The sequence below is a fragment of the Melanostigma gelatinosum genome (genome assembly GCF_949748355.1).
Source record: "Melanostigma gelatinosum genome assembly, chromosome: 11".
Classification (NCBI taxonomy): domain Eukaryota; kingdom Metazoa; phylum Chordata; class Actinopteri; order Perciformes; family Zoarcidae; genus Melanostigma; species Melanostigma gelatinosum.
This window is the reverse complement of record NC_136644.1, coordinates 8,554,605-8,615,249: the sequence shown is the minus strand read 5'-3', so window position 1 is coordinate 8,615,249 and position 60,645 is coordinate 8,554,605. Positions and strand designations below refer to the sequence as shown.

The 60,645-nt window shown below is 44.9% G+C and overlaps 1 protein-coding gene across 1 annotated transcript; it reads right to left on the bottom strand.

Annotated features, from left to right (window-relative positions):
* Window positions 1–7,747: 7,747 nt before the first annotated feature.
* pcdh7a (protocadherin 7a) lies at window positions 7,748–53,134 on the bottom strand. The gene is made up of 5 exons (XM_079278974.1): window positions 51,705–53,134; window positions 48,779–49,955; window positions 43,261–44,043; window positions 13,984–14,185; window positions 7,748–11,724 (listed from the first exon to the last, which is right to left on the bottom strand). The coding sequence occupies exons 1-5, from the start codon at window positions 53,126–53,128 to the stop codon at window positions 11,159–11,161; spliced, it is 4,152 nt and encodes a 1,383-aa protein (XP_079135100.1). The 5' UTR covers window positions 53,129–53,134; the 3' UTR covers window positions 7,748–11,158.
* Window positions 53,135–60,645: the final 7,511 nt, after the last annotated feature.

Below are 60,645 nucleotides of genomic sequence, written 5' to 3'. Positions count from 1 at the left end.
GATAAAATATTGAGCTTGTGAGACTGAAATTATGCACGATTTTATGTTGTTGTTTTTTTTTCCTGTTGCGAGTCATAAAATCACACATAAATGGAAAACAAGAGCATGTTTGTGTTCACAATGCACAGAAGTCTGAACAGGTGCCCGTGCCTCGAAAGGAACGGGCTGATGTTTGGGAAATAACAGAGAATTACTGAGTCAGCTGTGCTGTTCTTCTACCACTGAAGGTCCCTCGGGGTCACTGCTGCGAATATCTGACTCGCATCCAGCTACTTTACAACAAACAGAAAATGTGTTGGATTTCTCTTCTGAATGCAGCCACATTGTGAGTAAGATCCAAGCAAACAGTAAGAATAAGGGTGTCAGGAAATATAACTTTCAGCGTCAACAGGACACTTCTGGTTAATTTGAGTGATGAAATGCAGTGTTTAATGGATAATAATTCTAAAGGCAAGATTGAAGTTGGTTACAATTAGCTCTTATATCATAGTGCTGTTCGTACTAATATTATGTTATCTTCTAAGTGTTGCACTGCAGATTGATGCCCTGTTGTTTAGGTTTTCTTTGTCAAAACGTCATTCATTCTATAAGATTAAGTGTTTTAATTCGTGAATAATTATACTTCATCAACTCTCTTTCCCTGGCACACTTTACAGTAATTGTTTTAGCTGAGGATAACAAATACTTTTCAGCTGGGGGACCTCACACGCTGCATGATATAGGCTGTAACACTCCTTTTAGTCCAGTTGGTGTCCACGTTGAGCTTTGTTGAAAGGTCAAGCCTGTTCATGACGCAGGCTTTTTAGTAGATGCATGACACGTTTATAAAATAGACAGGCGTCTTTCCCAGACCTCGGTGAACCTGACCAAATCCTCTCAAGGATGACGAATTGTTATCCAGGTTTCAAGGAGCAGTTTATCTTCAGAGTTGAATTTTGCCAAAAGCAAACAATCGCACTTAGTGACAAAATCCCCCAAATACCCCGCCCCTTCCAAAACAAAACGAATTGAAAAAATGGTTACAAGTTACCGGTACACAATTATAGCCTTGAGCTGGTTAATACCAACCCACGAATCCCTACTGTCACAACTGCAACATGAAGCAATCACTTATCTACACACAAGCCACAAACCGTCCTCAATTAGTACCCACACAACAGCTGAGTATCTGTGCACTCATTAAGAGAAACAAGAAGAGAGTGGAGCCACAGAAGGATATTGGTCTCTGGGCTTTCAGAAGCCAGAGGCTTTCAATTATCTGCCAATCAGCAGATGAGACTCACCTCTGCAATCACTTGAAACAGCAAATCACACATCAGCGCCTGCAGGTCAGCTACCCCCCCCCCCCCCCCACACACACACACACACACACACTATACACATCTTTAGTACTTTCAGAGGACCACGTTCTCAGGGTCATCTATGAGGACAGAGAAGACAGAGACGCCACAACTTTGAAGCTACTGGAAAAAAATAAACAAATACATGACACAGAGCTGGAGCGCAAGGGGGGAAACAGACAAATGGACAAACTCCTAATTGGAATTCTAGTTTCTCTTTTTTTACGAAGTATAAATTCCAAATTCACATTGAACAATGGCACCTTTACACTAAACTGGTCTGACACCCTCATCATGGTAAGAATTTGTGAGTCTGGAAATCTAATATTTGGATAAAGTGACTTCTAATGAGCATCAAGGTTTTGATGTCCCAAAACCCCAGGACCATTACATCGACATTTAGCTGGACTGGTTCCATTAGCTCCTGTCAGTTTACAGTGAGGAAATCCAAATTTCACATTGTCTCTCATCCCATGCTTTCATTTTCCATCATGCTGTATACAAGTTATCTCCTGCTATTTCGCCCGCTGATGGCCCAGCTTTGATGAGTTGGAGCTGATGGGACCATGAAAAGATGAAGAGACATAAACGACAGCCTACGGAGGAACACAGGAAGGATCAAATCAGCCTCTCCCTGCGTATCATGGAGAGAGAATGTTTCCAGCGAGGCTGCGAGGCTTTCCTCAACAGAGGAACATCACCGACACAATTTATCACATCTGCAAGGCTTTATGCTCAGCTGGATGTTTCTTTGGTGTTGGGAGGCTTGCAGCGCACTGCTATAGATGTTAACTGACTGGACATCAGAAAACATTTCAACTTATTATACGATTATATCTTTTCACTTTGAAGCCATGAGTCCTCTTTCCCTCTCTCTCTCTCTCTTTCTCTCTCTCTCTCTCTCTCTCTCTGTCTGCATGTGAAGGCAATTCACTTCAGCTCACTTTCACTCAGAAAAAGGAGTTTGCTTAAGCCCCTGAAAGCATCTGACAACTCCAAAGACCATTTGATATACTGGACAGTGTGTGAAGAGGTTGACATTCTGCGGTTTACCTCCCCAAGGCGCCTGCCTCGCAGCATTTTCCTCTACATCTTTATGAAATCCATTTTCCTCTACATCTTTATGAAATCCATAAAATGGATCCACTGGGTCTTTCCCCGGCATTTAATTAAGAGTTCAAAGTTACCGACATCCCTGTTTTTTTTGCAGTGCAGACAACTCCTTGTCCATTTATCCGGGGAAACGGCGTGATTTATTTACAAAGCCTTTTACGGTCAGCACTTACAAGAGATGACTTACGATGAGGTTGATTGATACGATACCTGATGCGTTTGATGCCACAAAAAGGTTGCTAATACCTTTTATTGTGTGGTTTAATGATTTGTCTTTTATGTGTGTTTTTATGACTTTATTGCAGGCTGCAGAACAGTCGGCCCTTTGGGGACGGTCTGGCCTGTTATCTCCCGAAGACCTAAAACTGTGGTCAGTAATTCATCTTTCTTTTAGTTGAAAGCACTTTTATTGGACGTGACACATGCTGGCATGTCTATTGAAGTGGTTATACTAATTGCAGATAATGAGGAGACAAAATGATATGACCCTGGAAGCTGATTTGGCATTTAAACTAAACCCCATTAGCCTGCAAAAAAAACCCCACAATTCAACAAGTTTTCCTGAAACAATATAATTCATTCAACCTGCGATGTGAATATTAAGTTGGAATTGTTAGAAAGATGTAATTAGTGGGCGGCCGTGGATCTGCATTCGGTGCTGGGCATGTGGACTAGAACAAAGTGCAGACCAACTGCCTGTTAAGACGGAAAACATTTGGTTGAAGATTATTGAGCATTAAAATATGTTTGGTTTTGATGTACACAGTGAATGATTACCGTGCTTATTAGCCTTTCAAATCATCATATTTTCCCTGTATGGTTGATGCCAGTGTTGTAGTCAAGAGACCAAGACCTTCAAAAAGTGGTCTCCAGACTCTCAGAGAAAGATGAATGGATTTTCTCCCCAGACCGGTCCTGACTGGTCAACTGCAGGGATGTCATTAAATTGCCTTGGCATTGTGTGATTCATTTGTTAACATAATTTATGTGACTGCTTATAGGAAAAAAAGGAAAATTCCCAGAAATAAGATTCCCTTTTGCCAAGTCTTTTGATTATTTTATCAAAAAAATGATCATGGTACACTTTACATACATACACACATTCTGTATATGTGTGTATATATATGGCAATAAAAGAAGTGAAGACAGAGGAATCCTCATTTGTTTTCGGTGAGTGCTTTCAGATCAATTTGAGGGGTGACTATGGTTTGCATGTTCAATATTTGATCGGATGTGTGTCATGCAGTGCAGGACTCGCACTGGTCTGGTCTTGGTCTTGTCTAGGTCTTGACATTTTCTGGTCTTGGGTCACGACTTGGTCTCAACCCTTCAAAGTATTGGTTTTGTGTCGGTCTCGAGACACTCTGGTCTTGGTCTTGACTTGGTCTCAGTTCAGTCTTCAACACTGGTTGATGCATAATGTTATAACATCCAACCCTGGCTCAAGGGAAGCAACATGAAGCAGGAAGATGAACTGAATCAACCAAACTTTTAATGAAATAAACAACCAAAAGAAAACAAAGAGCAAACAAAGCGGTGCAAATAAAGAGTGCTTTTAAACTCAGGTGCTCAGAGCAGGTGTCACACATCAACAATTAGGGCTAGTGGGCAAGACTCCGCCCCTGGTTCACCGGCAAACTGACTGAACAGACAGACGGAAGAAACAATGTCCTGTCACTTCACTTTCTCTCAGATTTACACTCCTAAATGACACCTAAAGTGAATGTATCATCCATCTGACATGACATTAATTGTAAAATATAAAGAGCCTTCTACTCAGAAATGATTATTTTCCAGATTGCTATAAAGTAAAGTGGCAGCTGTCTTCTCAGAAGACATGGCGTTGGACTGAACATGCAAAGAAACATATTTATAGCTCTTCAGTACTGGATGAGTATATTTAGAAACTGATTTCTTGCTCTTCTCTAGTTCTATTCTTCACTTCGACCAAAATGAATTGGAAACAAAGGACATCAGCTCATGCATAACATGTTACAGAAGGATCAGAAAACTATAGTACTGATCCATGACCACATGGTGTCAGCGTTGCACACTGGACAAGAGGTGTTTTCCCATGACATTTTGAGTCCTTCACACTAATCTTTGCAGCAGTTAACACCTCTGAAGCGTTTTCTGATAAGTTTAAGTCCAAATTGCCCTCTACATTTGATAAAGTTTTCCTGCAGCGGGATTCAGTTCAGAAAATTCACCTTTCAAAGATAAGGTTGATGGATTGTGCCACATTTTAGTGATATCTTAAAAAATATATTGTAGTCAGCACACGTGTCAGCCAGGTGCAAATTGACATTACACATTAAAATAATATTTGTATCGAGGTATCATTCTGCTCAATGTGTGGATTGTGGTGGTGTTGGTTGGACATGAAAAGTGTTTAAACATTGAACTTCGCAGTTCATTCTTGACCTTGGAAACTGAAGATGTTATTACAATCTCAACTCAATGTCCACTAAGTCGCTTGTTCTGGAGCTTTCCACTGTGTCGCATGGTCATCATCAGCAGATGGAGTTTGCACAGTTGTCATGGAAGTGCGAGTTTGAACATCTGCAATCCTTGAGTTGATATTGTTTGCCTTATTTTCCAATAAGGCATTTAGGTTGTAAATATTAACAAGGCGTGAATAAAAGGTCACAGGGGGGGGGGAGATAGCAGGTCAACAGTACATGCCACATAGAAGTGTTATACATCAGCTGAAAGCTGGGAACCTGAAGATTAATTTGAGTTACGGCTGAGCAGTGTGCGTCAAGTTATTCTAGTCATAAATCAGAAATGAATTAAAATGAATTGTGAAAGTGTAAAAGGAACATTACAATGAAAGCATATGATGGCTATTCCCATGCCAACGTATGTCTGATACGAGGTTGCAGGGATTTTTGGGTTGATACCATTTGTTACACAGATTTGGTGTTTTTACTTCAACTCAACTCGAGTTGATCAAAATGATCAAAAATCCATCCAAAATACCACTTAGGACACCAAGACCTTGAGGAACACCATAGAAAAATCCATGCTGTGATTCGCTATTGAAAACGCCGACGTCTAAAGATTTCTGCAAGAAATTATATTTTCGGCGATTGGATTGCGAGTTTTGATCACGGCTCAGAAACCCACTTATTGTCAATATTGTAAAGTTTAATCATTTTTGCTTGTTTTTTGCCCCAACATTATCATAATGTCTGTTAAGGGCTTATAACTGTTCTATATCATCTTAGTTTGTTTGTATGCTTAATAACCATCCATTACAGCTTATACACCCTTTGTAAAAGTCATCTTAACCAAAACTATTTTTTTCACAGTTTTTGTCTTGGAGTCGCTACCAATAGCTGGTTGTCTCAAAGTGATATTCTTGAGGCAAATATTTAGTTTGGAACTGTTATCTACATACTGTTTATCTCATTGTTACTATTATTTATCTCTTAGTTACTGTTGTTTATCTCTTAGTTACCATTGTTTATCACTTAGTTACTATTGTTTATCTCATTGTTACTGTTGTTCATCTCTCAGATACTATTGTTCATCTCTTAGTTACTATTGTTTATCTCTTAGTTACTATTATTTATCTCTTAGTTACTATTGTTTATCTCTTAGTTACTATTATTTATCTCATTGTTACTGTTATTTATGTCATTGTTACAATTGTTTATCTCATTGTTACTATTGTTTATCTCATTGTTACTATTGTTCATCTCTTAGTTACTGGTGATTATCTCTTAGTTACTATTATTTATCTCATTGTTACTGTTATTTATCTCATTGTTACTATATTGTTTATCTCATTGTTACTATTGTTTATCTCATTGTTACTATTGTTCATCTCTTAGTTACTGTTGATTATCTCTTAGTTACTATTATTTATCTCATTGTTACTGTTATTTATCTCATTGTTACTATATTGTTTATCTCATTGTTACTATTGTTTATCTTAGTTACTGTTGTTTATCTCATTGTTACTGTTGTTTATCTCATTGTTACTATTGTTCATCTCTTAGTTACTGTTGATTATCTCTTAGTTACTATTATTTATCTCATTGTTACTGTTATTTATCTCATTGTTACTATATTATTTATCTCATTGTTACTATTGTTTATCTCATTGTTACTATTGTTCATCTCTTAGTTACTGTTGATTATCTCTCAGTTACTATTATTGATCTCTTAGTTACTACCGTTTATCTCATTGTTACTATTGTTCATCTTTTAGTTACTATTGTTTATCTCATTGTTACTGTTGTTCATCTTAGTTACTGTTGTTTATCTCATTGTTACTGTTGTTTATCTCATTGTTACTGTTGTTTATCTCATTGTTACTATTGTTTATCTCATTGTTACTATTGTTCATCTCTTAGTTACTGTTGATTATCTCTCAGTTACTATTATTGATCTCTTAGTTACTACCATTTATCTCATTGTTACTATTGTTCATCTTTTAGTTACTATTGTTTATCTCATTGTTACTGTTGTTCATCTTAGTTACTGTTGTTTATCTCATTGTTACTGTTGTTTATCTCATTGTTACTGTTGTTTATCTCATTGTTACTATTGTTTATCTCATTGTTACTATATTGTTGATCTCATTGTTACTATTGTTTATCTCATTGTTACTATTGTTCATCTCTTAGTTACTGTTGATTATCTCTTAGTTACTATTATTGATCGCTTAGTTACTACCGTTTATCTCATTGTTACTATTGTTCATCTTTTAGTTACTATTGTTTATCTCATTGTTACTGTTGTTCATCTTAGTTACTGTTGTTTATCTCATTGTTACTGTTGTTTATCTCATTGTTACTGTTGTTTATCTCATTGTTACTATTGTTTATCTCATTGTTACTATTGTTTATCTCATTGTTACAATTGTTCATCTCTTAGTTGGTATTGTTTATCTCATTGTTACTATTGTTTATCTCATTGTCACTATTTTTTATCTCATTGTTACTGTTGTTCATCTTTTAGTTACTATTGTTTATCTCATTGTTACTGTTGTTCATCTTTGTTACTGTTGATTATCTCTTAGTTACTATTGTTTATCTCATTGTTAGTTGTTCATCTTAGTTACTATTGTTTATGTCATTGTTACTATTGTTTATCTCATTGTTACTATTGTTTATCTCATTGTTACTATTTGTTTATCTCTTTTTTATTTCCCTGTTACTGTGTGAAACAATCTAACAAAAGTTAATAAACACGAGTGTTTGAAGTTTTTAATGTCAAAGTCAAACTTTTACATGATTCATCTTCATACCAAACCATTCTTCGACAGCTCCTCCTCTTCCTCGTCATAGCAAATGCAATTAGTTCATTACGTAATTACAGGAAGGGAGCAGCAAAAAACAGAGCCAGCCCCATAAGAAAAGAAAAACAAAGTAGAGGAAAATAAAAATAACAGTTGTTGGTTTTTTTTGTCTCATTTTTTTCTCAAGTGCAGATTTGAAGACCTTAGGCATGCCATTGTCTGTTATGGGTTCCAGTTGTCTGTTCTACAGTGTAGTTTTAGCTGTACATGGCTATAAGAGTAACAGCACAACGGGGATGACGGGAACATGATGTGCGCTGGAGTGTCTGTTTTTAAAAATGTCTCGATTAGTGGGTGATAGTTCTCAGACGTCACGCTTTTCTCTGTCCGTCTCCCCTCTCTGTTTTGCGGTAGACTGAAAGATATTCATGTTTAAACGTGCAATATAAAAAATGAAAGAAAAACAGGTACACACCCACACCGATTCATGTACAGCTCAAGTTCCCTCAAACCGGTGATGGGAGGGTTTGAAAGGTGCCGCAATAGAACTGCCATAAAACAGGCAGTTTGAAGAAATCAAGGAGAAAGCAGGGCTGAGTCAAGAGTCTCTTTCCAAAACTCACAAGCTGGACGTTCAGTTCTTCGAATAGTACACACACTCGTCCCAACTCTTTCTCGCAGAGAAAGAGCACGTGTCCTTTCTTCTTTCAGTGTACGAGCCCCGCAGGATGATTGTTTTCCCCAATCCCTTTTTTTCCAACTTGAACCGTCCACGAACAGATTAACTCCATGCGTTGAGTTATTTACATCCTCACAGTCCATCAACAGCAGAGCTCAGTAAACAGCCGTGTTGGGGATTTGGGGGCAATGAAGGCTTAGGGAGTAAGTACATCAGTGGCCTAAAATGAGCTAAAGGGAGTCGGTCACATAGTTGTCAAGTTGAAGGTATATACAGATATACAACGTGTAACCACGCGCAAGGAGCACACCCACCTCTCAGGACGACACCGGTTGTAAATGTAATGTACAGGACTCACTACTTTCCAAACGTTGAGTGAACAGTGTAGTTACACATCTTACCTGAGTGTTGCTCTCCTGTCTGACTAACTACACGCTCTACAAGGATCCACAAGCTTAAACAGCAGCACGTCCTTAACGAGCGCGTCTCCTCCGCCTCATCGGATCCGAAACAACCAGAAAAATAAATGAAGAAGACACGCTTTACTGGCAATTTCCAGCGGTGTTACATTCACCGATCCAGACGTGAATGAGATCAGCGCAGATCAAGGAAAGGAGAGGAGAGGAGAAAAGGAACTCATTAAGACCGCAGGGACGACCTAACCCTATTATCCCTATCGCACCACAGAACCACACACTGATGATGGGAATTAAGATGCGCCGGCCTCAATCCACAGACGCTCTTTCGGCGCCGGCGCAGCGGAGAGAGTGTGTGTCTGGATTCGTGCGGTAGCTGCTGTGAAGGGCAAGTTCTGTTGTCTGTGCAGATTGGCGTGGGCGAGTTCGGGTCGGCACTGTGTGGTGAAAAAGGGGTGCGGCGGATCTCCGCAGCTCCCACTGCGTTGTGTTTTCTTTTGTTCATGGAGACTGAGAGAAAGGTTACCACCACACTCGCACTACGACCAAGTGGGAACAGTTTAATCCACTGAAGCTAACTCCTTCGCCGCCATCATCATCTCCACTTCCGCTACGTGAGTGCGCGCACACACACACACACACACGTGTAATACGGATGTATCCAAATAGGCGTGGTATCCAAAAAAGGCGCGTGGTTTAAAAAAAGAGAGAAACAAAGTCAGCATTTCTTTCGTTCATGCAGAGTCCTTTTTTTTTCCTTACAGAAATTTGGTTTTTCCTATGAGTCCTACTTACAGTATACAGAACATCTCATGTTCCTGCATTGTCTATCGTTACATACAGTAGATGACTGAAATTCCCTTTTTAATGTCGCCCAGCACGTCAGTCAGAGAGATGAGTAATTATTTAAATACATTTCATGTTTAAATACCGTCTGAAGGGGTGGGGGGGGGTTCAATGAGAGGCAATATGTTAAAAAAGTATGATTAAGAGCACATACACACACAGTGCGTATGACTTGCGCACATCGTAATATGGGTTTGTCTCTATGTATGTTTTAATACTGTGTGTGTGTGTGTGCTGAATGTTTCCTGTACGAAAGTTAATGCAAGTTATATAATTTATGATACACTGCCACCAGATCATGTCATAAACTGTGGCCCTATGCATGTTCACATTCTGTAAATGCAACCGTACCACTTTGTGTTTACATGCTCAGATGTGTGTGTGTGTGTGTGTGAGTGTTAAGTGTGTGCGCGTGTGTATTCGTGTGTGCATGTGCGTTTGAAGGAACATTTGTGATACGGGAACCCTGTAGGGACGCGGCAGGCGTCCTCAGTCCCCCGTGGAAACGGTGGACAGCAGCAGAGAGAGTACAAACCTGCCGTCTTATCAAATACACACGTACGATATATACATATACATACAGACTGGGTGTGGAGGCAAACATGATAGCACACGTATTTTCACACACGCCGGAACTCTGTGGCACTACTGACGCTCTATGAGCACCTTGTGTTTTGAGTGGTTACATTTGATTACTGCAAGAAAAAAAGAAAGTCTTTTCACGCCGTTGCAGTTTCTTTTGAATGTTTTTAAAGACACCTGATTTCAGAGATCAGCACTTTTTTTTCTTCTCACTACTACTTTGTTTATGACTCGTTGAGATTCTCGCAGGGGATCAGCAGTTTGATTGGTTAATATCCCCCCCCCCCCCGCGTTGTGTTTAGTCATTCGAACGTTTGCTTGGTTTGGATTAGATCCACGGAACTCAATCAAAGACCCGTTACTTCTCCTTCATCTGTTTTTGACATGATAAGACCTCGGTGGTTTTTTTTCAGCAAGATGGTTCACCAGTTGAGTCCAAATCTTGCCCGCTGGAGCCCCGGTGAAAGTTTACCACATGCACCGAGACATTTATAGCATCAGGATTCACTCAGTCTCATCCTCTCTCTTCTTCACACGGACCCCCAGTGTGGCAGAGGGACAGGCATGCACTAGATTCAGGTAAAAATAAGAAGAGATGAAGTCATCCTCCCCCACAAGGACGTAATAGGATCATCGCCTGCGGGCAACTTTCAATAGTAGTTAAAAAATGCTTTTTTTCTTTTTCTTTTTTTCTTTAGAAAGTACTCCTGGTCAGAGCTCTCCGAAGAGTTGATTCATCGCTTGCTTAAGTTGAGGTGCCTATAAATAGTAGTCAGAATCCAAAATCCAATTTGATGTACAGCTTTTGGAAAACATCTTTTCCCAACATTTTCACATCTTCATGGGTTTAAATGATGACAGTAAAGTCTTAACCCTCCCTGTTTTGTTTTTTCTTTCAGAAAAGGGAGTGATCGCTTCAATCGCCTAGCCGTCACAGGTAGACCTCTCGGCGTGAAAGCGTGAGGCAGGACGTGGTCTTGTAGTCCCCTCCGGTGCGCGTCAGAGGTATGACCTCGGTCGGGTTCTGGCCTTCTCCTCCTTCCTCGTCTTGCTGGCGCCTCCCGAAGCCTGCGCTGCTGAACGTGTCGTAGGACGCCGAGGTCATCTTGCGGTTCAGGAGGTTGCGGTTGTGGTCGCCCATGTTCCTGTTGCGGTCTCCGCCCCCCAGGGTGCCGAGAGGATCCCCATTGGCCAAGGGTAACCTCTGACCTTCTCCGCCGCCGCCGACCACCCCGGGCTCTGAGCTACCCGCGCTGCCCGCGCTACCCGCGCTGCCCGCGCTGCCCGCGCTGCCAGCGCTCTCGCTGTCGCTTTCGTTGCCGTGGAGGTTGTTATTGTCGTCACCGGGGGCGAAGGTGGAGAGCCGTGGGGGGTCGCTGCCGTGGCGCTGGCGAGGCGAAGGGTGGACGGGCATCCAACAGGTGTCAGAGTGGCCAAACTCATCACACTCCCTGGTGCACTTTCCTGTTAGGGCTACATCTGGCAGCTGTCTGGCATCTGGACACAGGAAAGACAAAAAGAGAGATTGCCCGTTTAGTTTTTCTAAATTCTGCTCTGTTAGAATGCAACACGATAAATCAAATATTTCTGTTGTATTGTGACAACTAATTCCAGGTTTGTTGCCTTCGTACGGCGGCAACGGCGGCGGCAGTAAATCCGTGTGAAGCCAAAAAAGCACATCATTATACAGTATAATTACAACCAACCAGTGGTGGGCCGTCAGGACCAGCTAAGCCTTCTACAGAATCACAAACTGATAGCTATTTCCGAATTCATAAATTTTTCATAAATACACTTTATGTATTCGAATTATTTTTCCCATTAGCTTATTTTCTCACTGCACAGCTACTGTCTTCGTCAGTTGCTCTGCTTCCAGCCTGCAGCACTGCTTCCAGTGCAGCTTGTTTTAAGTCTTTTATCCAATCACATTTCACCCCTGTGTCTCTAGGTAAGAAGAGAGGAAGCCTTTGCAGTTTAAGTGAATGGGGACGATATTGTTGATTGTCAGTCTTCAACCAATCAGATCTTTAGTTTGACATGTTGGGCGTGTTCTTTGACGTATCAGAGCCTTCTAGGTAGCCTACAAGTACGTCAGCATTATTAACGTGCAGCTCAGCAATAACGTGCGCCGTGATTGGTCAGTGGGCTAGCGTCACTGTTGTGAAGCTGAAAGCTAGCTAGCAGAACTTAGTAGTAGTAAGAGTTCAAGTGGAAAGATATGTAAGAAGCTATGACATTGACATGACAGTTTTAGCGTTTTGCTTGGTGTAGCTTTGTTTTTTTAACACTCAATGGCTGAAGGAGGAGGAGAAACAGACCCATATTATACAATACTATACTTTATCTTTACGTGAACAGCAGCTTTGGTAAGTGAAGTGCTTTTGTTTTTTTTTTACATCTGCAGTAGCGTTACTACTGTGTTCATTTGTCTATGGTGTCGTTTTTATGATATGGTGAATGTTGTTCCCTCTGTTGTGAATAATATTTGAATGGCTCGTGCTCTTGAGTGTGCGGTGGAATACGTGTTTTAGCGCTGCAGTGTTGATGCATTGATTTGTCATGCTTTGTTGTCATGTAAATATGTGTGACTGGTTCTTGTGAGTTTGCTCTTGTCATTGTGTTAATTACGTTGATTTTGACGACATGCATTGTCCGTCAATGACGAAGCATCCCGTCATTCATGTTTTTGTTTCATTTTAAAAAGCAAGAATTATGGTCTGGAGAAATGGCTAAACGCTGCGGGGAGAGTTTTCAGTGCTGCTGCTGTTGCTTTATCTGCTCAGCTAATTTCGTGTGCGTCCCAGAACACACGTGGCTCAGCTGAGTACAATGTTTTTGTTCCAACATTGGGTGGGTTGCCAGGTTGAGCGCAGTGGCTCCACCGAAAGAACATTATATTTCCCACAATTTAAGCTTCTGCATCTTCCAAATGCACAAGTATTATTCAAACGTATTGTTCGGTTCGTCAGCCTCGTACCGAGCGGTTTAATACGTGTATTATTACAGCCCTAGAAACAAATAATAACCGTAGGAGGTGGTTCAACTGTTGTAGGACAGCACTGAAGACCCAGGTATACAATGCACGGCCCGCCACTGCAAACAATTAATTCTCTGTTCAATCCCTCTCTCTATCTGACGGTGAAGGAAACTTATTAAAACTCCACAATATTCTCAAGACTCCGCACGTCGGTGAGAAAGCAGCATTTAACCCCACAAGTACAGTCAGCAACACACCAGGGCCATAGTGACCTTGGTGTGTTGCTTCACTTGTTCCATCACTGGCGTGAGTGTACACAGAGAAAAGAGGAGAAAAATATGGAATTTAAAATGAAACAATAAAAAAAACGTTGTTGTGTGCTAGTCTGCATCCTTGACAAAGGATGCAGAGAGAAGATGAGAGAAAAGGGTAAAAACACAATTTTGTTGGTAAAAAGGGAAGTTTTGGGCTGCCGACTGAAGGCAAGGCCACCGACGAGCAAACCGTTAGCTTTTCAGAAATACGCTTTTCAGGTGACTCACACGCCTTCACACAAACACATGTGCAGCACACACACATACACACACAGGACATTTATTCTATAAAACACATTCCCGTCATGTGAGGAGAGGAGAGGCTCCTGAGACCTTGGCAGCATGCAGTGACTGTGTGTGTGTTTTCACAGAATACAAACGATGAAAGTATCTGGTGGCCTCGTGACCGCAATTTCGGAGTGACTTCGATGAATGTAATTGGCTGTTTTACTGTGCGACTCTGACCGTTCTCCACGTGCTCCTCATCCCCCACGCTGCCCTCCGGTGTGGTGCGCTCGTAGCCCTCCTCCGGCAGCGGCAGCGCTCCGATCCGCGGCCCCGACGAGCTCTTGCTGCTCGGCGTCTCCGAGTCCTCCAGGCCGCTGTCGTAGCAGCCGGCGTCCTGGGGCTGGCTCACTACGGAGAAGGTCACCCGGCGAAGGGTTCCCTGCGGGAAAACAGAAAACACACAGGATATGGGATTAATCATCCTGGATTCTAAATCTGGGGATTAGGCAGGAGGGGTCCGCAAGGGGGTCCGCAAAGACATATTGAGATTATCCGAATCGTGTTCGCCTTGATTATGAGCTTCGCTGCGACAATGCAGGGTAATAGCCGTCAACCAATCGCGGCGGTCTTTCAAAGTTTTCCATTGACTTTTAATCCCAGTTTAGATTAATGCTGCTGGATATGGCGGATGTTTACAAACCTCTGGCCGGCCTGGAGACACTTATTTTTCATCTGGACTGGAGCCCAGTAGTAACAGCTGGGCGATATAGAGCCCACTGTCAAAAAAATACTCTGAAGTGAAGGCAGATTCTATATTTTTTATGATTGTCAACAAAACCTGCAATGCATTGAGCTCATTGACAAGTCCGGTCTGTGTATCCAAAGCCCGACGTAGATCCGTCGTTTTGAATCAAACACATCGTTGCAATGGGCGACGTGTTCCGTTATAGCCGATGGCATTGGGCACTGTGGGTTCCTTTGAAGTCGGTCCCGGCTGCACCAACCTGCTGTGTGTACAGAACGGGTTGTGTGCATAAATATTCCCCAGGTGACCAGATGTGTATTCATCCGCAGTTTTTTTAAGATTGATATCTTCTGAAGGCTGGATAGGAACGTTGGAATCTACTGAGAGATGGATTAACGCATTGTTGGTTTTGGTCTTTTCATTGGATTTGTTAACAAAGTACAGAACATCATCAGCCTTATCCTTTACATTGTTTTCATTTCATATTTTTTTTGTTAACCCTTTAGCGACCTCTATGTTGAACTTAATTGGGATCTCATATAGTGATAATAGTGATAATAACGAAAAAATGAGTTTTACTGTAAAAGTGGTGATGATTCAGTAACGAATCACATCGTTCGCTCAAACTGAGCATCGCACCTGCTGCGATTTCAACACTCAAATCACCCCAGTCTAGTTAGCAGACCGGTTTTCACTTTGGAGGATAAAAAAAGAAGAAGAGCATAATAAATCCATGCTGAGAGAATATCAGAAGGAGTTAAATGACTCCGTCTGGCCTGGAGGGATCACTCTGCACCAGGAAGCCCATTTCTTTACAACGCCCCTCCTATCTCCTCTCATGCTCATTTGTCTATTCGCAAGAAATGACATCCCTTTCAATTTAGATATGCTTTGAAACACGCGGCATATAGCGAGAAAGTGAGGGGAACAGAGGGAAGACGCAGATTAGGGCGGAAAAAAAAACAAAAAACCTGAACTGGGAACGTCGCCTCGGGATAATCTGGAGGGAAACGGATGGACGGCTGGCATTAAAAACCCAAACTAAACCAATTGTTCTTTTCCTTCCAAACACTCAAAGAGAAATGGAATGTTTCACCTAATGCACAGCTAATTAATTAAGTAAGGGAGTGTGTGTGTGTGTGAGCACTTGTTTCTCCCGCCATTTCTTGAAATAAAGGGATGAGAGAAACAGACAGCAGAGCAAGACTGAGGAGGAGCCATTCGATTCTAATAGAGAAGCAGCAGCCCTTGGAATCGCAGTGGCTTCATCTTGACTCTCCGCAGAGAGAGAGAGAGCAATGTATTTTTAGAGCATTCGTTCAGATGAAGCAGTCCGACCTCTTTTTTTCAGACCAAGGGGCAATGGCACAGAGAGAGAAGAAATGGGCGAACAAGTGAGAGAGAGAGGGAACGGGTGACGATCACGATTTGTTTTCTTGCAATAAGAAAGAAGTTAATCGTTCGATCTCATCGCAATACGTTATCATGTTTTTTCATGATGACAGAATAATTATTTCATGATAATGATGGTTAAAAATGAAATGATCCCTCTCCGGCCTTCTATTGCTAACGATAGCTAACAATGGCTAACCTGGTTGGAGCAAGCCACACTAAGTTTCACGAGTTGTTGTACCGTAACGCCGTCAACTCAGGTGTGACGCCATTGCCAAGTACAACTTCCGATTCCCGAGGTAGATGGAACGCATTCCACGAGTCTACAGCCATGCTAGCAGCTCTGTGAGACAATGCTAACATAGGGATGCTAAGCCAGTGCTGGAATGTAACTAAGTACATATACTCAAGTACTGTTCTTAAGTCTTAATTCTTTTTTTGTACTTGTACTTGTACCATTTCATGCTACTTTTTACTTCTACTCCGCTACATCTCAGAGGCAATTATAGTACTTTTTACCCCGTTACATTTCAGTCACAATTTTACATACTTTAAGTATATTTTGATGCTGATACTTACACTAAGACTTTATTTCTTATTTCTTAAATGTAGTATTACTACTTTTACTTAAGTAAAAGATCTGAGTTCTTATTCCGCCACTGTGGTAAGAGAGTAAAAGAGAGTCAGCTTTATGACGTGGCGATCGATGATGTGTCCTTGACCTCGTTATGAGTCCCTCTCCTCTTCCCCACAGCAGGCTTTATTGACCCATAACTCCATAAACCCCGTTTTTCCCTCCTTTTCTCTCATCCTCCGTCCTCTCCATCTGAAAGTCTTCTGCTCATTGACAAAACCTCTCGTCTCTTCCGCACAGTGTGTCTCTGTCCCTCTGGCCTCTCACCATTGTTGTCTCACTTCTTTTTCTTCTTCAAAATGTGTCCTTATACTCGTTCATTCATACCTATACTACCACCCCCCCCTTCCCCATCATTTCCTATCAATAACCTCTTTTTAAAGCTTCTGTCCTCGTTGCTCATATCTTAAACAAATCTCTTTTTATTTCCTGTCTGCTGCACCAGCTCATCTCTTCCTCCAAAAAAACACAAGCGTCCCTTGATGTTTTCCCAACCTGACTCACAAAGCATGTTTGTGTGCGTTTTTTAAATGTTTTAATGCAATGAATGTTCTTAAATGTTTTTAAATCTCCTTTTCTTTTGCCTTATGTTTTGATGCTTTTAATGGTTTCATGTGAAGCACTTTGAATTACCTTGTTGTTGAAATGTGCTCTACAAATAAACGTGTCTTGCCTTGCCTGTGCATGCTTTTTATTATTTGTCAAGAGCTATCGGAATGAAGACTGATTACTAAATATCTGAACGTCGACACACACACATACACAGACACACACACACACACACACACACACACACACACACACACACACACACACACACACACACACACACACATACACACACACACTTTCGAACACAGACACATGCGGATGAGTTGGCTAAGGTCCAGCGTGGCCTATGAATTCATGCCTGATGGAATATTAATTGAGTTTGACGGAGGACATGAAAAAATCCTTCCCCTTAATCTGACACGGGCCATTACAGTTCAATACTGACATGGGAGCTTCGCTCCTTTGCAAGGCGCGGAGAGCGTGTCTGAGTGGGCGCGTTGAGTGCGTTTTGTGCGCGCGTGTGTAGCGCAGCCGTACTGTACAAGCACATGAGCATTCCTGATACAGTATGTGAGATCCTGTGAAGTTATTTCTGGCAGAAAGGTATGAATCAAACCGATGCATGATGGGTCTGAACTCAGAATCAACGTAACCATCTGAATGTTGCAGCTCTGAAGGAACCGTGAAAAGAAAAAAAGAAAAAAGCTCCCAATATAGCTTTCATTTCAGTGCTAGAGTTTCCGGCGCACGCGCGCGTGTGTGTGCATATGCTTACGAGTGAGACTTCGCACCTTTGTATTTCACTGCGTTGTGTGAGACTTTAAAAGACTGCAAGGTGTATGTCAGCCTGTGAGAGTACACGTGTGTGTGTGTGTGTGTTTCGCAGTTCGAGGTGGCGCATATGTGCGTGCGTGCGCAGGTTGGCTCAGTCATCAAGGTAATTAGTGTGTAAACCTCCTCGCTGTCGGTTCAAAGAGAATTAACGAGCTCTGGTTAATTAACAGTCTCCCTCTCTTCTCGTGTCTGCGTATTCAACACGTGTGCGTTTTTTTGCGCGCGTATGTGCGACATCTGCGCGTCTGACTGGTTTGTGCGCGTCTGCAAGCGCGTTGGGACGTGTGTGTGTGTGTGTGTGTGTGTGTGTGTGTGTGTGCGTGTGTGTTTGTGTTGGTCTGTGCCCTGCCACGCGCTGGTCTGCATAATGAATTGACAGGATGCGGCTTATGCATAAACCAAAACTACAAATACGGTTGCAGGACTCAGCCCCGTTTCCCTTTTGGCCCTCTGCTCAGTCTCGTTTGTTTTTCATCATCTACGCAGAAGAGCCACCATGTTGCGCCTGATTATGTATACGTTTGGTACATATAGATTGGTTCCTCTTTAATACAGTATTTCGCTCATACCAACACTCAGGTCATGTTGCACGCAACCAGAGCGAGGATGTCATGTATAATTTTAGATACACTGTTTGCTGTAGAGTCAACATCCAGCACAATAAACTCATAATTCATTTTCTGCACCAAAATGAGTTATTTAAGGCTGATGCCAACAATTTTTATTACGATCGATATCCACCGACAGTGTGTGATTGCTTTTTGCTCTTCAATTGATATTTGATCGAGTGGATGTAGCCAAATGAGTTGAAGAGCACTGTTCAATAATTGCATTTGGACTAAACAGCTCTGCGATTGATTCTAATTACATATAAGACGTTTTTTCTTGCCTGCTTGCTTTTCTTTATTAAAAATGCATCAGACTGTGACAGACGGAATTCATATGTTTTAATGAGGGATGATATCTTCTCATATTTCACAAATGTTCATCGGTTTTACGAAAGCCCGTTCTGGCGTGGTGGATTTTGTTTTTTTCTTCGCCCACTTGCCTCCATGTTGCTGCACGTTAGCGTGTGTTTCTGGAGGCAGAGGAGGTTTCAGGGGAGTTTTTTTTTCTTTTTCTTTCCTGTGCTGAAACGAGGCAGAAGTCGGACAGTTCCATGAGCCAAATGTCAATCAAGCAGACACCTGGCATCCAATTTGTAATCACTCCCTCCAAGACGGCTGAGTTTTCCTAACGTTGACTGAGGGGTGTAGCTCAGCGTGTTAATATCCCCGCCGGCCGTCCGTCACTGGTGGTTTCAACCTGCGGACGTGTGGTGTTTAATGCCAAGCATCCATACGCCTAAATATGATTATTTTCATGCCAGAAACAGGATTGTGACCCGATACAGAATGTCTCAATTAAAAACCAGATTTATGGAATTCTTTAAGTGGCTTAGCAGCTCCAGTAGGCAGGATGACCAATTGAATGATTAGAGAAGGTTCAATTAAATAATTACTTAAAAAAAACCACAATTTTAATACGTGAATAAATGCTTAGAACACGTTCAAATGCTTAGTTGTCCGTACTGGACAAGCATGCTTCTGATACTCAATGCAAGATCAATCGTCTATTATCACGATTCATGTCATCAAATTACGTCAGCTCATCCTGTCTCTCATAACACGATAGCTTATTTACTACCTAAAAATAATTGAGCTGATTAAATGTCAGTCTTCTGCACATCGCAGCGATAACAGAATACGTAAGGTGATATTGCACTCTGCTTCCACAACGCATAATGAAAACTAATATGCTGCTGTTGACACCACATGGGTATGGACCCAGACTTCATATCTGGAATGCTGATCAGGGCAAATTACCTTTGCCTCTGCTCTCTTGTTTTGCCTTCCGTTTAGAGTGCCGCGCTAATGCAGCCAGCAATCGTGTGTGTGTGTGTGTGTGTGTGTGTGTGTGTGCTCACTCTCTGAGAGCGGAGCGGATGTTGGAATGAGTGAGTGAACTGGGAGTTTATTATAATTCAAACATTCTTGAGATGTGAAGAGTGTGCGATTGTTTTTTTCTGTTTGATTTTAAAGCTTTTTAAAGCAGGAACGCCGTCACTTTGCCAGATGAAACTGTAAAGATGCTTTGCGCGGCGACACTAACGGCACGGAAGGATGCACATTGTTGTTTAATGTGTATATTTAAAGTGAACAGAAGACGTGGCTCTGCTGGTGGCATGCTTCAATGTGTTCTTCTTTGCCACTCTATGGTTTTCTATCACTTTAAGTGAGTTACCATTTAGATCCTCACATCCTCTCCAGATGTCTTCTATTATCATCTTAACAGATTTTTTTCCCCCGCAAGCACCTAAAAGTGTGAAGTTTGGTGGAAACTCATCTCAGCACTTTTGCTTTTTTACCATCCCTTTTCATCTGTGCCAATGAGGCAAACTAATGGAGGGGTGGAGACAGTGAAATATCCCGACAGGAGGCATCTCGTGGGGGCCTTGCGAACAGGACAGATGTGTGAACAATTTATTTGAGGATGATATATTTACACTGGGTTATTTAAATTTAGAACTCGTCTGGAACTGTATTTGCTGTAACGTTGGGGGGGGGGGACGCGTGCGCGGACGCTAGAATGCAGTTTCCCCCGGGCTATGCAGGAAAGAGCAAGACGGCCTGTTTACACGCTGTGCGCGTCGGGTCAAGCAGACAGGTGAAGACACCAAGTGGGAGAGAGAGAGAGAGAGAGAGAGAGAGGGGGGGGGGGGGGGGGGAGTCACACGATGAATAAAACAACCTATAAATGGGTGAAACACAAAGACGGGGCTGGTAATCAGTGCGTGCGTGTGGCAGCCTGTGGAAATGTACCAATGATGAAAGGGGACCCGACTTGTACAACTCTGACCACAGACGGCCTGAAGTAGAAATGAAGAGACAAAGAATACCGTTTTGGGGAGGGGGAGAGAGGGGGGGAGAGAGGGAGGACCGCTGTGGTATTTGCAGAATGCAGAAAATGGTTTGGAGCAGGTTGAGACTCGGCTCGGGTAAAAGGGATGAAGCAATACGAGCGGCATTTCTTCGGCTGTCTGACTCACAGATGTTGATGAGCCGAGGCGCCTTGTTGCCACAACACACACACAGACACACACACACACACACACACACACACACACACACTGGCTTCCATGCGGATGCCGTGAATCCACACATTAGGCACACCTGCTTGCTTGCGCTCACACTCGCAGGTGTGCACGTACACACTCGCTGGCACGTTTATAACTATGCAGGCGAGAGTGTGTGTGTTGCAGTGGGACCACCTCTGCAGTAAGAGCAGTCCCTCCCTCCTCCACGCTTCTGCTTTACCCCTATACCCCCCCTCCCATATTTCTCTGCTTCCTCTCACCCTCCGCTTTGCTCTCCCTTCTCTCATTTCATCCTTCTTATTCTGCAGTCCACCCCCCCCCTCTTCCCTTCCCCCTCTCTCTCTCTCTCTTGCTCCCCCTAGAAGCAGGTGATGTAGAAGGGTGCTCAGCAGTATCTGACTATCAGGGCTGCCTCTGTGAGAGGAATGATAATCACTGTGCTGCACTGCAGAGAGAGAAAGAGAAGAGAGGGAGCAAGGGAGAGACAGGGAGAGGGAAGAAGGGAGGGAGAGGGGAGGCACGCGGCTGAGGGAGAGGGGGGCAAGTGCGGCAGTAGGCAAAATGATGCGAGGGGAGGTGTGTGTGGGGGGGGGGGAGGCAAGAGAGTGAGACAAAGAGAAAAGAGGGAGACAAAGAAAGAAAGAAAGCCACAGAGGATTACGGACACGGAGCACTGCTTTGGTAACATATACCTCCTCTGTGTCGTGTGCCCCTTCTTTCCCCACCTTATCCTCCTCCACTCCCTCCATTGTTAACCCCCCTCCTCCAACAACATCACTCCTGCCGCCACAATAGCTTGTAGTACAGAAGCCCCGCGGTATGAGGGAGAGCCTCAGCCTTGTGTCTGAGCGCCAGAGAACATTAACTGCAGCAGCGAGGTCATCTGATCGGCACTATGCGGTCCCTCTCTCCCTCCCTCTCTTTCTCTCTCTCTCCACACTCCTCACTCCTCTCCACACTGCTGCAGTCTGCTGCCTGCTGCCCCTCCCCCCGGCGGAACTGCCGTCCACGCTGCTTACCGGCACGCCCGTCCCGGCAAATACTTTTTGCAACGCGTGTCCGCTGTTTGCCGGAGCCTGTCGTCCATAAATCACTTCCTCTTTCCGGGAACAATTAAAAGCCAAACCCGGCGGCCACTGCTCATCAGCGCTCTCCTAACTAGCCACTGTGAGTGTGTTTGTGTGTGTTTTTTAAGGTACGGTTTTGTGTGTGTGTGTGTTTTATGTGGAGAGACGCAGAGAGAGAGCAACACCGCATGCGGGTTCCACTGCATCGCCATCCGCCACAGCTTTTGTTACCATCAAGCTGTCCACTCTGGCATTGAGCTTTCTCCCTTCTCCCCACGTCTCCATCTGGGCTCTCTCCACCCTGCAGATACACATTGAAAATCACTGACTCTATTCACCGCATCGGGCCTTTGAAACGTTTATCCTTTTGTGTAGCCGTGGCTGTCCGTGGGGGACAAAACAGAAACAAAAAGCTGAAAGAGCGAGGACGCGAAGTGAGGCTTACCGGACAAATGCCCATGATTCAGATTAGCTCCTTTGTTGGTGTTGTTGGTGCGATCGTGATGTGCATTGCTTTCCACTGCTAGTCCCTAAAACAGTCATCTCTCTTAATAGCCATGACAGCGGCCATTGTTGAGAAAGACGCAAACAGGATGGTGGCGTACAAACCGGCCTTCTGTGTGCGTGAGTAAGAGAGACCATGCATATGTATGCCTGCTATTTAGATGGCATTTCACTGCCCAGTCTGTGTGTGTGTGTGGACCATTAGACTAATAGTATGCGTGTTAGGAACAGGCTTTCCCCACCCACTGCTATTGTCCATTAAGCTTGACCAGAGGAGAGTGAACAATGGCTTCACTGTGGAGGCCAATGTATGAAAGAGTAAAAGTGAGGATGAAGCTAAAGATACGTTGTCCTGCAACACACACACCCACACACAAACACACTTACACACACACACCTACACACAGGGCTGGCAGATAGGCACACACACAGAAGCACAACCTCCCTGTTGAGAGTGATTAGGAGTGCTGCTGTGAACAATAGACAGAGTCAATGAAGGACCTCGGAGACATCCGGATACAAGAGCGAGGTCTCTATCCCCCCCCCCCCCCCCCTCCCCACACCCCCACTTCCTCCCCCATACTTTCTCATTCTCTACATCCTGTACACTCTCTCCTCTCTCTGTTTCTCAATTGTTATCACCACAAGAAAAAAGGCCTCTTTCTCTTCCACTTCCAGTAGTTCCAAACAATTTTGTATACCATATGCTCTCTCTCTCTCTCTCTCTCTCTCTCTCTCTCTCTCTCTCTCTCTCTCTCTCTCTCTCTCTCTCTCTCTCTCTCTCTCTCTCTCTCTCTTTCTTTCTCATACATACGCGGTTTCCTTTGTGGCGCCCCTGTCTCTTTTTGTAAAACGGGGCAGACGGGCTGAGCTGACAGCGGCTGACGCGCCGGGACGCCGTGGCAAACTGAAATCCGCCCTGTCAGTTTAGAATCAGGGTCACTCATTTTGCAAGGTGAAAGATAGCTCTGGCTAATGTGATGTCAGACACAAACAAACAAACACTGCTCGGGCCTTTGCCGCGCGCACACGCATGCACTCACGCCCTGCTCTCCAGGAGGGGACCGCATCGACTCACCCACCGACACGACCTCAAATGGTAACGCGGCACATCTACGCGTGAGAATTGGACGTGTGTGTGTGTGTGTGAGCCACACATCGGCCCTATCACCCCTCCCGTGACAGACACAGTGCCACAGAAATGTCTTGGGGCGCCTCGCCCAACGTCTCGACAATAGTCTCAGTGTGTGTGAGTGACAGAGGGTGACTCGGGGACACAGAGGGGGCGTTATGCCGGGTAGACGCTACGCACGCACACACACACACACACACACATTAAAAGAGAGAAGACAGTGCGCTCTTTCTCTCCCCCCCTGCGCTTATTCCTCGCTCCCTCTCTCCCTGACGCATGAGACTCCATCATTCTCACACTCTGTCTCCTTTGACGCAGAGGAGAAACATAAAACTGCTCCCTCTCTCTAGCTCTCTTTCTCTCTGTGTGTGTGTGTGTGCGTGCGTGAGACTGTATAATTAATACGCCTTTCATTTTGTTTGAGCTATGAAGTATGCTTTTGGTATGCAAACAGACCTCTTGCATGCGAGAGAGTGTGTGTGTGTGTGTGTGTGTGTGTGTGTGTGTGTGTGTGTGCGCTGTCTAATACACCAGGGAGTGAGTGCAGCGGCGGGGCCATTGAGCAGATGGGAGAAGGAAGGAGGAGAGTTAATGACAGAGCGAGGGAGAATCCGACCCGTTTCCCATCGATAACCTCACGCCGCACTTCAAGCGCATATACGCACTTGGGCTCCATCTTTGCAGGAGCCTTTGAAAAAATGATGCTTCAGCATTGAGGTTAAGGAGCGACTCCAGTGAAGTGGTATCCGGCAGGGTTTCAGAGAGCCGAGCCTCTGCTGAGGAGTCGGCCGGATGATTATGCGACTCCTGGCATTAAATTAAAAAAAAAAAAAAGGAAATGTTTAGAGATGCTAATTATTCCGCAGCTACTGCAGGAAAGGAATTAAGCAAAGCAGTCGAAAACATGTTTGCTGCAAACTAGAACTACAGGTATATGCCGCTCTAATTAGTCGTTATGAGTCAACAGTAATGTATGTGTGCCTCAGCCTTGTGGGGGGATTTGTCAACAGGGATGCTTTGTTTTCAGGTCTGCATGTTAAGAACTACTGTGATTGACGAGCAATGATTTGGCCTTTCAAATGTCAGAGACAAATGTTAAAAATGCCAGTAACCAAGTTGATGACGTTAAATTGCATGTTTTAGCCAACCAACGGTCCAAAACTCCAAAATATTTAGTTCATCATCACAGCTGACGAAGAGAATGTTAAAATATCCACATTTCTGAAACTACAGCGTGTGAATTTCTTTCGCTTTGCTTTAAACAAATGACTGAAACAAATGGCCCGGGCAATACGGATAGTGTCGGGGTAACTTTTGGTACTTTCCCAAAACATTTACACAATGAGATTTGTGATAAATAATCATCAGTGATGTGGAGATAATGCTTAAGTGGGTAAAGGCAAATAATAGAAGAGCTAGAAGAGTCTGCTAAGCTTAGACAGACGATATCTAGTCTCAAATCACAATATCAATATATTATCGATACATTGCCCATGCCTACTTGGACAATAAACTGATTATCAAAACGTAGTAAATAACCGATCAATCGTGGAATCCTTTCAGCTCTAAACTACTTATTTTGCATGGTGACGCTCTGCTGTGAAAACCACGTATCTTTCTTTCATTAATGACAATATAGTCTTGCTTTAAGCTTGGAGACCATTCGCTTATGAGATAATCCAATGACTTTTTTAAAGCCTATAAAAGAAACGATTATTTCACTCATTAATCCTCCACCAAAACTGGAAAAAATCACCCAAGACGCGTGGCTTTGACAGGACAGCAACAGGATCTCTATAACGCCAAGATACAATTTGCATGACTTTGTAGCGAAGAGCTTAATCTCCTCACCGGCTAATGTCAACGCAAGTTAGGACGTGCTTTGTGCAAATTGGTTTCCTAACAATCCAGATCTCAGATTCATATTCTACATAGAGCCCCATATGGGAGTAGCGGATGAATTATTAAACCATTCATAATGATCATGCCATGTGAGAGGCAACACCACTGTGTGAAAACTCACGCAGAGCCATTTTGCTGCAGCAGCGACTCTCACGCATGAAAACAACACGGCCTCTTTGATACCCACTTAGTAGTTCAGTCAATAATTTGGAATTCAACGTTTGATCACCCTTGAAGCTGATGCTGCTTAAGATGTGGCCAAGCAGCACACTTGACTTCCGCCTTTTAGAGGAAGAAAAATACCCGCCGAGAGCATGTTCAGGTGAAATCGTCGATTCAACATAATTTTTTTGATGGAAGGCTCCCTGCGACGGCTCCGCTGGATTATAGAAGAAAAAGAAGAAGAAAAAAAGGCCGTCGTCAGCGGAGGCCGGTAAGAAGCACTCTCACACATCTCATTCTAATCAAAGCCTGCTCTTTTTAAACAGCCGTGAACGCTTTCATGTTAACACGACACCGCGACCAAAGCTTTAGTCGTGCTTCTAAAAAGCGACTGACCGGTCAATGGGCGCGCGCACGTGTGTGTGCGTGCGTGTGTGTGCCTTGCACCTGACAATACACCATATCTGTGTCCACACACTCGATCCGCGCTTCTCATCTTACCGGTGATACTGTGTGTGACTCCCCCGACCCGTGCATGAATTTGCAAGCAATCCCCCACCGTGCACGCTCGCGCGCGTGTGTGTGTGTGTGTGTGCAGGAATGTGTTTATTTTTCCAAGCCGTCTCAGGTTTGTCAGCTCAGTTGTGAGCATTCTTTTTCATCCAGCCAATTAGAGGTTGCCATTTCATCCCCATGGAAACCTGTTTGGGGCTCCAATTGGCAAATAGATTTGCATGACTTTGATTTCTTTCCCCGTGTGTGTGTATGTGTGTGTGTGCGCGCGTGTGCTTGTGTTTAAGTTTGTGTGTCTGTGAACGTTCAACAAGAGATGTTATTTTTGTCGGTTTCACTTTTTTTCCCCAAGTGCTGTTAGCCGCCATCTTCATCATATCTGTGTATTTGTGAAACAGGAGAACAGATCCTCTGAAATCACGTGTGACTCGTACCTGCACCGGCGCTGACCCGTTCAGAAGCAGCTTTGCTGGACTTGCTGTGCAATTACCGCGCTGTAACGGGAGCGAGCCATTGATTTACAGTGCAGTTTATTTCATCAACGTTCAGTGCGTTTGTGTCTGTACTCGGAGGGGTTGCAAAAAAGAAAAAAGAAAAACGTGTTATCGCACATGTTATGGAAGATAGCGGTGGTTCACGTTATCTGTAATGGCCGCGGGAGGGGAGTTAAAATCAGTGCGGTGTGTGAGCGTGTGATTATGTAGTCCGCACGAGTACGTGTGTGTCAAGTGGGTCAAACTATTTTTAAGCCTCCGTGTGACGGCACCAGGGGGGATTTCTCTCCGGGCGGCGTGACCGGCGAGCTCTTGTAGTTCGGCTCTACCTGTATAGGTGGTGCGCCTCTTATCTGGTCTATTTCTGATAGGAACAGGGCTGAACAAAACACACACACACACACACACACACACACACATATATATATATATATATATATATATATATATATATATATATATATATATATATATGTATATATATATATATATATATATATGCACACATGCATTGAAAGTGGTTTACTATGGGGCATTGCTGCAGGCAGAGGCCAGCCCACTCAGGTTTATGTAACTTCTGTGATAGGGCAGGTAGAAAAGCTCTCATTCTCTCACACACACTCACACTAAAATAGCCCGAAGAGTCTGAGCTGGCTTTACTCCTAAAGTGAAGACCCCCCCCACCCCCCCACCTTCCTTCTGACCCTAGACCCAGATGCCTCTTTTCAATCATTTTCTGTCCATCTCCTTCTCCATTCTCTCCATCACTTCCCCTCGGCGATACCTAAGAACACATTCTCATCTTGTATCTCCCTAAACCACTCCCCCCCTCGCCTCCCTGCCCGGATCTCGTAACCCCCCCCCCCCATCCATCCCACATTTTTTTCTTTCTAAGCCATGGGTTCTGACCAGGAATTTTCTTTTCTCCTCTTCCACTCACTTTCATGTCTCTTCCTCTCCGCCCGTTTTCTCTTCCTCTATCTCCATCTCGATCTTCTGAGTTATCTATATTCCACCAACAATTCTAAAACAGATGGCTACACCATGCCCGGGGCAAAAACATTGGCTTTGGACTACAGCGCTACCGGGGCTTTCACACTCATGCAAGATCTAATAAGCTGATATCCGGCGAGAAATGTGCTCCGATTCGCCAGTGGCAGAAATGCATAAACCATATTGCACAGTGCAGATATTCACACCTTAGGCTTATTCCTTGGTAGCGTGCTTAATTGTATCCAATTGGGAGGGGGTAAAAAATGAAAAGCAAAGTTTAAAGTGACTTTAACCACGAGCTAAAACTGAGGGAGAATGGGGAGTACGAAATCGAGAGGGTTGCTACTTAAGAGCCATTTGTAAAATTTAAAGAAACTATTAAGTGTTGTAAAAAAAAAGAATTTGGGACCATTAAAAAAGCACGTCGTGAAAAGATGGATCCAGATGGAGAGTGATGCAAAGAGATGAAACCACTTAGGAAGAACAGAGAGATCAATCAGAGGATAGACAGACGGAAGAGGAGGATGTGTGTGTGGTGGGAGGGGGGAGCACACAGACATTGGGGATGGAGGGTTGGAAAGAGGCACTTCTTCATTGGATGACTTAAAGAGCAATGACGTGAGAAGCAGACAATGCAGGCCGCTCGTCTATGTAATCGTCAATCATTCACAATGCTGTGCTTTTCCTGTCATCTCAATTCTATACGTTTTGTTTGAGTCATTCTGCAGTTTGTATTTTCAGGTCTGCATGTGCTTGTGGGCTTAATGTTTTTGAGTCTGAACATCATGTTCCTGTCTGTATACCCGCTCGCACATTTGTGCATTCATTTGCATGGCCGCAAGCTTCGTTTTCTAACTTGTGACGTTGGAAAAGAATAATAAGGTGCAGGTGTCTGTCTGCGTGTTCACAGACTCCTGACAGGTTTACGGCCTTTACACACTGAAGAATACACCACACGTGAATGCGTAAATACTCGCAAGCAAATATTTCACATCAAAACTATTCATACAGGCAGTGATACAAATTTGTTGCAACACTTTTTCAATAAAAGGGTTTTCAACATTGTTATGCAGGCAGAGGACCAACGGGATCCTATTGACCCAGACCAGCGTCTGGCAGTCTGTCTGAGGTAAACTGATGTGTAGCCTAAGATACTGTGAGCTTTTATTGAGTTTCCTTTTAGAAAAATGATCTGTGTGAATGTGCTTCTGTTAACAGTTACGCAGTGAACTGTATATGCAGAGGGCTTTTATTGTGAAATGGAAGACTGGAAGGAGTGGATGTGGTCTGTAGTCTTCTCCAAAACAGCATGATGTTCATTTTGTAAATGATGGTCCATTTAGAGTCAAATAGACCATAAAGCGGATAAATGCTTGAGGAGGCGGGCTTACTGTGATTGACAGGTCGCTGCCGCGTGACCTAGAGACGTATACTGCATCTCTAAGTCCCTCCTCCGCATTCCTAATATGGTAACTTCCGTTCATTGGTTGCGAAAAAACAACATGGCGTAATCCAAGATGGCGAACTTGAGGCTTCATAACGGCAGTCCACAAACCAACCGGTAAGAAGCGGACTACGTCCATAGACTGTGGTCTATGGTTGTTGTACACTATGGTGTACTTTTTGAATTGTCTGTTCTCCACAATCTGATTGGTTGATGCCTGTAATCGCAGTGCGACGGCTCAGGAAATGCCGCTTTTTCGGCAAGTATTTATGAACATTCTGTATGAAAACACAGTTTGAAAACGAAATATTGACGTGCAAATGAATCGCACAAAGCGGGGGACATTTAGCAGTTTGGTTGGCGCTGCAATACCACCGATGTCCGTTTGTATACAAGAGCCCAGGCTAATGATGTCACAGAACCAGGTAAAATACCTAAAATAAACCCTAAACATGTGACGTGTGAATCTGTATAAACCCTCCAACAGAGGGAATGAAGGCAATGGTCGGCTTTCTGTAAGATAAAGTGCTTGTTGGATTGTTGTGAAGTAACTTTCCAAACAGACTGTAGTGGCCATTTGTCGGCTAAATCAAACTTAAACAAATAATAATCAAACGCCACTGATGCACCGTGGTCGGTATCTTTACGCAGCCAGAAGAGAGTCAAATGTCCAAGCAGGATTCAATTTTGGTGTATTTATTAAATAAAGCAAATAAAACAAGAAAACAAACTAATTAACAAACTCCTGTCGTGCTGTCTCTCCTGTCCTGTGTAGCTGGTAAAAACTATACGCCCACCCCGGTGCATGCTGGTCCTACCTTTCTACTTGTTTAAATAGCAACAGGTGCCCACAGTAATTACCCAAAAAATAATAGAAACAAACAAATTACTATTAAAGAGAAAAATAATCTTAACATATGAAACATCTACAATAATTAAACAATACTACTTATAAATGAAATAACAAAATACAATATCAAATAAATAGCTCCAACATTCCGGCCCCTAATTGTGCATAATATCACAATTATTATTCTCAAACGAGCTATTCCTATAATAAACATGACCTAAAGTTAATCTTCTTCTTGACTCCTACAACAAAAAGAAAGATTAGAGAGAGAGAAAATAGAGGTCGAGAAAACATCAGTCCATGATGTTTAGTCTGCTGCTTCCAAAAGCAGACAGAGCTTCGTCACCGGCCTCTCCAGAATGCTGGTCCTGGTTTGAAGTCGCACAGACCGCACCAGCCCCTTTGTATCTGGTCTTGCCTCCAAAACTTTTCCCATCATCCAAGATCCTCTTGGAGCTGTAGAGTCCGCAACAAGGACAATGTCTCCAGCAGTGAGGCTTCTTCTTGGCCTTGTCCACTTTTGTCTCTCTTGCATTATAGGCAGGTACTCAGAGATCCATCTCTTCCAGAAGAGTTCAGCCATGTACTGTACTTGCTTCCACCTTTTCTTGATGTACAGATCACTTTGAATGAATAGTCCTGGTGGCATGATTGGTTTGCCTTTTAACATTAGAATGTGGTTTGGTGTGAGAGCTTCAAGGTCATCTGGGTCATCTGAGACTTTTGTGATGGGTCTGTCATTTAGAATTGCTTCAACCTCACAGAAAATAGTCTGGAGCCCTTCATCGTCCAGAATTTGCTGTTGCAGAACTGAGGTGAGAACACCTTTCACTGAACGAATCAGGCGCTCCCAGATGCCGCCTTGATGGGAAGCTGCTGGGGTGTTAAAGTTCCATTTTATGCCATCCTGGACCAAAGCCCTTTGAATTTTGTCATGATTCAGAACAGCCAGACTTTCCTTCAGCTCCCGGTTGGCTCCAACAAAGTTTGTGCCATTATCCGACCTGATAGTGGAGACTGCACCTCGTCTACAGATGAACCTTCGTACTGCATTTATACAGGAGTCTGTGTCTAGTGTATATGCCACTTCCAAATGCACAGCACGACTGGTAAGACAGGTGAAAAGCACTCCATATCTCTTCAGAAGACTTCTTCCTCTTTTAACATTGATGGGCCCAAAATAGTCAACTCCAACATTTGTAAAAGGAGCTTTATCAGGCAACACTCTCTCCTCCGGCAAGTCTGCCATCTTCTGTTCACCAAGCTTTCCTCTGTTGCGTTTACAAACAACACAGTCAGATATGACTTTCCTGGCAGCGGAATTTGCATTGATGATCCAGTACTTTTGCCGTGACCTTGACAGCATGTGATTTCTTCCAGCATGTCCCAGCTGATGATGGATATGGCGCAAAATCAGCGTGGATACATGCAGGTCTTTGGACAAAATAACTGGATGTTTGGATTCTGCTGGCAGTGCTGCTTTACTCAGCCGACCACCAACTCTGAGAATTTCATCATCCATTACTGGGTCTAGTTTGTACAGCGGACTTTCTTTGTGGATGTTTTTAAAGCATCCTTTCAGTGAGGCAATTTCAGCTTTGAACTTGTGTCGTTGTACATATTGAATGATTGACTGCTCTGCCTTAGCAAGATCTTCAGGTGTTATTCTTTGTCCTTTGAGTGTGGCTTTAAAGCTTTGAACTTTTCTTTCCACTTCATGCTCCTGATTCTTCAGATCGTCCTTTCTGAGGCCTGCAGAAGCACAAAACTCCTTTCTCTTCTGTCCCAATAACAAGAGACGTTCCTTGACCTTCAGAAACCAAGCCACAGATGTTTTTAGTCTAGTCCAAGATGAAAAATAGTAGATCAGGTGGTTGGTGGCATTTTCCAAATCCTTGATGATAGCATTTACCATTAAGTCCCTTTTGACCTCTGGGTCATCTGCAGAAATCACATCAAGATTCCCATCAAGTTTAGGCCACTCCTTCTTTGACTGATAGAGAAACTCAGGTCCACTTATCCATCTCCTGCCTTTCAGGAAATCCTCAGCTCTCATTCCTCTTGATGCTTCATCTGCTGGATTATCCTTGGAACCCACATATCTCCACTGATCTACATCTGCTGCTTCTCTGATGAAAGAGGTTCTGTTTGCCACAAAAGTGTGGAATCGTCTGGTTTCACTAGAGATATACTTAAGGACTGTTGTGCTGTCCGTCCAGAAGACTGACTTCTCCAGCTTGAGTTGCAACTCCTTCCAAAGCATTTTATCCACACGAACTGCAAGAACTGCGGCCGTGAGTTCCAGTCGAGGAATTGTGGTCTGCTTTAGTGGGGCAACTCTGGCCTTTCCCAAGAGAAATGCAACATGTACTTTATCATCAGTTTCCAATCTCACGTAAGACACAGTTCCATAGCCAACTTGACTGGCATCAGAAAAGTGGTGAAGTTGTGCTGTAGCAGGTTCTCCAAAGTCTCTGGGCTTAATACAGCGGTCCACTTTGAACTCAGACATCCTTTGCAGGTCCTCAAGCCAATTAGACCATTGTTCAGCGAAAGAGTGGGAAATAGTGTCATCCCAACCCAAGTTTCTCCTACAAAGCTCCTGCAGTAACAGCTTGGCTGGCATGCTGAATGGGGCTAGAAATCCCAAAGGGTCATAAAGTGAGCTGACCACTGACAAAATGCCTCTTCTGGTGTTTGGCTGTTGTTGTAGTGATGTCCTGAACTTGAACTTGTCAGTTTCAATGCACCACTCTAGTCCTAGTGCTCGCTCCATTGGAAGTTGGTCTGTATCCAAATCCAGTTCCACCATTTCTTTTGGTCTTTTGTCCTCAGCGATTGACAGCAGCACTGTGCGGCTGTTGCTGATCCATCTTGAAAGATTGAATCCTCCTTTATGACAGAGCGCATTCAAATCTTTGATTATTTGCAGTGCCTCCTCCTCTGACGCCATGGATTTCAGGCAGTCATCCACATAAAAATTATGTTTGACTGTATTTGTCACTTCTGGAGGGAAATGTTGGACATTATCATCTGCAGTTCTCCTCAAAGCATAATTTGCACAACTTGGTGAGGATACAGCTCCAAACAGATGTACTTTCATCCGATACTCCAGTGGAGACTGCGCAGTGTCACCATCAGACCACCAGAGGAAGCGGAGAAAGTTGATGTGCTTTTCTGAGACACGAACTTGATGAAACATGGCTTGGATGTCGGCCATTACTGCAACGGGCTCTTGCCTAAATCGGACGAGGACTCCAATAAGAGTGTTAGTGAGATCAGGTCCCTGCAAGAGCTGGCAGTTCAGTGATGTCCCTTTAAAAGTTGCTCCACAATCAAAAACAACTCTTAGTTTGCCTTTTCTGGGATGATAGACTCCATGATGAGGGATATACCACACCTTTCCATCACTTTGTTCGAGTTGATCAGCAGGTACCATCTCAGCATATCCTTGAGTTATCATGTTGTTTAGGAATGCGGTATATTCCTCCTTAAATGGAACATTCTTGACAAATTTTCTTTTCAGGCTTCGGAGGCGCTGTTCTGCAACACAGCGATTGTTAGGCAAGACAGAATTTTCCTGTCTGAAAGGTAAGTCAATACAGTAATGGTTTCCAGTTAATACTGTTGTGTTGCTCATAACATTCATGAACTTGAGGTCTTCTCTGGACATTTCAATCTGCTCCTCTGATGATCTCTCATTAAAGTCATGGTTATACTGTTTAACCAGCATTCCTTGCAGATGTTCCACAGAGATTCGGTTGGCTGTTACAGCAGGGCAGCCACTCTTACTCCTACTGCTCTCGCCGCGAAGTGGACCATTAATGACCCAACCAACTCTGGTTCTGACCGCATAAGGTCCTTCATCCTGGCTGTTTATCAGCTCCCAAGGCTCCATCACTTTTGGAGCATCAGTTCCAATTAGTAGCTCAACACCTGCGTCAATGTCGTGGAGCTTAACATCCTTGAGGTAAGACCATTGATCAAGATCCTCCTCTCGTGGGACGTTGAGTGCAGAAACAGGCATGCTCCTTTGAGTTAAAACATCAGGTAACTCAATGAAATCGTTTGTGCTCATACCAGACACTTCAAGGCCTGACAGAATATGTGCATTTACGATCTTCTTTTGATTCATTGTTCTCAGCAGAATACTAGTCCTTTTACCCTTCAAGTTCAGTTTTCTTGCCAAGTCCTCTGTACAGAATGTGCCAGAACTCCCTGGATCCAAGAAGGCATATGTCTGCACCGTTTTGTTACCTCTCTGGCTCTTGACTTTGACTGCGACAATAGAAAAGATGGAATTATCTTCATAACCAGCCCCGATATGGCCGCAGGTTTGAGACATGGTGGTTGAGACACTTGGAGGGCTCACAGACTGTTGGGCTTGTTGAAAGGTTGTTCTTTTGTCTTGCCACTCTATGTGAAGGACTCCTGGGTGCTTTTGGTGACACACATTGCAATCCAAGCGACTCCTGCAGTCTTTGCTTGTGTGGCCTACTTTCAGGCAACCAAAACAAATACCCTGTTCTTTGATAAAGTTAATTTTATCACGATGTCCTTTAACTTTAAACTGTGAGCATTTATCCAATGAGTGACAACTTTGTTTACAAAACAGACAGTTGTGAAGAGAGGAAGACGTCTTGTTTCCTGTGTACTGAGTGATGACTCCTTCTTTCACTGCAGTAACGTTGGTGGCAAAGCTGCTTCCTTTTTTCCTTTGCTTCAAGTAACTAACGTTGGAGACCTTCAAGTTGGTAGGTTGTGAGTCCTGAATGTTGCCAAACAGTGGATCTGAGGCAATTCTGACTTGTTTTTCAATGAAAGCAACAAGATCCTCAAACAGTGCTCTCTGGCCACGTCGCTCTTGCAGATCACAAGCAACATTTCTCCACCGTTCCCTTAACTTATAAGGAAGTTTCAAGATGATGCTCCTCATATTAGATGGTAGGTCCAGTTCCTTCATATGCATCATTTGCTCTGTTAGATTTGAGCATCCTCGAAGAAACAGGGAAAATGATTGCAATGCTTTAAGATCTTCACTTTTAACAGGCGTCCAGCTGAGAAGCTTTTCCATATACGTAGATGCAATTTTGTATTCGTTTCCAAAGTGCTCTGCGAGAAGACTTTTGGCTCTATGGTATCCCTGATCTGAAGGTAGATGTTGACAACTGCACACCAAGTCTCTTGGCTGCCCCCTGGTGTATTGTTCGAGAAAGTGCAAACAGTCACTCCAATTAGTTGTCTTCTCCTCCACTCCATTTTCAAAAGCTCTGATAAAAGACCTGTACTGAAGAGGGTCTCCATCAAACACAGGAATGTTTCTTACAGGCAGGACAGAGCACAGATTTTGCTGGACCAGCAGAGCAGCGATGTCATTTTGTCTTTGCATCACATTTACAATGTCATTCTGATGGGGTTGAGGTTGCACAAGTCCTGCTTGACTTTCATTCACAGTTTGTGTCGTTTGACCTGGAGAATCAGTCTTTACGAGCATCTCATCAATTAGTGTGTTTGACCTTTGTTTAGGCCTAACAACCTGTGGTTGCATTATGGGATCAGACACAGAAATAACATCCTTTTCAACAGGAACAAAGGTGTAGGCATGGGGATTTAATAGTCTTGCTTCTTTGAACTTGTTCCTTTCAACATAAGAGTTCATTCCGTCTGAACATTTTGAGCCACGCTGGGATGAATTTATTTCCAAGACATGAAGCTTTGCACTTGTAGCTGCCAATTCCGTTTCAAGTTCCAATTGTTCCTTTTCTTTCTTCAACTTTTCCTTTTCCCTCTCCAACTTTTCCTTTTCCCTCTCCAACTTTTCCTCCTGAGCTTCGATTAGATGTTTCCTTTTTAGAGCAGCAACGCGCTCCATCAGAGCTGCCTTGTCAGCCTCAGCTCTAATGCGTGCAGATGATGTTGATGAAATCCGTGATAGCTGGGAATGTGTCTTTACAGAGTTCATCTTTACACTTAACACATTAGAAGCACTATCTTCAGGGTTTATTTCATCTGCAACACCTTGGTGGTCGAGAGAATCTTTACATGGCTGCACATATGGGTAACCCATTTCAGACAGCCAGCCTTTTACCCTTTCAGTGAAGTCATAGAACATTGTCATTTTTTCTTTGAAGTACAGATTTTGCCTTGTAACTTCATCTTGAGGTAAAGGTAAGCTCACAAAAGATGTATGCATGTCATTTGCATCTTGGTAACACTTGATGAATGTAAAAAGCTCAGCATTCACTGAATTTACATTTTTATTGGAAGTCATTAAATCACTTATGTTTCTCAAACACTTTTTGGCTTGTTTGCATTGTGCGGTCCTCTTTTGCTGGTACATTTCCGTGTAGAACTCCAAGCCTTTAGAAGTCATTTTAATGTCTCTTCTTGCTGACGGCCTTTCAACATCCGTCGCCTGAACGTCAGACATTTTGAACACTGCTTCCAAACTGCTTGTCACACATCAATCAAATCCGTCGGACGTGAATGCAGGTAAAGTGCAGCAACAAACAGCAAAGGCGCTTACAGGCCGCTCCTCCAATTCACCACACACACACACTGAAGTCGGGCTTTTTAATGAATGAAAGCCGCCGATAGTGGTGCGCGGGTGTTGCGCAATGTCCTTTGTAGCGATTCAACGCAGTCAGGCTTAAACATCCAGAAGCACGTACATCACTGTGAATACAGACTTTTAAACTCCACTCGTTTCACCGTCTTCCTATACGGCAGTCGTATCACGTACCCGTTTCTTCTGAGATGTTTCAGCGCTGTGTTGATCTGGTCCAAAGCAGTTGTCCCGCTGATATTGAATCCAAGAGTGATGAATGAAACAATCCTCTTTGATCATCCATACAAAATCCAAAAACGATCCAACCAGTTGTGGCTGTGGTGGGATCGGTCCTTTGAGTCCAAGAGCTAAGCTTTTACTTTAGTCCAAGGGCGTAGTTTTTACTTTATGTAGTGGCCATTTGTCGGCTAAATCAAACTTAAACAAATAATAATCAAACGCCACTGATGCACCGTGGTCGGTATCTTTACGCAGCCAGAAGAGAGTCAAATGTCCAAGCAGGATTCAATTTTGGTGTATTTATTAAATAAAGCAAATAAAACAAGAAAACAAACTAATTAACAAACTCCTGTCGTGCTGTCTCTCCTGTCCTGTGTAGCTGGTAAAAACTATACGCCCACCCCGGTGCATGCTGGTCCTACCTTTCTACTTGTTTAAATAGCAACAGGTGCCCACAGTAATTACCCAAAAAATAATAGAAACAAACAAATTACTATTAAAGAGAAAAATAATCTTAACATATGAAACATCTACAATAATTAAACAATACTACTTATAAATGAAATAACAAAATACAATATCAAATAAATAGCTCCAACACAGACAATCGGACAATCACGCCCACTGTGCGTAGGCATTGACTAAAGGCTTCTGGGAGACGGTGTGATACAGCCAGGTATAAACAATTTCACGCCGTACTGCCCACTTCGCTTCAGGCATAGAGGACTTTTTAGAGGTGGACGGAGCACTTGTGTCATTTTCTACTGCACATTAAGCTTGAAGCCATAGCAAATAGGCAAATGTGCACAAGTTCCTCTGGTTGAGCAGCACCAAACTTAAATGGAGCAGCATTATGAAACGAAGGAAACATCGCGCAACATCCGGCAGCAAGGTAACGCAAATCACCTCCCCTCAGTTTGATTCAATTTTTGTTGACCTTTCAATGTAAATACCACACAATCGGAAATCTTCAATTGAGCCGAGTCCAATTCAGTTCAATTCTGAATCCATTCATGTCATCTTTTAATTCATCCTCGACTCAACACCCGCTTAATGCACCGGAGATTCTTTTGTGTGGGCGGATAAGACCAATCGCAAGGATACTAAGCTGTCTTGAATCCCTGTCTAGTGTGAGAACGGCAGCCTTTTGTTTAGCAATATTGGGTAAAATTGCTCAAACCGCAGACAGCCATTAAGGTAATGGTGCAAGGCAGACGGGCTGAATGCAGAGCAGTTCAATACAGAACCGAGTCTTCAAGAAGCAAATAAAAGGAAGCGTCGCAGCTAGGGGCTTGCTATGTATGTCTTTGTGTGTGTTTGAGTGTGTGTGTGTGTCAGGGAGTTAAGAGAGTGTGTGTGCCTCTACGGATGTGTGTGTGACTCGAGGAGACGGTGGGCCCGTGCATGTGATGCGATCCAGAGGGAATGGAAGAAGAAGAAACTGATGTAAGAGCCGGAAAACTTTACTCCCCGCTCATGTGTCATCATATTCTTATCAGAGCCCGTCTGCTCGCGGTGACAAGTGTATATGCATAAGGATCTGGGAGGGTGTGTAATTATGTGCTATTATGTACACACACGCACACACACACACACACACATGCGCGCAGACGTCCGTGCGCGTTAAAACCACACGTCTGACTGAGTGTCTTTGCCTCAGTCTGTCTGTGCCGGTCTGACATCCCCCGCATTCTTGACATTTTTAGCGGGGAGCTGGAAAACAAAAAAGCTGAAGGGAGGAGTTGTTAACACGGGAACATTATCGGCCCAACGGCCTGTCGGCGTTATCTCTGGTGTGGGACACAGCCAAGACAGACGGGGGGGACTTCCAATCACATTTTCCAGCTTTTGGGTGACTTTGATGTGTGAGGAAACACAATTTCTCTCTCCCTCTGCCTGGCGCAATCTCACTCCCCCATATTCTCCCCCCGCGCTTTGTCTTTGTCCCGGGCTCACACACATAGAAACCCACGCACACATCTTTCATTTTCTGTCAGGTTTTTGAGGACGTTCTGCTGACTTTCCGCCCACAGCTCCTCAAACTCACCCACGCCCTTCCCCTAAACTTTACCTCAATCCTGTTATGATCACCCAAAACCTGAACAGTGAAGATGACCAAAAAAAAAAAAATGATAAATGCGACTGATATGATATGATAAAAACCATAAATGATGCTCAGTTTATTCTCAGACTCTGTGGCTGATGTTATGTGACAGAGATATAAATATTCAACTGCCAAAGGAGCTGAACTGCACCTTTTTTTTAAACACAGCACATTTGTCAGGCCTCCATATGATCCTGGTCAGGGGAGAAATCAATATTTACAGGGTAAGCGTGTGTTTCCACCTCCACCGCCGAGCATCCAACACAAACACACATCTGTCTCCGTTTTCCCGTAATGTCTGTCCTCCGTCTCCCCTCATCGTCTCTACCTCTCTGCCTCGAGTTCCCTCTCTCACCTCCTCCGTGTACCCTCCCCTCCTCCTTTTCTCTGCAGGTCAGTAGATCAGGTTTCAGTCTGGCTCGTCAGGCGATCCCCGCTTTGGTTACCTCGTCCCTCGCACCTCTCGCTTACCCCCACCTCCCTCCCCCCCCTCTGACTCACCCCGGTAGCATATGGTCGACCTGAACTCGCGGTGGCTTTTAATAAATACATCAGCGCGCTGCTATCGCCGTGACAGGGGTCACGGGTCGATTACAGTGTGTGCTTGCGTAACAGAGGGTTGGAGAGAGGGCAGAGTGTGTGTTTCTGTGGTTGTTTCTGGTTGACGCTGCCTTCGTGCACGCCGCATGTTATCGCAGGAGCTGTGCGCGCAGATGCCTGACTGTGTGTGTGTGTGTGTGGGGGGGGGGGGGGGGGGGGGGGACGTTCATCATATTTAATCCCGGAGGGATTTCGTTGAAATGAAAAGCTGCTTTTCAATTTTATAATCCAGTAGACCTAATCCCTCCGCCGGTGCCCGTCCATACAGTCCAATTAGATGGACAAGTCCGGGCCAGATGAGTCCCACTCGCCACAAAGTTATCACCGTGGCTCGTCCTTTGCTGCGTCAAAAAACGCTGCGGCGGCGCCCCCGCAACGCGCTGACCTTCACAAAGTGCTGTGAATCTGTGCAATGCAAAAAAACACTGCCCACTGTCAACCCACCTGTTTCCACTGCAGTCTTGGCCTCGTTAACGGAGCATTGATTGGAGATTGGATGTGTGTGTGTGTGTATTTAGTTCGATTCAGCCTTCGTGGCACTGTGCTCTCACCCGCCCACACACACACACACACACACACACACACACATACACACGCGCGCCGGGTCCAGGGAGAGAAAGTGCCCACTACAGTAAAAGAAGAAGTGAAAACGCTGAGTCGGTTCATTCTCAGAGGTCGGTGTGGCGCATGGAAGATGCAGAGGGAGCGTGGGGGGGGGGGTCTTTAATGCCAAAGAAAGAGGGAGGGCGAGAGTCAAAGGGACGGGTAATAAAAGAGAAAGCGCTAATGGAGACACACCTCACTGAAGCGTCAGATTAAAAGCAGACAAAAGTGAAGCAGAACAAGATCAAAAACAACCGCTATGACCTTTGTTGTGGTTGATGGAGGGCGGCGGGGAGGGGAAGCGGTTTTGCGGTGGAGCTGGTGTTGTGTGTGTGCGTGGTGGCGGTTAGAGGGCAGAACGAGGCCACTTTGCCCATATTGACTGCAGTGGCATGTGACTGCTGTGATCATTAATGTGTCCTGATGCCAACGGGTATCCTGATGACCCACATCTCAGCAGTCCACTCTCTCTCTGGCTGTCACCCAAACCAGGCCTCGCTCTCTCTCTCTCGCTCTCTCTCTCTCTCTCTCTCTCGCTCTCACTCACTTCCTCCCTGCCTCTCCGGCTTGGAAGCAAATACTCCAGCCTTCTCCTTTACACTTTCTCCATCAGCAATGAGGGCTATCGAACCTCCATACTTTTCTGGTATCCACTAAAATAATATCATGCTTCAATCACAATTTTGCATATTTCAGACTTCATCTATTTCTGTTCGTAATTAGATGACATTCAACATTTTGTGTTTGTAGAGAAACGAGTAAGGTTTCTAATAAGGTGCCTTTTGATATCTGGACGTAAACTCGGGTATCCTATTGGCACTAATATCGAAACATATCCCCCTTAATCAAAATTTAAAACACACACACACACACACACACACACACACACACACACACACACACAGACACCAGCTGTCAAACGGCGCAACAAACCAAACATCTCACCATGCTTGGCTCTTATAAGTGAGACGTTTCTGGATTGTATTTAACAAATACGATCATGCTATTATTCTATCTTGTATCAATTTACAAAAAGAAAGTCTCCAGGAACCCCCCCCCCCCCTTTAACACTCTCATCTCCTGTTCATCTTTGTGTCCATTCGTTCCCATTGATATGGATGTTCCTCCCTCTCCTCTGTGAACAATTTTGAGTAAAATAAGAGAGTCGACTGAGCTGTTTTATCATGTTCATCATGCCTCTTTAATGCAATGTTGCGCTTCATCCATGACGCCCGGTTTTTATAAATTTCTTTCATTTCATTTTTTTCTTCTTTTTCTATTAGGAGCACCCTAGTTGGTCTGATCTTGTGCTGACTTCAGATGAGCAGTTTTGGGGAGTTTTCACTGACCCAGTAAAGTAGCTTTGAAATGTTATCTCCCCCCACCTCCCCTCCCTCCCCTCCCTCCCCTCCCTCCCCTTCTCGTTTACTATGTCTTCTTTCCCCCCTAACCTCCTATAATTCTCTCCCACTCCCGGTCTAATGCTTTTCCAAGTTCTGTCGGCGTCCCAGTTCCTGTATTTGGCACATACTCGCCACATATTACTCCCCGAGTCTATCTCTCACTTGCACTCATGTATAAAAATGGCGTCGTGAAATAAGCAGTCCCTCAAGCGCGGGTGGCAGGCTCCCGCCGACACAAAACCTGCCGCCAAACTGCTGGAGTTAACAGATTTTGACACGTTAGTGAACGTGAGCGTCCAAAGTCTTAGACACGTACACACACAGGCCTGTGTATTGGTGTGGGGGTGGGGGCACACTTCACTGCTGCAGAGGAGTTAATTACCCCATACGATCAATAATTCATTAAGCTGTCAGTTTGTGTCTACGCGTCTCCGTATGTGTGCTGGCATGTTTTGAGTGCACGTAAGCATGAACACCAAACTCTCCCAAGTAAGCATTTTCTTCCCCTGGGAACGGCAAATTAAGCGGATTGACTCTGCAATGGATTAACCTCCGCGTGTGTGTGTGTGTGCGCGTGTTGAGCAGGATCAGAGAGCCCCGCGTGTCAATTGATTAGCCTAAGAAGAAGCTCCTCTCTTTCCTTTTTTAATGACTACATCAGCACTTTTTCACCGCGGGGAGGATACATGTAGGGGCTGTCTGTCAAGGAAACAAGACGCCGGCCCTTTAAGAAGGGTTAGCTGTCACTCACGCATCGCTCTCGGGAGCACACGCCGCGGACCAGGGGGACCCATACTGTGTCAGTGTGTCCAAGATGATAGATGGTGCCTGTGTGTGTGTGTGTGTGTGTGTGTGTGTGTGTGTGTGTGTGTGTGTGTGTGTGTGTGTGTGTGTGTGTGTGTGCGTGCGTGGGCGGAGGGGCGAGCGAACTGTCTGCGCGCAGTATTTTATTTGTCAGCAGGACTTCGACTTTTAGCTGGAGCTTCACGAGCAAACACCAAAGCCGGTGCATTCATTATCAGTACAATATTGTTTACGGAATAAGCATATAAGAAAGATAACAGCGTAACAAGGGAGGCAGAGACGCAAGATGACCAATTACCCTGCTAGAAGCAACTATTCGCCCCACTCCCTCTGTGTCCTTACTCCAACTGAGATCCTCAGGGGTTTATACAGAGGGTAAGCATGTGTTATACACACACACACACAGTCACGCATGTATACAGATTCTCATATTGTTCAGCTACAGCCGGGGGGGGGGGGGGGGGGGGGGTTGACTCATGTCCCCTGCATTAGATATTGCTCAACGGACTGCTGACGTTTGATACGGAGCACACACATGCTCTGACAACAGGGTGCTGTCAGGCCGCTCACAGGCTTGGGACGCTGACACGCGAGCGTGCTGTCAGCGATTTTGTGGAGATGAAATGGTGTTTAAGACGTTAGCGGCGGGGTGTCTCGGTCGAGTGTGTCGACGGATGTGTGGAAGGGAAGAGATGAAGCCGGGGAGGAGGAGGAGACGAGAGAGTGGACGCAGTGTCACAAATGGCTGGTTTTGAAGACGGATTGACATAAAGAGTCGATAATCCATCTTAAAAATCTCAAAAACACTGAGGGGTCCATGGACACTAAGTCACCCCAGTCCCCGCCCCAGAGCTCCTACCTGTTTGCTGTACTTGTTCCCAGTCTGGCAGCCATAGTCCGAGCACTGGTCAGATCCCAGGGACATGGCGTCCGCGTTGCCACTGCCCCCGCTGCTGCTGCTGCTGGAGCCGGCGCTCCCCACGCAACCCCCGCTGCCCACAAAGGTGTTGGAGGGCGGCAGGTCCTGGACCGCTTGGTGCTTCTTGCCCTCGGCTGGGGGGGAGTGGGGCTGCAGGTTCACCGCGGGGAGAGGGGAGCTGGATTTGTAGTGCCTGGCCAGGTCCGGGCTCGACTGGTGCCTCCTGCCGCCGCCCATCCGCGGGCTGCCGGGGTCGCCTTCCATGGCGCAGTAGCGGGCCGCCAGGCGCTCGCTGGCGCTGCTCAGATCCTCGTCGTCGTCGTCGTTGGCGTGCCGACGCAGTCCGTTGACTGTGACAATACCGCTGTAGAGGGATCTGTCCGCCTTGCCTCCTACCACCGCCGCGCTGCTGCCGCTTCCGTTGCGCTTGTCCCGTCGGGGTTTGCGCCCACGGTCCGACCCCCTGCCGCGGCCGACCTGTGGCTGAGCCCCCGGAGGACTGAAGAAGTCCTCCTCCGGCTCCTTCTTACCGGCCTCGTAGCCATTCTTGCCCTGAGCGCCGCACTGCCGAGCCGTGACTACGAGCAGGATGACCAGGATGACCGCCGCGGCTCCCGCCAGGACGCCGATGGCTACGCTGAGGCGCTGTTTCCCTAACGCCCGGTCGCTGTCCGGGTCCCCTGCGATGTCCAGGGACAGTGGAGCCATGAGACTACGGGCCACCTGGGGGGAGAGGTAGAGAGGAGAGGCACAAGAGAGAAGAAGAAGACGCAGAGTCAAGATGGAGAAAGCAACAAGAAGAGACACACCATAAATGAGAAAAAAAAAAGTCCAACTGTGACTCTCGAAGACGACACAGTGGGTGCAAGCCACAGAGAAACATCAAACAGCATCTTCCACTTAATTAAACTCATCACCGTGTTTTTTAGTAGGGGAGCCTCTCCATTATTCCACGACACATAGAATGTCACTAAATATATAATTGCTCTTGCTTCCCAGTTGCAGCATTTCAAATAGCGCCTGCAATTTCTCCGCCTGTGATCTCACATCATCTGCGCTGGTACAGGAAATGCCTGGGATTACGCTGTTTAAAGCTGATTAAAATAATAAAGGGAAACTTTCGGGTCGGGGACAGTTGGGAGAGAGAAAAAAAAGTGGGTGAAATGTGCGAATACAGGCAGCAGACGTGCTGCGACTATATCCCCCAGAACACAAACACATATACTGTCTCGTCAAAGAACAATGCCCCCATTGTAAATGATAGCGTGGGCGTGGATTTGCTGAGGATTTGCTATCGCAATTTCTTCCGCACTGAGACTTGGATGGATGGATGGACAGATAGAAGGCTACTGTAAATGCGTGTGCTCTGTGGAATCGTTTCGAGAGCCGTGTCCTGTCTGTCTCTCAGGGTCTTGTGGTTTGTTGGACAGTAACAGTTTTCATTTTTTTAAAGCGAGGCAAAACCACGATCGTCCACTCTGATCAATTTATCTTAGGCTCATAAAACAGTTCGTGTTTGGGTTTGAGATGGAGGAGACAAATAATGGTCTTCCATTATGAACCCATGGCTGGCTGCACAGACACACACACACACACACACACACATAAAGTCATGCTCGCAGATTGTACTCTAATAACAGCATCATTACAAGAAAGTGGGTTATGCTGAAGCACAAACACAGCCATTACTGGTTATGGAGACACGCACTACAAGAGACAATGAGGCTGTGGAGTTCTGGTCTGCCGAGCTCTGCTGGTAATATGGGGCAGGGTCATGAATCTGAATATGTCTAATCAATACATGGCAACTATGTTGGGGAGAATCATTATCCGGAGACCAGACAAACTACGGGAACGCACACGCACGCTGAAACGTATGCATGCTCCTACGCCGGCCCACACGGTGTGTGTGTGTGTGTGTGTAAGCTGTGTCCATTAGCGAGACGACCCATTCTGCAGCCCTGACACATCGTCTCGGAGCCCCGCGCGACAATTCCTTTGGCCTGGGAAATTATACACTCGCGTAATCCCTGGTGCCTTCAGTGCGCTGGGTAATAAAGCTCTCGCAGGAACGAGTGCGGGAGAGACAGGGAGCGAAGGTAAGAGAGAAGTTGCATTTCAGCCCCCTACGGTGGCCAATAACTAAATAAAATAACTGCAGTATAACCTTGAGTGTTACTCCAGAGAGCGCCGCTCACACTGCTGCACCGCGGAACTCTACTATTACATTATCCAAGACGTATTATTGGGCTTACTCGTACGGAGACACATTAGTCACTCTCACTTCTCGTTACCCCCCCCCCCCCCCCAGCTAAGAATGGGGCCGGGTCGTATTTCATTGTTTCATCGCCATCTATCTCTGGGTTAAGTTTCATTGTCTTTTTTTGAGCGACTTGCGTTGCTTCTGTTCCATTATTCTGCCTCCACTGCAGAGGGCCTCTCTCCGCCAGGCTCCGCTCTCTTCCCCTCAGCCCCATTGTTCTTCCTTTGCCTGCAGTATTTTCTTTTCCATTCTCATTCTGCTGGGCATCTCTCTGGCTTAGCGCTCCCCTGCACTGTCTGCCGTACCACGTGTGTGCCAAACATAAGAGAAAATAGCGACGTATGCACGTACCCCCATGCGACCGAACCGCCAAGTGTGCATGCAGAAAGTGTGAGTCAAGTCGCACGCCGAGTGCAAGCCACGTATAGCCCGTTCAAGTGCAGGTGCGTGTGCAGCATGTGTGTGGAGACTGTTAAAGTGTTCAGCAGCCGCCTCTAATGCTGTGTTCCGAGTGCATCCCTCTGACGCATCCCAAACTCCCAGTAGAATCTTCCGTTCTGCTGCATGGGCTTTGTTCTGGCCCGAGCTTAACACCGCCATCCATCTCTCTTTCTTATCCCCTCCGCTCTCCAAGGACTCGGTTATCTGCGTTGTCGCTGCAGACGCCGATGCTGCTACTAACACGAGGAGTTCTACCCTGACCACACTATTGACCCAAAGGTGCCTGATCTCAGCTGTCAATCAATGCCTGGCGACAGGGACCTGCAGTTTGGTAGTTCTTAGCTGTTATTCATATTCAAAGAAAGCTGATTGTGCATATCATAAAAACAATTCCCCATTTCCAGATAAAAAAATTAAAAGACTTTTGATCTGAGATGAAACAGTGGTTGTAAGAATGTGAAAACATCATCACTAAGAGCCTTAATTAGATCCACCAGACAGCATACTTCCGATGTACAAAGGATCTTACATTTTCCCAAATGACAACCAAGTCTCGCATATCACAACTACTTCCTCTAGCTCAATCTCTGCAGTATCATATTGTGGCTAATTACCCAACATGTGGTTCTCCCAGTACCGTTCGGATGGAAAAGACTGGAGTCATTTTCTGCCGCGGCGCTGCAGCAGTAGCAGACGTTTCCCTCCCCTAATTACATCTGGCATCCATCCACCACTGGGTTTGACTTCATGATGAGATGGAGGTGTTCTCTCTTCAATGACTTCTACTCAATTACTCTGCCAAGTTCCTCCATACAATCCAACTAAACTATGCATATTGTAATCAAAAGGCGGCTTTTATACCGGCCCGGTCACATTACACCCTATTGTTCCCTTCAATGGCCTCTGCCGTTTAGGAACGTTGCGGTTAATTCGCCTGTCAACACTATTGTTCCGCCGCTTACCAAGTGTTCTGCTCTAATCCTCACCAACTTGATTGTTCAATTTGTACTTTTCATTCTACTCTTAGCATTACATTTATGAGGCGTTCTACACACTGGCTGCTGCTCGATATGCTACGCCTTCTGTCTGTGCTCAGTTGTTCGTCTTTGTTTAAAAAAAGCAGTGCGGGGAAAAACAACGTATTTTTGGACGCCAAGTTGTCTCTATATATGAGGTGCGTCAAAACTCGAAGGCTATGATTACACAGGATGTTTTTCTCCTGCCAAAACAAGAGATTTAGCTGTAAGTGTCGAGAATCCCAAGAACCCAAGGGGCACACAGAGCATAGTGTTATTGTAGTTGCTATGCTACCGCCAAAAAGAGCTGCACAGCAACATCTGGAGCTGGGCAGTCATTCAGTTTGATGAGTCATCATCTTTCAATGCAATAGTGTCGTGTGGAAATCACATATCGAGATATCTTAATACGCAATTACATTTCATTTATGTCCATTGAAGGTCTCAGTATACACATTTTATCATGTGGTTATTTCATATAGACTATTTAATTAATTGAATTGAATTATCAGAAAACTGCAAGTTTCAGAGCAAACACAGTAACCACAAGGCCACTGAGGCGATTTAATTATAAGTCAATACAAATGACTTTGCCCACACCAGAGACCCAAGTTTTAGTAATTATTACCTGCCAGCAATTATAGCTTTGTTGAACATTTTTTAAGGCATAATGGGAAGTACATTTGATTAATACGAGGGCAGAGAAGAGAGAAAGATTTCCGGCAGCGTACCGTACGCTAAATTTGAACTGAAAGGTATTTCTGGTATCTGCAGTGAGTCTAGTGAATTACCTCTTCACCGCAGCGTGGATCTTTCATGCCAATGCCAACCTAGTACTCAAGTATTTCACTTTAATCCTGCTGTAAACATAATTCATTTCGAGCTTGGAGGGGTTTTCTCTATGTTTGCCCACTTCTGCATAACACAATGAAAGCTCATCAATATTCAGGCCTATCGTGAAGAGACACTACTCACGCAAAACTTCTATTCAAATGAACATGCTTCAACCTATTCTGTATTAACAGGCAAAAACTGGGACAGGGCCATCTCTCTCTCTACCTCTCTAACACACTCACCCCTAATGCTCTTTCTCTCTCCCTCACTCACACACACACACAGACACACATAATGCTCTTTCTCTCTCCCTCTCTCTCTCTCTCTCTCTCTCTCTCTCTCTCTCTCTCTCTCTCTCTCTCTCTCTCTCTCACACACACACACACACACACACACCTAATGCTCTCAGCTCTGAGTTCAATGTACCATAAAAGAAGAACCACTCAGTAATAACACTTCTTTTAACCACGTGGTCATTATGAGAATGGATTCTGGACAAAGAACACTCTAACGACAAAGAAGCAGGCATTGCCAATAGCCCTCAAAAGAGGAATGGTCTTCTTTATCTGGGACAAATATAGACGCAATTATTTCCTCAAAAATGGGCAGAAAATTGCAACACCATGCGGACTGATGAAATTGTGCAGTCGTCGCATTCTGTCAAGAAAATAATCTTCTTACCAATTTAGTTTAAACAGCCACAATCAGTTGTCATTACCGCCCTCCTCCATTGTAATGTGTTATCAGAGTGGCCATTATGTGAATGGATCAAAGGACAATATCATCACTGTCATTATGGGTTATCGTTACCGCACACACACCAAAATAGCTCAGTGGATTTCTTTCATTCAAGTTACATGTATTTTGACATATTTCACTTTACATCTTTAAATATGAAGCTTACCTGAACATCCACTAGGGTGGCGTTGGCCAAGCTCTCGTTGATGAAGACATGAACCAGGGCGGTGGCACAGAGGGAAGGCGCCCCGCTGTCATTGACCCGGACCACCAGGCGATGCAGGCCTCGGTGGCGCCGCTCCAGAGGTTCCGCCAGGGTGATCACCCCGTTGGTGTGGCCGATCTCAAACAGTTGGAAGGGATTTCCCCCCACTAGGGCATAGCGAAGGTCTGCATTGGGGCCAGTGTCGGAGTCTATGGCGGTCACGGTCCTGACGATAGTGCGGGCACTGCTGGCAGGTGGAAGGAGGGTGTAGGACTCATTTGCTGGGGAAGTGATTGAGGGGGCGTTGTCGTTCTCATCCGTCACAATGAGCGAGACCTTGGCGGTTGATGTTTTGCGCGGCTCCCCTCCGTCCACAGCGCGGACACGGAAGGTGTAGGTGGAAAGCTTTTCTCGGTCAAACGACACCGAACAGTAGATAGTTCCCGTGTTGTTCTCAATGGAAAACACCTCTTCTTTCTCTTTCTCGCCATCTTCGCCTTCCACCTTCTCCCCCGCCTTCTTCTCATCGACTCCATCCATCTCCACGAACAGACTGAGTTCTGCGTTCTCGCCTTCGTCGGCATCAGTCACGGTGACCATGCCGACTGCGCTGTTGGCGGCCAGGTTCTCTTTCACGTAGAATGTGAAGATTTCCTGAACAAACTTTGGGGCATTGTCGTTGCGGTCGGTCACCTGAATGACAACAGTCGCGGAGCCTTGCAGGGAAGGTGTGCCCTTGTCCTTGGCAATCACCCTGAGTTCATACCTCTCTCGCAGCTCGCGGTCCAGAACCCCGGTGGCACGGATATCTCCATTAGCTGCATCTATGTAGAATGGCCCGTTTCCAGCAGGGTCCAGGGAATACGCGATATCCGCGTTCTTGCCACTGTCTGCGTCTGAGGCTAAAACAGTAACTACCCTCTCACCAGGCGAGTTGTTCTCAGCAAAGTGGACCTCCACGACGCTCTGGGCAAAGGCCGGGGCATGGTCATTGATATCCACCACTCGCACCATCAGTGAGCTGTTGCTGGACAGGCTGGGGCTGCCAGAATCTACTGCCACAATGGTGACACTGTACTCTTTGGTGGCCTCGTAGTCCAGCAAGGCGGAAGTATGCAAGAAGTATTTTTTCTTATTCCTGTGAAAATAATTAGAAAATAGATTTCATGAATGTTTATGAATGTTTATTCATTTATGCTAACAAAATATCAGAAAATAGTGAAGGTGACATCCTAAAAGGCCTTTACACTGGAGCTGGGCAGAAATATGGATATTTAGCATCAAAACTATTCATACCGGCAGCTATGAATTTGCAACTTTTGCAGCACTTTTTCAATAAAAGGTTCAAATAGATTTATGCACCAACAAATGGAATCCTATTGACCCAGAGCAGCGTCTGTTTGTTTCATAGCCTAAGATATTGTAATCTATTTGATCAAGTTTCCTTTTATCTGAGTGAATTTGAGTCCTGATTCTGTTAAACAGTTAGGCAATGTATTGTTTATGTTTAGGGCTTTTATTGTGAAAGCTAAGAGCGGAAGGAGGGTATCTGGCGCTGCCTTTGTCAAGGTCGAAAGGACTAATAAAGTTTGTCGTCGCATCTGGAGAGGGACCAGAGAATTACTGGAATATTTGCTTGAAAAATGGCTGAAACCCTTAATTGATAGTGAAAGTGGTTGGCAATCAATTTTCTTTGAATCGACAAAATCGATCAACCACCTAATCCTTTTAGCTCAATAATGATTTGTTCTTTAATAAGACACGATTGCTTTCAAGAGATCTTCCTGTATGACTGCAGTCATCTGCAGAGAGACAATAATACTGGGGAAACTGTGACTGATTCAAAAAAAATGAAATCTACTAATAATTAGCTGAAGACCTATCATGATTATTAGCTACTCTGACTCAGACTTTCTTTTGTCAAGGACAGCCCTCAAGTAAATACAACAACCAGCCTTATTGCACAGGTGTCATAGCTGTGGCAGTGGTATCCTAAGATGACCTATGCCATTTCCCTCACTCCCTCCATTCAATACCTTTAGGAAATATCTTTACAATTGACTTTAGGGTCCTGACATTTACAGCCTGCACTGCAGTAGCGATATAAATAAAAAACTTGACTTGAATGAATATTTATGCATACAGATTGTATGACATCAAACTACTCTGTAGCCTTAGCAAATGAGTTGCACCACTTGAACCAAGCTGAGATTAAATCTCAACGCAACAACGCTCCACTCTCCTCGGAGAAAATAGAAATTGCAGTAATTCCTCCTGGAGCAGCAGTGTGGGTGAGACTTGTAGCAACTGCATGCTGAATGTGTAGTTGGCATGGTTAGAAAACATATTGGACAAAAACAGTACCAGCCTCTGGTAAAAGAAAAAAGAAAAAAAAGACATACATACTGTTTCTCCATGAATGATGTCTAATGTGTATCTAATCATTGTGGCCATTCCCTCAATGAATTAGAACCAGTTTTAAATGAATTGTTCTTGGTATCTGCAATTCACGTGCTTAATGGCACATATCCAAATATTAGTAGCTTATTATGTACATATAGTTGTTTCTGTACGCCCTTAGGTAACATGGGGCATTATACTGAGCTGTTATTTAAAATGCATCATTTCTTCATGATTACCTCATCATTACTTGGCTCCCTCAAGAAAAAGTGGTGCATCATCCATACCCGACTGACAGCGGCTGCTTATTAGATACTGGTTCATTACTTCAGTATCCAGCAGTCTGTTTTCTTCGTAACTTATGATCTTGCATATAATCCTTTATTTCAGAGTAATTCAGGAACTACTCATCAATAAGCAGTTCCTTCTTTCCTTTGTAATGGATTTCTGTAACATGCCGTGAGGTGTTACCTTTGGTTTGGCTTACCTGTCAAAGGCTTCGTCTGCAGGTAGGGGCGGGAGCGCCGTTTCACCAGCTGGCTTCAGCGTGAATGGGACGTCTCCTACAACCGTGCACGTCACGGCCCCATTCTCTCCCTGGTCTCGGTCTGACACCTGAACCAGAGCCACGGGGGTGTCCACCAGGACATTTTCCGGCACCAACGCTGCACCATCTCGAACCGGGATCCGTCCGATCTTTCGGATCTCCACGATGGGCACGTTGTCGTTTTCATCCCGGACGGCCAGAATCACAGTGGTGCGGTCGTTGCGGGGTGGCTGACCCCGGTCTCTGGCCGTCACTGTGAACCTCAGTTGCGCCACGTCTTCCCTGTCGATCCTGTGGAGGACGCTCAGCCATCCAGTGGCCTCGTCCAGGCGCAGGAGTCGCCGGACGGATTCGGTGGCCGCTCCGAAGACGTACTCCACCTGCCCGTTGACTCCAATGTCGCGGTCGGAAGCTCTGACCTGGAGGACGGGTGTACCTGGAGGGGCATTTTCTGCCATTTCTGCCTCGTACGTGGACCTCTCAAACTGCGGGCTGTTGTCGTTTACATCAGTGATGGAAACGCGAAGAAGGGCTTGGGAGGAGCGTGGTGGGTTCCCTCCGTCTCGAACCCTGAGGACCAGTTCATACGAGTCCTTTTGCTCGCGATCCAATGTGCCTTTCACAATGAGCTGTGGCTGTTTTTCGCCATCTGGTATATCTGCAACTTGCAGTTCGAACACAGTGCTTCTGGGTCCTCCTCCGCTATCGCCACTTCTACCCCTCCGGTCCCCGAGCCCCTCCACTCTAGCGATGGGGTTCCCTGCTGCCGTGCGTCTCGTGGAACTCGGCCCAGTCGTGCCATCTTGAATCAGCTCGTAGCGGTCGATGCCATTCCGTCCAAAATCCCTGTCAGTTGCTGTGGGCAGCAGGTAAAGGGTTCCTATTGGACGATTCTCCTCCACTGAGAGCTGGAGCACAGGTGAGGGGAAGGAAGGTGTGTTGTCGTTGATGTCAGTTATGACCACCCGGCCCTCAAACAGGTCCACCCAGCTCTGCAGGGGGCCAATCACTGACACCTCGAAGTCCAAGAAGCACTCGTTCTCGTCAAATATCATCTGGCACTGCGGGAGCTTCTCCCGGTCGATGCGCCGCGCACCCGTCGTCAGCTCACCTGTCACGTTGTCAATCTTGAAGAACTCTGAGCCGCTCTCCAGGGCGAAGGTGACGTCTCCGCTGCCCGTGCCCGCAGTGAGGCCAAGGTCGGCGGCCACGTTGCCGATCTTGACGTCGGGCGGGCCCTCCTCCGCCACCCGGTAGCGGAGGGCTGAGTCGGCGCCTGGCAGCTGAGTCAGCAGCTGCAGCGCAAGGACCATGAGGCTGAGAGCCTGCGCCGCGGAGGAGTGCACTGCGCCAAGCCTCTGCATGGCTCCTTCTCCTTCCTCTCTCTCTCTCTCTCTCTCTCTCTCTCTCTCTCTCTCTCTCTCTCTCTCTCTCTCTCTCTCTCTCTCTCTCTCTCTCTCTCTCTCTCTCTCTCTCTCTCTCTCTCTCTCTCTCCTTCTCCGCTGTCTGCCTCCGAGCCGCGGCTCCTCTCCTCTTTATTGGTGCTTTGTGGTCCGGTGCGGCTCACAGTGTGGGTGTTTGATTTATCCGTTTCTTACCTTCTTCTCTATCGCTCTCTGCGGACTGCCGCCTGAGGTCCGGGGGAACATCTTCCGCACTCTCACCGTATAGTTCACTTCAGCGGTGCGGACTCCTTTTCCTTTTTGTATTCTCCTCCTGTACTCTGCGGTGCCCCCCCCCCCCCCCCCCCCAACTTCTATAATGATAAGGTCTTGCCGGGCTGTTCACGCCACAAACATGTCAAAAAGCCATCCTGCTGCGAAAAAAAAAGTCAACTAATTCACCAGCGTTTGATTAAATCCACTTCACTCCTTCTTTATTTCCCGGAAACCGGAGAGCTGTCCCGCTGTCAAGATGGTTATCAGCTCATAATGCCATTTGTAAATTATTTTTAAATTGTTTTTATTCCAGTCACATTTGGGACAGCGGCTTTCTCACAGTTAGAAACTGCAATGCAGCACCACACAAAAGAAGCAAAACACACTGCTCAGCTCTCCGGACGCCGAGGAGAATGAACTCGCATCCCCAGAATAAGGAATGAAAGTCAGTTTGGGTAAAATAAAAAAGAAATATCAAAAAAAGTCTTTGGGATGCTGCTGCTTGGACCTTACCTTCAGAATTGGCTGCGTTTTCCTCTTTTTTCCCCTCTTCCCCGCAGTGGAGCAACGTGCCAAGCCGAAGGATTCCTTCACGCAAGTTGCGAAGGAGACAAGAGTGCTTTTCAGAGCGAGTTTCTCCTGATATTTCTTATTTTCCCCTCATCAAACAAAAGCAAATCAGAGCCTCTCTCAGTGGGGTTCGAGTGGAGATTCCAACATCCTCATCATCGTCGTCAATCCAGCGTAATCCCATGCAGCTGTTCGGGATGGATGCCTCGGTGACGGACCGAGTGTAGTAGATGCGTCTTTTTCCAAGAGTCCCGCATTCTCTCTCTCTCTCTCCCTGTCTCTCTCTCTCTCTCCTCCACATGCGCCTCCTCCTCCTGCTTTTTTTCCCTCCTCTCACCTGCACTGCTTGGGACTGCTGCTGCTGCCGATCTCCAGCGATGCTGCAGTCTCTCTCTCTCTCTCTCTCTCTCTCTCTCTCTCTCTCTCTCTCTCTCTCTCTCTCTCTCTCTCTCTCTCTCTCTCCCTCTCTCTGCTACTGCAACATTTTTTTCCCCGGCCGCGTAACTCGATCGCTGAGCTGTAACGGGAGAGGGAGTAGAGGCGGTGTTGGGTCGCTGTGTGTATGTCGGTTACCGGGGACAGACCCCCCCCCCCCCCCCCCCCTGTCATATAGGAAGATTAAATGGCTCGGTGTCCCGGCCGCTGACAGCTCCTGGTGGGAAAATATCTTTGTTCACACATTCATACAAAGGACAAAGAGAGACGAGTGGTGATCTGGCTTTAATACAAGTCCGCTCAGTTGCTCAGTCGTATTTCTGCTGGTGCAGCTATTCTGCCGGGGCAGCGTGGAGGGCTTCATTCATTCTTTCCTGAAGGGGACAGAGATGGTCACTTACAGGCTACTTAATGGGAAATTGCTGCGATGTTCACGGCCAACAGTCATTTATACAATAGGCCATACACATGGCTACACGGTCTAACGGCACTACTGCAACCAATAATGTAATGAACCACTACATACCTAATACATACAAAATAAATATATTCATAATAAATATACAAATATGAATAAATACGGTTTTATTTACACTTTCGAATATATATATATCGTTTTTATATTGAGACGTGTTTTCTGTTTCTTGGCAGTGTCCTCCACCTCGTATACATAGCAAAGACACAAGCATGCACACTGTGAGCTGTGAGGATGCTGTTCTCTCGGCGGACCGACCTGCTCGGTGAGGAGCGCATTGCAGCATCGGGTCTGCTGCTGCTGTATTGAACACCACCGGGGCTTCCACGCCGGCGCTCTGTTAAAACCGCCTCTGCATGTCTAATTCTCCGAAGCCAGTCAGACTCAGGACCAACTGTGCCTGGCTAGAAAAGTCGGGGGTCCCCCCCCCCCCCCCACAACATAATGCTTTGTTGACCGAGTGAGGTGTGTGTAGCAGCTATTAGTGAACAGTTTATGGCTGGCAGAGAGTAAACAAAGACTGGCAAACTGCAGAGAGAGGCCTCTCTCTCTCTCTCTCTCTCTCTCGCTGATTTTCCCCTCTGTGCTTCTCTCTCACTCTCTCTCCCTTTTCCATCTTTGCTCTCTCAGCTGCACCAAGAACAACTTGAGTGTGTGTGAGTGTGTGTGTGTGGGTCGATGTGCTTAGCATTCAGGAGACATCAGTGCGCGTCCGCTCCAAGCGCACCCACGCCCTCTGTCGTTCGACCTACACGCACGCTTTTTTTATTTGAGGAGAGATTTGTGCATGTAGCCTTGGCCTGAGTTAAGCTCAGTATACTTTTACTACAGTTGAATTTGGAAAAATTCAAGTCACATTTTACCTAATGGGAAAAAAAATCATCTAAAATAAATCTGTTGGCCTGAGCATGCCGTTATATCCAACCCATTAAGACATAATTGAGCATGAATCCTCTTTCATCAGCAAATGAACTGCGGTTTCAATTTGCATATTGAATGAAAAGTGAAATGTTCTGTGTGCGTGTGTGCGTGTGTGTGTGTATGTGTGTTGGAGTAAAAGGCATGATGTTCTTCTTTGGAGAAACATAGCCTGGGTTGACATCCATTTTTAGCCCGTTTGCTCCATCACAAAAGAGGATCACAGCGTCACCACGGCCCACCAGGATAACTGTGGAGAAAATGAAGACACGCTATATGTACGGCATTTGGCAACTGTTCCAGTGAATTATCAGGGATCAAGCTGGCCAGATATCTTTTGTGAGCTTTCTTCAGGCTTTTTCAAGGCATATGTCGGCTATAAGCATTTCCAGCCATCCGCTCATCTGTTCTTTTGTTCGGGTTAGAGTAGCACAAAACACAAATCAGAGCAGCTCAAGCTCCCTTTCTTACGGTCTACCAGTTTTCGGTTCCTCTGATTTCAAACTGCTGGTAAAAAGAAAACAACTTTCACACTTCAATGTTCAGTAGACGGCAGGACCAGCCGTTTAGCAATCAGACAATCAGGCAATGTTATGCCGGTTTCCAAACCATCGGTTTAATCCCAACAATTATGCAAGTAGAGTTATGTTCTAACCTAAAGTGGCAATCCTTAAGATTTCTGGTTGATGTAGAATTTATATTTGAGTGAAAACAAAGGATTTATTCTGAGAGTTTATGAGTCTTGGTCTGCGTCCAAAACTCCACACTAACATGCTATTTTTTAAAGAATTGTGTGTGTAGCCCTATTTGTTGTGTGAAAACACAATGGAGAAAAACTGTAATCGAGCAATTCTGGAACGTCACCACAGGCACCCAGTTAGTAATATTGCAAATATATAAATATTGCAATACTGATCAGTAGACCAAATGGCTCCATCGCCACTGAGTTACCTCCTTCAGATATAGATAGCGACCTAACAGACATTTATTTTAAGGAACATCTTCAAGATGGCCACTTCAAAAGGATGAGGTTGGCAGTGTTCTCTGTTTATCTTATTGTCACTGAATCCTATGACCAACAATGTACCAGCTTGTCTCTCTGTACTTTCTGAGTCAGCCACAAGCCCGTTGGATTCTTACTAAAGCTGTAAATCAGGTCAAAAATACACAGTACTAACCTTAGCAATAACATTACTCACACATAACTTTATTTGTGCATTTGTTGGGAACTATTTTCAGCTGCAGATTAAATGAGGGACTGACTCAAAAGAAATGACTGTGTCCATGTTCATCATAATAAAGGAACATGTCACAGTGTGGCGCATTGATCGAATTTGGACAACGATGGAGGCACAGAGGCAAACAATGTATCAGACTTTGACCCTACTTGTTAGTAGGGTGAATTCATGGTTGGTTTTGGTCTTTCATTGGAATTAGTTGACAAAAAAATGTAGAATGTCTTCCTTTAATTATGAGCAACCAAACATGTGCTTTAATTGATCAAGCTTTCAAACAGGCAGGGCTATCAAAGTAAACACGATAATAACATGTTAACGTAAATTGGTTTTAACACCACTTATTTATTTTTTTATGCATTAACGCACACAAACACAGTACTTTCACCCACACATTGTTTGTGTCCCAATGTGTTGCTAATTTATTTGAAAGTTATGCGTTTCCCAAATGATGTTACGTCTTTCTTTCTTTATGTACTTATTTCAAGCCCAATCATGTCTAAGTGGTGCTGTTGCCTAAACGTTAGCAAGTGTTTTTTTTCCCCAACCATGTGTTCATTGCGACCATAGCGGGGCGTAATAGTTTGACGTGCTGGGCTTCCCGGTGTGCTCGAAAGTGGCGCCAATATGTCTCACAAAGCGCCTGGATGTGACGAGTTGCGATGAGAACGTGTCGGACCACCAGCGGGAACTTCGTTTGTATGCATCGACTGTTATGGAGACGGAGACGAGGCGCTTTGCTGAAGCACTTTAAAGCAGTGCAACATTGAACACATTGATTTGAATTAGGAGTGCGGGGAACAGGGAGTGATCTCTGATAGTGAAGTAATAGGACATTTAGCAGGTCACAGTGCGCTGCTGTGTTTCCCATTCCCTTTACGAAGGTTCTATAAATATTGGAGTTTTCAAATGAATTCAGGACTGTCAACGTCAGAGGTGTGGGCAGGAGGCCTGAGTGAAAGACTTCTTTTTCATGATTCATTCCATTTAGATTTACAAGTTTTGTTTTATAATGGACTCCAGCTCAGCTGAAACGTCGACCAGCTCTTACAAAATTCCCTTACCCACTGTTTTCACAATATATGTTGCAATGCCTCTAAGATCTACCATTTCCTTGAAAATTCGTCGGTTTTTTTCTCACATTTTCCAGGCAAACGGCAGCATAAATGAGCACTGGTAATTGTTTATTGATTCTTCCTTTTTGGTGCAGGCATGCGAATGCAACTCCGCTCTTAGATTTTTAGAGGCTGTCTGGTTACACAATACAAATTGTAGTGTACTTGTGGCACATTTGGTTGTTAGCACGAACACTAATGATGGAACCTCTAATTAGTTGCTCTCATCCGCGGAAGACTGCATCAAAGCCCTTAATGACTTCAGGCCTGTCGCTGTGACCTCAGTGGTCAAAAAGCCCTTTGACAGTCTTGTGTAGACTCACCTTGATCACATCACATCACAAACCGCCCCCCCCCCCCCCCCTGGATTCTCTGCAATTTGCAGTAAGCAGACTAATAATAATAATACATTTTATTTATATCGCGCTTTTCATGACACTCAAAGACACTTTACATTAAAATCATCATATATAAAAACAATACACTAAAAACAAAGTACACAATAATAGTCACACATTAAAAGCAGTTTTGAACAGGTGAGTTTTGATTTGTGATTTGAATGTGGAAAGGTCAGTGCAATCTGGGATGTTTTTGGGGAGAGAGTTCCAGAGGGAGGGGGCAGATATGGAGAAGGCTCTGTCGCCCCATGTCCGGTGCTTGGTCCTGAGCGGAAGGGACAGGAGGTTGGCATCAGAGGAGCGGAGCCGGCGGGATGGAGTGTGGTGGTGAAGCAGGTCGGTGAGGTAGGAGGGGGCCTGATTGTGGAGGGCTTTGTGAGTGAGGAGAAGGATTTTGTATTGGATCCGTTGTGGGACGGGGAGCCAGTGGAGACTAGATCTATGCGGAAGGATCCCGCCTGGTGGTGGACTTTAGCTCACCGCTTTGATCCGTGAACTGCTTCACGCTAAGCTCCATGCCTGCCTCCCCCTGTCATGGGATAAGCAGCTCTCTGATAGGTAGGGGGAGAGCAAATGAGGCTGGGGACGGCCAAATCCAATACCCTGACAATCACCCAGATGAAACTCCAGGGACGTGCGCTCTTTTAGCTCGGGCAACCACAGACAACTACGAGCGGAATGTGCTCAAAACGAAAATGGTAGAAGGAAAATGCACTTCTTGAGCTAATGGAGGAAATATAACTGTTAGTTATTACCGAGTCCATCCCATAGACTGTGTATAAGAAGTGGACGTTGTCGTCGGGACGTCAAGCATTTAAAAAAATTTTTTACTGCTGTTTTAAAGCCTTTATTTTGACGTTTTTCCCATCACCAGCCTGAATTACGGTCATCGCCATCTTGGCTTTTTGCAACCTGTTTGGAATGCGGGGGAGTGAAGTAGAGATGCCGAATACGGCTCTGGTAGCGGAAGCAATCTGTCAATCACAAGATAGTCACGCCCTAAAGCATACATGGTCTATTTCACTTGAAAAGACTTGAAACTAGAGATTATTGATTATTGACATTGTTTCAAGGTAGTTTCTGAGAGTCAGACAAGGGCTAAATCAATTCCGATAGAAACAATAAAGTGTTGCACCATCAGCACCAACATGGGTCACAGGCCTTCTTTGATATTGACATACATTTGGGATATAACATTGCATTTCCCATTTAAACACTTTCAACACAATTGGAATGGCTTAATCACAACTGCAAACACTTCTAGAGGCGCATTAGGTGGAATGCCAATTAGTAGCATTTGTCAGCAAGATAAAGCCTTGTAATCAGCAGTTTGCTGCCTTTTTAAAAAGAAACATGAAACAACTACTGTAACAGCGCTCTAAGGAGGCCAAATCATTTGCGCTCTAACTGCAGGAGTATCAGTCAAAAAGCTGTTCAAATATTCAATATGTCCAAGGGAAGAGTCTCCATTATCGTGACAGCATATGCCAACTCAGACAAACTGCAGTGACAAAGAGGAACAAGCTGAAACAAACCAGCAGAGGATTACAAATGCTGCAAATTGTCCTGTAAGTATTTTGTTACTTCATCAACATAACTTCAATACTTTGCCTACGCCAGTAAATAAAGTTATGTTTTACAGTTTTTTACATAACAAACAATATTTTAACCTAAACCACAATCTTTTCCTGAACCCAGCCAAGTACTTTTGTTGCCTATATCCTAACCAAGTAGTTTTGTTGCTACCTGGTACCTGGAATGTCATAGTTATTAAGTACATAGTCATAGTCACATAGTCGTAACATAATGGCCACTGACCAAGCTGTCAGGACGTGTCAGAAGTGTGGTTTAAAGCACATTTAATGCAAGATGACAGTATATCTACCAATGTTTGAGATATTTGGCTGTTGGAAATGGAGGAGTTATAGATAAAGTATTTGGAATAGGCCTACGTGAGTATTTGGGTATTTGTGAGTTTAAGAAATTTGAGTTGATATTTTGGAAACTTTTAATATTTAAAGTATTTGAGTTGTTGAGGTAAATTAATATTTGAGCGATTCTGAGTATTACTGACATT

Bases quoted from the DNA above. Each gene is read 5' to 3' on its own strand.
- pcdh7a (XM_079278974.1), bottom strand. From the start codon at position 53,128: ATGCAGAGGCTTGGCGCAGTGCACTCCTCCGCGGCGCAGGCTCTCAGC. The intron at 44,044-48,778 runs GTAAGCTTCATA...CTCTCCCCCCAG, and splicing joins CCACCCTAGTGGATGTTCAG to GTGGCCCGTAGTCTCATGGC. The intron at 14,186-43,260 runs GTAGGAGCTCTG...GTTTTCCCGCAG, and splicing joins GGAACAAGTACAGCAAACAG to GGAACCCTTCGCCGGGTGAC.